The sequence below is a fragment of the Cheilinus undulatus genome, linkage group 6 (assembly GCF_018320785.1).
Source record: "Cheilinus undulatus linkage group 6, ASM1832078v1, whole genome shotgun sequence".
Lineage (NCBI taxonomy): Eukaryota > Metazoa > Chordata > Actinopteri > Labriformes > Labridae > Cheilinus > Cheilinus undulatus.
The window spans coordinates 32,825,049-32,897,137 of record NC_054870.1 but is presented as its reverse complement, the minus strand read 5'-3'; the positions used below and the strand labels follow the sequence as shown (position 1 = coordinate 32,897,137).

At 38.9% G+C, this 72,089-nt stretch overlaps 2 protein-coding genes across 3 annotated transcripts; both read right to left on the bottom strand.

Moving 5' to 3' along the window:
- Positions 1-8,993: 8,993 nt before the first annotated feature.
- gnrh3 (gonadotropin-releasing hormone 3) lies at positions 8,994-10,092 on the bottom strand. Its single transcript, XM_041789867.1, has 4 exons — positions 9,978-10,092; positions 9,683-9,825; positions 9,433-9,513; positions 8,994-9,128 (listed from the first exon to the last, which is right to left on the bottom strand). Exons 2-4 carry the CDS (start codon positions 9,818-9,820, stop codon positions 9,048-9,050), a joined length of 300 nt encoding a protein of 99 aa, XP_041645801.1. The 5' UTR covers positions 9,821-9,825; positions 9,978-10,092; the 3' UTR covers positions 8,994-9,047.
- Positions 10,093-14,778: 4,686 nt separating this feature from the next.
- Positions 14,779-55,571, bottom strand: LOC121511123 (receptor-type tyrosine-protein phosphatase epsilon-like). 2 transcript variants are annotated; one of them, XM_041789684.1, is made up of 21 exons: positions 55,411-55,571; positions 39,257-39,481; positions 28,264-28,335; positions 26,321-26,417; positions 25,797-25,870; positions 25,217-25,353; positions 24,956-25,046; positions 24,713-24,789; positions 23,159-23,195; positions 22,967-23,064; positions 22,253-22,372; positions 20,009-20,172; positions 18,488-18,623; positions 18,158-18,307; positions 17,656-17,749; positions 17,217-17,293; positions 16,944-17,078; positions 16,582-16,707; positions 16,295-16,446; positions 15,181-15,316; positions 14,779-15,065 (listed from the first exon to the last, which is right to left on the bottom strand). In XM_041789684.1, exons 3-21 carry the CDS (start codon positions 28,328-28,330, stop codon positions 14,991-14,993), a joined length of 2,043 nt encoding a protein of 680 aa, XP_041645618.1. In that variant the 5' UTR covers positions 28,331-28,335; positions 39,257-39,481; positions 55,411-55,571; the 3' UTR covers positions 14,779-14,990. The 2 variants fall into 2 exon arrangements, with proteins under 2 accessions (XP_041645618.1, XP_041645619.1); XM_041789685.1 differs by having other exon boundaries at positions 17,656-17,746.
- Positions 55,572-72,089: the final 16,518 nt, after the last annotated feature.

Sequence of the window (72,089 nt, the reverse complement as noted above, 5' to 3'; positions counted from 1 at the left end):
CAAAGTTTCTAATAGACATTGTCATTTACACAAACACAGCTTAGATACATAAAAACTTTAAAAGACCTGAAATAATGAGGGAAGGCAACAATTGGTCACAATGCCCACATGAATAATATATCATCAAAATATCTGCAGTCGGACGAATCTGCCATCAAGCCATTTAACTTCCTCTTAAAAGCATCCAACGAGACCAGCTCATTAAGTTTCAGCTCTATTTGTATTTTGTTCCAAGCAAAGAGAGCAGCACATTTAAAGGCTTTTTTCCCCACTTCAGTTCTGACCTCTGGAACAAGAAAAAGACAGGCAAGGCCTGGCTGTTCATCTGAAAGTTTACCTTGCCCCCTTTATCACTTTATGTAACCTACATGCATTGAAATACGGACAGAAAGAATTTTACGTAACAAGTCATGTCCCATTAAAAACACAGACATCCCCATTAAGGCAGACTTGCACTCAACAGCCACAATACAGATTATCAAAAACAAATAAGTACAGCAAGCTAACAAAAACATTATAATCTCCAGGTAAAACATTCATACATTTACAGTCCTGACAAAATATATTTATAAAAAGATTTTAAAATGTGCATGTACACAGAATTTTGAGTTTTCCAGCGACCCCAAAATTCAGTTCTGACTTTTGAGAGAAGAAATGGAGCAACTTTCTGGCTAACGAAAGTTTAAATTTCCATCCTTTAGGTAAAGAAAGTGTTTCATCATATAGACTTGTATGGATATTTAAGCTGTGCTGTGTTTGTGTAGCATAGTCCTTAGAGGAAAAGAAAGGAAAGGCCCAGCTGTTCAGTTGATAGTTGACCTTGACGCTTGAATCACTTTTAATTCCTTAATGTAGGCTATGTGCACTGAAAAAAGACCACAATAAATGTGTTTTATATTTGACTTTTTATATTTAGAGACACAAACATGAATGGATTTCAGAGAAGAATTAAAAATAATCACTCAGGTTTAAAATTTTATAATTTAAGGTCAGTAAGTGTAAAAGTAAAGCATTCTTATTTGACACAGTGATGACTACAGGAGTAACAAATTGCACCATGTCCAGTTTACTTAAGTTATAATTTCCATCCTTTAAGGAGGAAGACAGAAGACAGATATAGGTGTTCAAATATGTGTGGTGTTAGGTCTCACCACAAAGATTTGTATGGAGATTGCAGCTGTACTGTAGTAGTGTAGTATAGTATAGTCCTTAAAGAAAAAGAAAGGAAAGGCCTGGCTGTTCATTTGATAGTTTACCTTGACCCCTGAAGTGTGTCGCTCGCACCCTGAGGGCTCGGGCTGGCAAAACCTTTCTCAGCCCCCCCTGGGAATGATAATCTCAACGTGGGCGTTTACTACGGACACCAGACACAACACCATTAGCCACAGCTCCGCGGCTGCTCATTAGGACCCCCGATCGATATAGGCGGCCACAGAAATCGCCAGTGCTGCGGAACCGGCTATCACTCTTCAGAGTTATTAACGTAAACAGCACAGGCTGAGATTTAGGGGCAGAACCCCACTTTTGCTGTTTTCTGCTGGAAGTGGAGGGTGTGGGAGGGCAGTCAGTGACTGACTGAGGCCCTGCTAAGGGCGTTACATTGTATCACTTGTTCAGAAACTTTGCACTGTGAGGAGTCATCGCCTTGCAATAAAATTAGAAGCAGTCAGGAAGCATTATTGTGAACGGTGCTCTGTTCTCTGGGGTTTTGTGTTATGACATGGTCAGAGCAGAAAAACACTGACACAGAGGAAGTTCACTCATTACTGCTGAGATATTTGAGCGCTGATGTCTCCCTTATTGAGTGTCAAAATCAAATGACATGGTTTAAGCACAGCCACGAAATAAGCTTAGTTTGCAGAGGCAGGAATAAAAAAGCAAAAAGGTTCTGCAAATAAATGCAGAATGACCTCACTGCTTTGAAATGTTTCAGCTCACTCTGGGACCTCCTTTTTTGATATCAGCGTGACAAGATAATTCAATTATTTTCCAATTCTTTTCCTCCAAAAAGGCGAGGTGTGGAGACATTAGTCACAGGAAATTGTAGATGAAAAGACAAAAAAGAAAAAAAAGGATAGTCCACTGGTTTCTGGCAAGAGGAGAGAATAATATTGAGGCAAAATTGTGAAAATAAGAAAAAGGGGAGATGTATTGATTTTCGGTGGAGCCGGGGAAAGAAAAGAGAGGGAATAAAGAAGTGCTCTTTGGCCGATGTGTCCAAATGATGTCTCAGGGGAGGTTCTTAATGGTGGGGGGAGGGGCGGAGGGGGGTTAAGGGGGTGAGGTGGGGGTGACGGGGGCAGGTGCCTACCCTGACTAAGGCATGGAACTGCCCTTAGGCTAGGGCTAATGGTATTGGCTGAGCTTACTTTAAGCAGCTCTTTCCTAATGGCCAACTATGAGTGTGCCACAGGATAGACAGGTATTGATTGGTTCAAATGCTCTTGAGTTGACAAGAACTGAAAGTCCCTCAAGCATATACAATCTTGCAGCAAATTATGTCACACGGAAAGGTGATTAAAAACAGAAGCTTGGGGCAGGCACACTCATTAAAAGTGTATATGATTTTTCTCTTGTTGTCCTTGTATGGCTCTCTCTTTGTGTTTACTCCTTTTTTTTCTGCAAAAAGCCTTTGTCTCTCTGGCGTTTGTTTGTTTTTTTCGCAGTTTTTCTGAGTGAGAAATGTCTGTTTATAGATTGTGAAACTCACCACCAAGCCAGTCTTCAAACCTTATTTTCCATAATAGAGATCCAGCACATTGACGTTGAACCTCCATTGCGTCAGTAAAAGTGGTGCACAGGCTCTATTTATCAGCTCATCAGTGGGGCGCAATTTGAATATGAATCAAGTCAGATAAAGGAACTTTTTTCTTAAAAATGAGTACAGGTGTGATGGTTATATCCTCTTTAAAAAGGTGTAGCATACGGGTATAGTATACAGAGAACAATGCCATATATTTGCTTTGTTGTCATGCCCCCCCTTCTCCATACACACATACAAAAAAATGCTGTGTACAAGATTTTCTCTTATTCACAAGGGGCGCTTTCTAGACTGCTTGAGGCATCTGCTTTGATTGCATAATTCCCCAGAGACGAACAACACAAAACAAAAATACTGACTGAATTCAGACTTATAATATACCGAACAAATAACATACCAGCTCCACTCTTCAAAACCATAGTTCTCTAAAGAAAAAGGAATTGGAGAGTAAATTCAAAGTTGAAAGCTTAGCTCTTTCGCAGTGGATGCAGAGATGAGGGTGAAAGATGAAACAAACTTTTTTCCATTCCTGCGCAGCATTATAGAAACAAATAGGCCATAGCAGTCAAATTTACGTACACTTCAGCGTAAGTGGCACATATCAGAGATGCTATAAAGCATTTTTAAAGCCCTGAAAGGTGTCGATTTTTCAGGAATGACTGCTGAGGAAGTGTTTTATTATGCAGGGGTAATACAACAGGTCCCACACGTCATCTGCTGCTTTGCCAAGTGTAGCATGACAGTTTTCAAGCAAAGTTAACAGTGTTGAACAAATGAAAGTTAAATGAAATGAAGGGTCCTTTTTTCCTCGGGAAAAACAACAACAACAACAGAAAAAAATTCTGCATCCAAATGATACGGCTGCACTCAAAGCTCACAGTTTTCTTCTCTTTCGATTAAATGCTCTTTCTCTGGCTGTTTGTGTTTTACAGTGGAGTGTGCTACATCGCTACTTTCTTCTCTACAGGGGCCCCTGGGCTCCCCAAGCAATAGGAGTAAATTAGAGTGCACCTGTTCCAGCTCCAAGATAAGCCATCTCCTGAGGATTTCCTCTGAGTAAAATGAAGTGAGTGAAGAATAAACAGAATATCACAGCATTACTCCGCCAAGGTGAAGTTGCTGCTGCTCTGGGGACACGCTTCGTTTTGCACAACACCCAGCGAAATATCCTCTATAAAACCTCTGGATGTAAGACTGCAGGAATGGTCTCTGCTCACAGCGGAGAGAATAGGCGCTGCACTTTTTGTGTTCCAGTGAGTCTGCTTCTCCACTGTATCTACTCACAACCTTGACTTGAAATGTTTCTTATTTGCGGTCTGGGTTTTTGTGGTTTTGTTTCCAGCATGTTTTGACTCTGTGTCAACACATCTGCGATAGTCAAACATCAAAACCACACACTTCCCCCCCTTTTTTTATTTCCATCCTTGTACCACTGCCAAATATTTCTCAAAGTATCTAATTAAGTCAACTAAGAAAAATTGTCAGTGCATCTTTCCCCTCTTCCCATCAGCTTAGCCACATGAGCAACTCCTTGTGTGCTTTTTTGGAGGAAATAAAAGATGTAACCCCAGTGTGATGCCCAAAGACCACTGACCAGAGATGTCTAGAATGCAAAAATTCACTCAGTTGGTTTGCACATAAAAGGCATGGATAATTAGAGGAAAAATATAATTCATCATACGTTTGATAATCAGTCTGATTTGGTCTCCTATCTGCACCGGGGTATTCAAATAACCCCCCTACTATTAGCACCCCACTCTGCCTCACACCAGTAGTCTGTTTTAGCCTCTCTTTGTTCCCCTACAACACATTATCATTATTGTAGCTAATTGCATGCTTTGCCTTGAAGTTGTGCTGGAGACTCGTGATCCGGGGTTGAAACGTGGACAGGGATCCGGTCTTCTCCACAGCTTGCTTTACGCTGCTAATTGCCGTTACCACAGGATAAGGCGTGCTCCTTGCTGTGGCCAGCCGGACCGGGCTGGAACAGGCATGGGGCGGGTCCGGGCGGGGGGGATACTATCACACAAGGGTGGTAAGACGTGGGAGGGAGAGCCGAGGGTGGCATAACTGGAGTGGGATGGGTAGACCAGATTGGGGAGGGAAAGGAGAGCGGTCGGGGGTAAGCGGGAGGGATGGAACCGGCGTTAGATGTAGGTCAGCGGGAGTGGAGTACCCTAAAGATTACAGTTGGTTAATGCGACCCCTCTCTGACAGGATCTGAGCCCCCTGTCTCCCAGCAGAGGTGGACCCTGGCATTTGGGGAGCCCCAACCATTAGTGAGGCTAATAAAGCCCGGGCAGAAAGTTTTGAACCTGCAGTATAGTCCAGAGACATTGTCCTGCCACAGGTCCAAAGGCTTTATCTTAGTTAATATAGTCCAAAATGACCGCACAGGGTCTTCTAATGATTGTTAATAAGACAGAGGAGCCGCTGTGTCTTTAAAAGACATCTATAGGCGCCAATTTTCATTTTACAATCCCTCCTAATAATTGTGTTTTTATGAGTCTCTCCTTTTTATTATCCGTGTTTATTAAAGAAGTGGAACGTGAGCGATGAGTTCATCTAACTCTCTGAAAATCTCAGATTTGTTTGAGCTCTGATAGTTTCCCAATTCCGATGGGAGCGGGAGTTTTTTACACCACAGTATCAACTTCCATCTTCAAAATGAGTCACAGCTCCCGGTGGGGGCTTCAGAAAAAGGAAGTGGAATCACAGACATAACTAGTGACAAAGCCTCCATCACCTCATGTATAAGATCTCATTCCATCTGTGAGAACTTTGGGTCTACCCCAGAAAAATAATAAATACCCTCGTCTTGTGGCTGACGCTCGTTTTTTGTTCAAAAGGTGGTTTCAAGACCAAACAAAGGAAATGGTGTCATTAATGATATATATTATGAACTAGGGCCCGCTTAGAACAGTTCCCTACAAATGCAGGGATGAGGGGTTGATCTCTTCCCTAACAAAGGATCTCTAAAATATGAAGTGAAAAGCTACCCAAGATGAAGCTGGTAAAGAAACGAAGCGAGGAAGGAGCCTATTTCCACAACACAAACAGATTTCCTGGCCTTTAGCAGTCTCTTACTGGGATACTTTGAGACATATCCATCAAAACACAGCTGTATTCATTCATATTTCATACCTCCTCCTTCTCCCAGTGCTTTAACACTGTTCTTTGATCAAAGGAGAGAAGTCGGATCACAACAGGAAGGTTCCCTGCCAGCCAAAGACGGAGAAGGAAGGCCAATTCACTGCAGAACTGTACATGCTAGCGTATGGCATACTGCACTTCAAGTTCAGTCACAATAAAAGGAGAAAAATTAGAATGAAATAAATGAATGCCTTGCAAATGCATAACTAAAAAGACGTCAGAAATTCATGACTTTCTGCAGATGAAATGCTTTTATATGATTTCCACATTTGTGTGGTTCCAGGCCATGCGAAGCTCCACTGCAAAACTGTACAAAACACTTTAACGTACTTTCAGCATGCAAAAAAAATATCAATTCTCTCAAAGTTAGAGATGATAGATTGAAGTCTTTGTTAGATTTACAGGAATAACAGTTTTTGCAACTTAAGTGATGGAATTGCTGAGAGACCGACAGCCGGCAGCACATTCAGAACACAAAGCTCAAGAGTGACACCATGTGGAGAGGAGTGGGAATGACAGAGCAGCAGCAGCAGAGAGCAAACCCTGCACCTGAGAATGCATTTTCATTTCTTCTTCGATCCTCTTCCTTAGTGTTTTAAATATTTCTCTCCAATTAAATTTCATGTCCACTGCTTTACATTAAGCCTTCCTTTAGCTCACCTCCACTGTATCAATTCCAAGACGTAGCACTTCCAAAGACCCCTCTTCAGTAAGGCTCTGGGAGGAAAAAAAAGTGTTTGAAGACCTCCCTGACATTTAGACTCTCTCTGAAGATGACTTTGCCTTCTACTATAGCCTGCGGGAACATAATAAGACCCACACTAAACTTCAATTGATATGCAGTGCTGGATTCCTCTAGGGGAAATTATCATTCTGTTCATAATAAGAGCCACAACAAGCACCTGGAAAATGACTTTATTATTACACACTGCGCTTCAATAAAAGTTTCCTATGACCCATCGGAAACGCACACACGCAGTGCACAGAGCATAATTGTGATGAAATGAAAACTATATTATGCATATGATAGAATGCTTATGTGATGGTGGGCGGTGCAGCATGCACATCTGCTCTGCTGCGCTTGATTGGCAGGTGTGTTAACGCAGAAGCAGTAGCCTTGGATGGAGGAGCTCTGAGACCCCCGTTTCCTGAAGCCATTATCCAAATATGTTCTGTTTTTCAAACAGATGAATGGCACAAAAATCAAAGTATCAAAAATGTATCGCCCTTCATAATGGAAGTCCCTCTGAGCAAGGACATGTAACAATGGGCCATTCTCGCCTTCCTGTGCTTTCCCTCTCTATGAGCCAATGGACGTGACCTCCACAGCTCTAACAATGGAGCGTCGAGCAGCAGAAGCACTTGGCTCCTCGCCACGAGGAGCCACGACGTGCAGCAAGGTTGCTTTCATCTTTGTTGTTATATTTAAGGATGACATCCTAGCCTGTCGGCCTCTGCTATTGTCTTCGCCGTGATTATTTTCTACCGTTGTTTAGCCCCAGTTGTGGCTCTTTGATGAAAAGGTCGCCACTCAATTGGAAAACAGTCATTAAAATGCGGTGGGTACTATTCACCGGTGTGCATGGGGGAACCAACTCAACTGAGCTGGTTAATCAAAAGTTAATTATATAATTTTCATGCAGATGAGGGAAACATTCAAATGAATCCCAACTCTACAATCATTACAAAAAATAAATAAAGAAATAATTCTAAAATGCTATAAAATGTTCAGGGACCAGGAGGCTGTAAACAATATGAAGTTTAATTTGAGGTAAACAAAGTGAATATCCACCAGGGGGTCCGGGGAAGGAGAAAGTGAGGTTAAATCAAATTTGGAAACATAGATACCAGCAGGTTTTGTTGTCCTGATATACGTGCAATTAGGCAGGTCCTTGATGAGGACACTGGGAGGGAGAAAGTTGGCTTTCATGGCAAACGCTTTGGGATTATTTGAAGGGAATTTATGGGATTTTATGCTTTATCTGTAAACATTAATTATTCTCATACAAATTGAATTAAAACCATATTTTAGAGCAATGTTATAAAGGCATAATTATCCTTTATGAGGGCATTGCAAACTTATTGAAAACTCCTCAAAGATAACCAGGAATCAATCCAAGGCAGGCTTTCAAATAAGACACCTCGGACAACATTTCCTTCTCTAACTTTGTCAAAGTGGAACGTTTCGAAAGTCTTCCCCCGCCAAAGGAAATGATTGTGTTATGCAAATTACGAGCATGAATATTAAACCGACGATGTGAAGTATCACAAATGAGCGAGCATTGTTCTGGAAGTGCACTGGAATGTGGTTTAATTTCTCTTTAATTCTATGTGCTTTTATAATGTTCACCTTTTCCCAGAAGTGCAAGCGGAGTTTGGGGTTCATTGGTGTGCATTACAACGGCGCTCTAACAATGCGGGGGCCTCCACGGTGTCAGCACAGTTCATGAATCGTGGCCCCTAATGCACCAGGCGATTAGTATGGTGCTCCGTCTGTGGGGCTTTGCCAGAAAATGAGTTCTCTTTAAAACATATGCCCCCTGCTGATTCGTTTCTTTTCCTGATATGAAATTCCAATTTTTATAATGAACACCAATTTCCTGTACGGAGAAGAGGGGGCGAGGGAAAAAAGTTGTACGCTCTTTCTGTTTCGGATCCTAAATGAGCGTAAAGCTGTTGTGGACATCACAGACGGATCTCTCTCTGTAATCGACATTCAGGTGCGAACACAAAAATCATCTGGTGTAATTTTCCACAACACACACGCACACGACCGCTGTGGCAGAAAATGGAATTAGTAAAAGTGTAACAAATTCAATTAAGGCATTGATTTCTAATAAATTGGCTTAATCACCAGCTGTTGTCATGCTGAGATTGTTGTGTCACAAGTTTGTCATGCTTGTCGGTCGTGGCTGCTTTACAAAGACAATTTGATCTGTTGAAAGGCTTTAAAACAGCGTTTTATTGTGAAATTCACTTCAGGTAGACAGAAGATTAAACTTTAAGACAAAGGATTTGATTATTTACCAGATTTCACAATTTTTATTACAATTTCAGACACAGTGTAACACCACAGATATTCAAATTGCTGACATTTGTGCAGAAAATGAGATGATTTGTTGAATTTGGCAATTCAAAATAGTCTTTTTTTCCGTTCATCTTTGTAATCCTTGAACCTTTTCTTTCGGTCAAAATGACTGGAATCCTCATTAATCTGAAGGGAATGAAAGTCAGTCTCAGTTGCTGCTCTGCTTCAATATTTAACCAAGAAAATATGAAATTTTTTATTCATGTACAAGAGCAATGAGCACTATGTTTGCTTGCATTCAGAATTATTTAAAAATTAAACATTCACATATTTAATCGTGCAAAAAAGGGAAAAATAAAAACAGTCACTGAGCAGTTTGTATATTGTCATTGCTGCTCTGGAACACAATGGTGCACAGTGGTGTAGTGTACATTAATATTGTACAATTGAAGTAGACATAGGTGATAAATTATGTATAATAAGCACTTACTACATTGTATGGTCTAAGTCTCTCTTGGGTTTGGGGAATCGCCTCTTCAGGAAGAGACACCACTCCTCCTGTGCCCATCATCTAAACACAATAAAACAGATTTTAGAAGGTGAAGGCAACGTGGGCGTGAAATGTGAAGAAAGAGCACCACTCAAAGGAAGCGGGTGTTTTAAAGACTCCCGGTTAAATTGTCTTTAAAGATTTCCTGAAACTTTACACTTTCCAAACACATTAAAATAAAATTACTCACCCTGATTGTCGCCTCCAGCTCTCCCACACTCCTCTTCCCACCTGGTAGCCACCCATAGGACCAATGCTGGGACAGGGTGACCTGCACCACCAACGCCAACAACAACACCTGCACCATCACTCTGCTGCTCGCCTCCATTAGAGCTGCAGAAGAAGCCAAATTAGCAACACAAACAATAACAGTCACACTCTCCTCTCTGCACACAACATAAGTAAACAGCATTTTATACAGTGAATTAATAAGAGGAGTAATTCTAACTTAATGAAAATTGAACAAACTTCACGGCCCGGCTCACCTCTGTATTTGCCTTGTTAGCATGTGGTGCATTAGCCAGAGGGGGATTTTATAGATGTTGTAGAAGGCTGCAGTCAGGATTATAATCCCCTCTCTGCAGGTGTGACACATTAACTGACTAATGGGACACAAAATACGACTAATGGAGCCGGCTAAGTGCTCACATATGCTGACATCACTGCGAGGGTTCAAACAGCATGAAATATATACATCCAAAACGCCTTTGTGTTTGTATAGGATGCATCTGTGAGGAGATGGACAAAAAGACAACATTAGAGATCAAATGTGACGTTTCTCTCCATCTATAATTTATTGGAATCAGCTTTTAGCAAACAAACAGCAGTTCAGATGGATCCGTACACATTGAAAAGGCAGAAACATCATTGAAACAAGATGCTTGTGCATTTATGTTACATCAGCTGCAAGGCCTCACTGTCAGAACCCCTCTTTCTTTTTCTTTTCCACATAAAGTCAACAATGCAGTAGAACCGGTGTAAGCACAAGGATGTATGTACAATAAATAAAGAATATGATCAGCGTGTCATGTATAAAGCAATATTATGACTTTGTAATAATAGAAGTACAAACAGAGTAGAAAGTTCTGCACCCAAACTCGAGTCCCACTGATCTAAAAAGAAGTATGCAGAAGCCTTGCAAAAATATATGCTTTTGATTTTACAGCAATGTTGAATTTCCCTGTTTAAATATGAAACTAAGACTATCATAGTCAAAATATGTCAGAATGCTTTTACATGCATATTTCATATTTTGGCTGAGCTCTGGGTTTAGATATAAATCAATGTTCCAGACATTTTCCATCTCAGTTTCTCAGGATGAAGGTTCAACTGCAACCATTTGAGTCAACTCTTTCATTAAAACATTAACAAATGAACTTCAGTTCTTCTCACTGAGGATTTTTACACTTATTTAAAGTAAATTTACTATACATTTATTAGCCTTTTATTCTGAGAGGTGTCTGTACAAACATGATCCATACAGGAAAAACAACACACTTTAGAAAATGTGTATAGTATATTAAGTTAAACATAAACATCTGGCTTATCTGTATTAAAATTGTGTCACTTGGTGACAAGTTTCTCAAGATTAGAAGAGTCTTTCTAATCAATATGGCACTGCTTTATGCAAGCATGCACGTGTAAAGTTAATGCGTACAAAAATGTTATTTATTTAAAGTGGGATGTGAAGCTAGCCTGCTAAACATTTTACACATTTGGGTTCATGTACGTTTTTTTTCTGCCTGTTCCAATGTGGGTTAATTGCATTTTGCAGCGTCAGGCACCAATCTACTTGGTAATATTGCCACAGGCAACAGAAGAAAGTTGTTGAAGTTGAATGAAATTGCAACAGGCAGCAGCTGTTAAGTTATTCACAGACAGAAGTGAAGTCATTTGCAGCGTATTGCAGAATAAAATGTGTATTGAGTTTTATGGTTTTTGTTCTAGTCAAAAGTAGATCATAAATAGTATTAACATGTCAGACAGCACATTAAGCATTAATCATTTTAACCTACTTATAAAACACACACACAAATTTATTCTTCTCATAGTAATCCAACATGTTGAGAGGGCGGCAGAAAATACAAGACCAAAACCAAAGGCATTGTGGTCTGTAACAAAATCAAGCAAACATAAAAGTAGAAGCCTTTAAAACATAAAAGTGATGCTTCTTATGTGGTAAATACAGAAGCCCTAAGAGGACATACATCCATACATTTGATTTACTCCATTTCCAGTGATAGCGAGTTATTTCTGTCTGTTTTCTGTAGATCAGAGGATCCAAAAAAGACCCTCAGGGGTATAGGGCCAAAGAAGGAAGGTTTATTTATCTAATGATTCCAAGTGGTGTCATTTGCAAATTATTGTTAAAATTTGAAAACATTAGCGCAGTCAACAGGCCCACCCACAGATATGGCTGGGCCCCTGAAAGACCCAGTAAATGGGCCCTCCCAAAATGTCATTTTATACAGTGGTTCTCAACTGGTGGGTCCGGACCTAGAAGTGTGCTGTGGAGCAGCTTTCAGTGGGTCATAAAGGCCATGATGTATGGAGGGCCTAAGTCAAATTGCATCCATATATATTGTGTCACCATTTTTTACCCATGATAACGAGTTCAATTTGGTCATTTTCTTGAGATCCAAACCTTATGAGGAAAACAAAACTGGTTTTCTTAGTTTAATGTTTTGGTTTCTCAGAACCTCTAGAAAACATTCAAATTTACACCAATCATGGGAAATGGAATAAAATGCAAAATGTGTATGTATATCAAGTTAGGGTTTCTATAATGACGTGCTTTTCCTGTCTTTTTGTTCAGTCACATTTAGTCCCAAATAAGATACAAACTTCAATATTCATTGTTGAATACATTTGATTGGCTTTTTGATTTGAATGCTCCTGCAGGAGGTGGTGATGGGTCCCAATGCCTGACCAGTTGAGAAACAAGGATTTAGTATATCAGTGCATGCACATTGGATCTGTAGGAAAGGTGCTAGTCCCCCTGGCCAACATTCCTCTCCTAGCTCCATTCAGATCTGAAGAAAGCTGAAACAATGTTGCACCACTTACATGTATATACTGATATTACTGTCCTTGACCAGTGGGCCCACCCACCATGTTAATATTACAGAAATAATACCTCATACCATTTTAAGAAGAGTGGGCTTATGTGTTGCAAAAGGCAACAATATAAAAAACTGTATTTGTTGTTTTTAATGTCATAACAGGTATTTAGGTGTAAAATCAAAGGTAATCTTTGCTTCGGTTTAAGGTCTTTGCTGACCTCCATTGAACCCTCCATGACTGTGGCCTCCCTCTTTTCCCCCCCTTAAGGGCGGCCTTGGCTGTCAGCATTTAATGCTATTTAGGTCCATAATTGGTGCCTAAATTTTTTCAGTCACATAAATTGCATGCCTTATTTTCCCTTCCAGTATAAGTTTTGTTCAGCTACTGCAATGTCTCCCTGCAGCCACAGTCATGTAAAATGTCTCAGCTACTTAATGTCTCATTTTATTTTGAAAAACTCACAGACAGCTCAGTGGAAGAGTCAAAAGTCATCTAAACCTGTGCTATCAGTTCTTTTCTATCTTTAACTGTACCCTTTATTTAGTTGATTGATATCAAGTTCCTTTTTCCGTGGTTAAGTTTGTGTATCGATCTTTGATCAATCTGAAGTTGCAAACCAAAACAAAACAGGCCTGTATCCACTGAGAAAATCAATAACCCTTAGTTTAAGACAGTACAACAATCCAAAAAGAAACAAAAGATTTTTCAAATGCAAAATAGGGGATTTTTTAAAAATGCAACAAAAGTACATCAAAAGAAGAACTAACTATAGAACTCTGACATTAATCAGGATTTTAAAACATCATCAACTGTCAGCTCTAGTCCATATATGAAAATTTACTAAGTCCAATTTAAAATACAACCATACACTGTCAAACTGAACAAGTCGAAACTGCTCATAATTTTTGTTTAAACTGATCATGTCAAAGGTTTTAAGCAGTGGGTATAATTTTTTTTTTACAGTTATCATTACTAGCACATTCACATTGGGCTAACTTGACTTTTATAAGTTAAACTGCACCGTGGAAACTTAACACACACTTAACATGTTTAAATCTAACTCAAACAACATGTTTAAGTACTTTTTTTGAAAGTTGCAAGTTCTTTAGCCTCTGCTATTTTCCCTTATTTCTATCACATGCTTTAATCTTGAACATTTACGCCACACAAGGTAGGGTAGCTTTAGTGACTACAAGTGACAATAACTTAAAAGTGCACACTGAACCAGGAGGTCTTCTTCTATCATTTTCAGCATACAATCCACTGTATACTAAAGTTGTTCCCCACAGGCAGGACTTGTCTAACTTAGTCAGTAACTTCACTCATGGTGCCAACATTTCTAATGTCCAAAGGCATTCTGGATAAACGGTTTGAGTCCTATGTACTAGAAACTAAATACCTGCATCTCAATAAGGTGAGATTTATGTTGAAGGGAAAGTTGTTTGTAAAAGAAAATACTTAAAATGTATGTTTGCACATGACAACAACAATGTAAGAGTCTGCTCCTTGTTAAAGAACACACAGAAATCACCTCTGTGGCATTAAATTAGCTATGTACTCTCAGTGTTATACAGTTTATACATGGTATCACGTATATTCAGCTTCAGGCCTTATTACATTAAATAAAATTAGAAAATAATGTTATGGTTTCTAGGCTGATTGTATTTCGTCCTGCATGCCAGTGTTGGTAAAGGTATTTGTGAGTTTTGGCAGCTATAGGCAATATTATATGCTTTAATCACCTCAAGGGACAGTTGGGGCCCTGGTCTCTGGCTCTGATTTTTTGGGGGTAGCGTGCTGAAAAGCTAGGAAACCCCAAATCAAGTTATCTCAAAACAACATGTTTTCCCCTAATAATGACTTATTACCATTAGATCTCAAGAAGACAACAGTAATGAACCCATTATCACAGGAAACCAGCATTGTTATTCAAAGATTAGAAGATAAATATGTTAAGAAAACAACCCAAATTGCCTTATTATCTTTGGAAAACAGAGTTAAAACAAATAAATGAATGTCCTCTTGGGGCTTACCTAAATGAGCAATACATACTATATATATATATATATATATATATATACATCATATTTATAGATTAAAGTTTGAAAAAAGGGTTTTAATTTCACCCCTTAAACATTTTATCATGTTTCACATGTACAGCATGAAACTTCATTTTTTAAAGAATCAAAAACCAAACTTATGAAGTACCTTAGCAGTGTCTATATTTTACATTGGGATACATAAAGATCAAACATTCTTGATAGAGACAGACTCTCCTGGAGCACACGTTTTTCATTATATTACATTATGTTACAGCATTTTTCTCATCTGTTATCAAGTGCAAAATGTAAAAAGAGCTTTTACAAAAAAAAAAAACATTCAGACAAAAAATGCATAAATTTATCTGACACAAGTAAACCAAGCAGCCTGTATTATCATTTAAAATTGGCGTAGTCTGAGAAGATGTCGACAAAATCCTGAACCACTCTGTAGCAGAAGTCGTATTGCTCCTGGAAGGAAAAGATTAAGAGTTAGTGTGTATAAATGTGCAGAGATGCTTTCCAAACAACACAAGCCGACAGTTTGTGCACAGCAGCTTTGATACGATCTTCCTTTTCCACCTACCACAGTCTGAACCATGTGTGGTCTCTGCATGCGTAAACTCTTGACTGTCTGAAAAACGTCCAGGAGGCCCTCAGCTTTCACCCTCTCCAGAATGTTACTGAGGGCGATGAAGGTGCCGGTCCGACCTGCACCGGCACTGAAACGCACACACACACAAATAAAAAAAAATCTATCAGCAGGCACATCACACAACAGGCACACTGGACGGCCTTCGGAAACGGTGGGATTTGTTGCAGAACTGCAGCTGTGGAAGAGCTACGGATAGTTTAGAAATACAGCTAAGGAAAAAAAAGAGAAAATTTGATTTTTTTTCCTGCATTTCTTTAGAAAAACACAGCAGTGAAACTCTTAAAACCTAAGCAGCACATCCTTTTTTCCATTAAAGTGGAAGAAGTTTGCAAGAGAAAAGGTGACCTTTGTGTAATAGTGCTAATAATCATCCCCACTTAAAGAGAGGCTAATCCAAGCGCTAACACTAATCAGTTTGGAAGCTCAGTGTTTGACTGAGTCAATGTTTACAATGATGGTGGGATGGAGAGAGAGAAAGAGAGAGAGACAGGGAGTGCGAGAGCGATGTGTGATTGGGAAGAGAAGTGTAGAGAGACGTTTGGGATTGCATCGGGTTAGCCCCATTTCCCATGGGCAGAGAAAAAGCTTTAAAAAGCCCTTCTTAGACAAGTGGTGATGAAGGAATAGAAGAGAGTGATGACACCATTTCCTGTCGTTAGCTCATCTTATCAGATTAATCATAGTGGGAGTCAGAGGAGATTTCACTTTGAGAGGTTTTAATTGACTGTGAATCAGTGGATTGGATCAATCCCACAGGGGCATGCTGCTTTAGAATCACTTCACCTGAAGCTAGGTTCTGATCAAAGCTTTCACTGCTAAGTCTTTATAAGGGATCACATAAGTGGTTTAGGCAGAGAACACCAGGTCTACTGAGGCAAAATGTACAATTTATTGTAACAGACATAAGAAAAATTGAAACTCCTTCCAATATTACTCGCAGAGATTTCGGTGATCAGGTGAGAAAAGCAGGGTGAAGTGGACAAAAATGGGAATATAGTGTTAGTCAGTCTTATAAAAAGATGCAGATTGAGTGAATGAACCTCACCTGCAGTGAACAATTATGGGTCTGTTTCCAGATTGCTGCTGCTGCCTTTGAACAGCAGCTATGATGTCAATCATTCCTCTTCCTTCGACTGGTATCCCGATTTCAGGCCATCCGTGGAAGTGGAAGTGTCGCACATGCTGCGACTGCTTTTCCTGGTGAGATAAAGAGCTTTATTTTAGTTCTATACAGTGAAAATAGAAGATTTAATGGGGCAAAAATGCAGGGAAATAAAGTTAAATATTCAGATTTAATACTGTTGTGTTACTGCTTTTTAAAGGGTTGCTCACCGGTCTGTAGGTGACCACCATGTCTTTGAGAGTGAACGTTTCACACTGAGTATCTCCAGTCAGCTCCACACTATAATCTCCAAAGGTAACACTGCCCTCTGATGGCCAATACTGGAAGCACTTCTCCTGTCAGGAAAGGTCAGATGGAAATGTAATTAGGCTTCATTTCACTGATTTATATCATTTTTTTTGTTCATCTATTTTCAATGTGCACCACAAAAACAATATAAAACTATGAAATACACTCACAGCCTGTCAGCAAAATATAAGACGGTAAAATATCGGCATGAAAAGATTTTTTTTTTTTTTTGGAGTCCAACTCTACTGCCAGCCTGTACTTTTGCAAGAGCAGCATACTGTACCTGCTCCCTCTCTTTGAGCTCGGTGAGCATAACGATTGAATGACACCTCCACTCCCACACCATCCTCCAGAAGTCCTCTACTGTGTGAGACAGGGGGCCCTGGGTTGCGATAAAATAGTCCTTCTGCCTGTAGCCCTGGAGGGCAGATCATCCGGTAAACAACACTTGAGAGTGCGGCAAACATAATATTTTGCATTGTTTGTAACGGAAACAATGAGCTTTATTTATACTTTTATGGGAAATCTATACAGGGGGTCAGGAGGGAGTGCTTACATCAATAAAGGAGGCATTGATGTAGTCGGTGAACTCCTGGCCTCTTTTCACTGAGAGTATTACTCGGTTGAAATCATCTGTGAAAGAAAAAAAAAGGGAAATGAAACTTTCCACAAGTGATTCCTAATAAAATAAAAGTTTGAAGAGGTTGATGGAAAGAAAAACAGCTAAGTAAAACTTTAGCTGTGTTATTAAGCCCAAACACGCCAGCGCCTGTATCGGTTTTCATCCTATAAAAGTTCAGCTCTTTCTCCCTGCTCCTGCCTAACTTTAAGCCAAGATACAAGCCTGATTTAAATGTCATTGATCACACAGAAACATGGGCTGATTAGCTGGATATCTGTGTACGGCATCTTTAAAACCACTATAGTGTCTATCTTTGATGTTACTGGGATGTGATGTATTATGAAAGTGATCAGAGTATACGAGAGGTCCTTACATGGAATGATCTGAAGCACACGGTTCTTCTTCATGTTGGCGGGAAGGTTCCCAGTTCTCATGTTCTCCTTCATTATGCGAACGTTGGTCAGCTTCTGATGGGAGGAAACACGAGTGAATTGATTGATCAGCAGGTTTGTTTAGAGAAGAAAAGACTTCTAATCTGATTCAAAGACAGATAACAGAAATGTTCAAAAAGTAAAGAAATACAAAAGGTAGAGAGAAGGCATGAGGGAATCATTCCATTCACTGTTTAGGAACTGTAAGACCCTTTGCAGTAAAAATAAGAAATCTTCAGCAAGCTACAAAAAAAATCCTGTGCAGCAGATGGTGGTGCCTTATAACGTTTTAGTTGATCCAAAGCATTGTTATTTATGTTACTAGCGCCAGGAGTGGCACCCTGGGCAAGTTTTCCATGAAAACACACCCATGCAGGGTGCAGGGTGATGGGGACGATTCATTACAGAGCGAAAATGTTCAAGAGCGAGCTTCTTTCTTCCTACCCTGAACTCCTCCTCCAGGCCCAGCCTGTCGTGGGGAGCCCTGGTGTTGTGAAGCCTCTGCAGATGGCCCTCCAGAGAGCACACATCCAGCTCTGTGTCTCCGTACAGATAGTACTCTAACAGAGCTTGGTAGATGAAGGAGTACTGCATCTGAGGAGGGAGACACAGTCGAAAAATGTAAAAGAGGAGTTTGCCAAACTATTTCCTAGCATTTTTGCATCACAGACACGGTTGTTTTTTCTCTCGTCCTGGCTTGTTTACACCACGACCAGAGCAGCGAGTGGAGCTGTCAGTCCATAGAAGATCAGGTCGGAGAGGGTCAACACTTACATCTGTCTGGATGAGCTGACAGCGCTGCTCTCGTATTCTGCTCACAAAGCCGAAGACATCCACCCTCTGTTCCATGTGCATCATGTCGATCATGCTGTCAATGACAATGAACGTCCCAGTCCTCCCAACCCCGGCACTGTGGAAACACAAACAACATGACACAAGGTCTTCTCTGGAGCAGAAAGTCAGGTGTAGCTACAAAACAAAATAAAAACTAGCAGAAAAACTGTTTATATCCAAACACAGAGTACGTGATTCTATGATATGGAAATGTTTTTTGTTTCACCTCTCTGTGTTCTTAACATAGACGTCACTTATGGACAGCCCTGGAGCATGTGTAAAAGTGCTTAAACCCACTCCTAATAGATTTACAGGGGTCATTTCAGCAGACAGCACCTCAGGGAGCACAGAGCACAGATTCCACAGCGGGGTGTTGTAGCCTCTTCAATGGGCCCCATTCAAGAACAACAGTCCCTCTCCCAGAGCACCTGTTGCTGCAGTCGCTACAATCGGCTACACATTTCCTTTGGTGAGGCTTTACACTGATTGGCTGGACAAAGATTCAGTGTCAATATTTAAAACTCATTTAACATAATGGAGAAACTCACCAGTGAGTTTATTCAATGAAGAAAAAACAATGGAAAGTTACTTTAAAAAGCTTTCCCATGGTAAGCAGAATATACAGTCCAGGGAAATGGATGCTTATTTCTAAAATTTAATAATATCTTTATGGGAAGGTTTTGGGACATGGAGTCCCATTATTTTAAGCTGTTTTTCATGGTGTAATGAGAGAGAAGCTGGTTAGAACAAGGAAAAAAATGTTTCAGGGATAAAATACATTGAAAGCAAGGAAAAAAGAGACTTTTTTACTGAATGCTCCTTAGATTTTTATACATCTTTTGTATTTTCATGGATTTTTATCATTTGACACAGACTGATCATTTATCCTTTCATTAGATTGATCACATAAATGTCATTTATCACGCTAATTTGTATTAGTTTTATTTATGTTTGTATTATTTGTATGTATTGAGCTCCTATTTTTTACTCTTTTTGTTGCTGTTATTATTCGTGTCTTCATTTAAAGCTTCACCAAACAGCCTACAGGGATTAGTAAAGTGGTTAAATTTAGCCAAAATGATACAAAACTGACTCTCAAAGACTCTATTATTAGACTTATACCGTTTAATATATCTATCTGGAATAAAATAATTTTGGTTGAAGTTAAAAGATCCAAGCAATCTCGATTTGAAAAAACTGAATATAACAGTAAAAAGGACACTTGCTTAGGGCATCTTTTTGAATAAAATAACCCTAATTTTGTCCTCAATTTGCCTTTTTGCCTTTCTTTTAACAGAGAACAATGGAAAAACCAGGGTATGTTTTTTGCTCCTGATATTAAACATGCCCTATTATTTCATGTACCTTGTCCCAGACAATGACTTTAGAAGCTTTCTACTATATTTGTCTGTCTTTTCTTGGATCCCCACCACTTGCTTCCTTCATGTTGCAAATTTTTACCTGCAGTGAACAACAATAGGTCCGGCATAGGATGGATTGACAGCCTTGACCTTCTTGAGGAATTTCAGCATGCCGATGGGTGAGAACGGCACCCCAAAGTCTGGCCAGCTGGTGAAGTGGAGCTGGGTGACCAGGCGGGGTGCTCTGGGACCATCGCTGCCCTGCTGAGAAGCAAAGACATATAAAGTTAATACACTGTGTAATTTAATCTGTGCATGCACAAACCGTTCAGCTCTGGTTTCTATGCTGTGGGATGTTTCGGTAAAAGCTGTTACCAACAGGACAAGAAGCCTCAAATTAACTGAACAATTTGTATTTTTTTGCCAGTTTGCTATGTGTGACAGAATAGCATTATTAAACATGTGTGCTGGATTTCCTTTGCACACTCTCATATCTCATGAATGCTCTCTCCAGAGATCATAATTCACTCTCTTGAACACTCGGCTGCTCTCTGTTCAGAGAGCTGAATGTAAAAGCACTCGGTCTGTCGGCTTGTGCTGCAGAGCTTCAGCTCAGTCGCACTTTTCAGAGTCAGAGAGGATATCTGCTCTGCTCTGGCTTCAAATGGAGAGGGAACAAAGTGAATTTTGCAATCTAAAGGTTTTGCTGTACACCGAGATAGAAGTCTGCAGTCAAAGACACAGGAAAAGAAACAGATACTCGCCGTGTAAGACGCTCTAAAGAGGAGCTTTAAAGATAAGCACATTGTTACAGTGTTTACTATTAAATACACCTACATAATATCACACTGTGTTATTACATACATCCTCGAATATTCCTTAATGTGTTTTCATATTGTTTTTTTTTTAATTTATGATATTTTCTATTCTTTCTATCCTCCTGCAATTTCCCCCTGGGAAACATTACTTGTACACTATCTGAACAAAGCTTTTTTTGCTTGTTAATTTTTAATAAGAATCAAGCTATTATGATTATAGTATTTTTATGGCAATAAAGACCTATATTAAGAACAGTAATGGAAAACAATGTTAGTACTGTTTACATGCATATGTCTAAATAAAAGTAAAATTAATCCTATTGTTTCCATTCAATTTAATTATAAAACATGTGCATGAGTATAATATAAATGAAGCCTTAAACAATGCAAAAACTTACATGTTGGCAAATGTATTTTTCTACTTCCTAGTCAAGAATAACTTATTACTCTTACAGTACTGTAGGCCTCATTGCCCTGAAAAGTTCAGATAAATATCTTATTTCAGCATATTCCAAGAAATTCCATGTATTAAGCAAGAATTGTCTCTAAAAATGTAAATCTAGTTCGTGCAGTGGAAACCAGTTCTACTCCTTAATTGCAATCTTGGTATCATTTTTTGTGTCCTGAGAAAAATTGCTTTTCTGAACTTGTCATGCAAATGTGGCTTATAAGGGGTGAATACATTTTTTACAGTAAATATGAAAAACATACCTCAGGGTTCCTACATACTTAAAAAAAATCAAACTTAAGAATTTTTAATACCTTAACTGAGAAAAACTAATGCCCCCTCATGCACAGTAAATGGTTAAAAATAAGAGGTTTAAGATTCCTCAGTGCACCAGACCAGGACTGAATTTTCTGATTTAGTGAATTGTGTACACATGGTATAGTGCAAAGACATTTTTTGGGTCATAATCACCTTAATTTGATGATTTTTGGCACATTTAATGCCTCTATTTTATCAGTATATGGTATATTGATATCTATCATAACACATTTTTGCAAGTGTGCTGAGCTGATTCTAAAAGTTTTAACTATAAAAAAGCTAAATAATACTTTCTGTCAGGGAAGACCTGTTAAAAATAAGGCTGGGCTGCATGATGTTTTAGTGAGCAACCTGGTAGGCCAGATGTTAGAGAACTAGATTAGGGTTTTACTGAGTTTATTAAATCACAGTGGGTGAGACAAAATCAAACAGGGGTCAAGGAAACTTAGATCATCCTGAATTATGGAGAATATTTATGCAACTATTTGTGGAGGAGGATGATTAAAATCATAGAAGGTTGGCTAGGATACTGGATAAGGACATGTCTTGGTCAATGTGCCTTCTAAGATTTAAGATTCTCACTGGTAAAACTCAGACTTTATAGGGTTTTAAATTTCAAATGTGCAATTTAAGACTATTGAAGACTTTCCAAGGTTCTGCAGGAACCATGATACTTGCTAAGCAAAATGAGATTATTAAATAGGGTTGATGTTCTAAAATGTCGATCCACATATTTTATCATTTGGACATATTTACTTACATATTGAACGCAAAATTTCCTAATGGTGTAATCCACCAGAACAGTAAAGTCCTCCATCGCCACCCTGACGTTCCCGTACATCCAGCAGCCTTTTTCTGGCCAGTACTGGAAACATTTGTCCTAAAGAGAGAATCCCACCAAAAAGTGATAATTAGTCATACAATATCAGCTACATTTATGCCTATAAAGATCAAAATGAGGAACTACCCTTGTAACTTATATAAGAAATGACTGTAGACCAACAGGTTTTGCACGAATTCTTGTGTGAGCGTGTATTTGACGTGTGCATTTCACAATCTATCCAAAGACAATCACAAAGACTTTGTGGGACTCTGTCAGTCAATAAGATCTTCACGGTGACGTTTCAACTCATTAACGAGATTTCACAGACTAATTATCAAGAAGCCTCTCAGGATCTTATCAACAATTATTCCGTCATTGATCCCCAATGCCTTCATTCTGCCCTATCAAACCTGCGTTTGAGCTCTCAATTGATCATCCCTTTGAGGCTAAATTTAATGCGATGCTAACTAATCTGCTGGGTGACACTTTGTATAGATTCTCAGCTGGGTAAGGGGGTCAAATAAATTATGCCCACGACTTTGGGTCATGAGAATACAAAAGGGTTTCGCTAATGGAGCATCGGAGCCATATAGATTCTGTAAAAGTTCACCCTAATGCTAACTGGAGGACTGTGGTGTGGGAGAGACGAACCTCCTTCCTTTCTTTTAGATTTGTCAGCATTACTATGGTTGCTGTTTTCTGTTCCCAAATCATCCGCCAGAAGTCGGCCACCGTCTCAAGCTTTGGGCCTGGAAGAATATTCAAGAAAAGTGTTAAATATACAACACAAACAGGCATGAACTCCACTATTAAAATGATCTTAAACATTGAGCCAAGCTTTACCTTGAGCAGCAATAAATTTACTCTTCTCTTTGAAACCCTGCATGGAAAAAACACAGCATTAACCCTTTACAGGGCACTCATTGAAATACTTAGAAATTAAAAATTTAAGCCCAAGAATATTATTGGTGGACATCCCAAGACTTTTTTACTCTTTGTCATACATAGATTTTTTATTATTATTAAAAGGGAAATCGAGGTCAACAAAGGGATCATATATGGTTCCTTGCCCATTTAGGGTGAAAGAAGATGAGTGTGTGCATATTGCGATGCTAATAACTGAAATCTGAACAAATATAGAGTCCAATGAGTATTTACTTACACATCTGAAAAATATCTAAATACAAAAAAATCATACTACAAGACAAGGTGAGCTTGCCTTTAGATTCTGACCTCTTTAAGAGGCAAGACATGACTAGCTTCAGAATACCGTATAAATAATGTTAAACCACAAGTTTTATCTTATAAATTTTCTCAATCTTCATAAAAAAACCATCCTGAATACTTAATTTCTAAATGAATCTAGGCACAAATAAGGTTCATGGTAAAAATAAAAATCGATTAAATCACAAAAGTATAAATTAAACTGTTATGAGGTTATAAAACCAACTGAAAATCACACCTAGTTTACTACTTACACCTTGAAATTCTAAAAATTAGTAAAAATTACCATGGGAACACTCATTATTTTTTTTTACAAACCTGTGGAAACATCTCACTCCACTGTAGAGTACCGTTATCCAACATTATAATGAGTTATTTATCAAGAAAATACCCTTAGTATGGTTGCTTCATGAGTTGGCCATAGGTCTTAACATGGGCAACTTTTTACAAGCCCTAAACCGGCATATGTCCAAATATGCTATCATGATAAAATTGCAGTAATTGCTAGAAATGAGTTTCATCTACTTATCATGGTTAATTATGATCTTATCGACTATTCTATGGGACCAAAAGAGAAATAAAACTGCATTTTTTGAGGTCTGGAGGAAACAGAAAGTTGCTGATTGATCAGATGCTGTGATGCCACTTTCTCTGATGCTGAATGGTCTCCACTGATTGGCTCAGAAAAATCATTCTTGTTCTACTGTATCACAGAGAGTTGGGAAAGGCCTTGACAGAAGTTGACAAAAGTGACCATATAAGGTTCCTTGCCATGTTAGGTGTTAATACTATGCTAATTTAAAGCTCCTGTAAAGATCTTTTATGGATCAATGTGGACGAATTTATGTACATGTGTCAGTAGTGTTTTTTTTTTTTTTGCCTTTTTAACACTTGTGCTTTTGACTTTTAAGATTCAAACACTACACCCATTTCTGTGATGGAATAAAAATGCTGTGTACAGTAATTAACTTGGTCTGACGCCTACCCCGCAGCAGTACTTTGAAGAATTAAAAATGACAACACAGAAATGATCAATCTTGCCAATAACTGTCAGGTTTGCCTTTCATTTCGGTAATTTTAAGACATCAGTAATAATTTTAGTCCATTTGAACACCAACTAAAAATTCCTCACAGGAGATTTAAGTATCAGCATTAAATGCAAATAAGACTCACATCTATGTAAGAGGCATTGATGTAGTCTGAACACAGATGTCCATCCAGATGACTTAACACCACTCTTGAATGATCGTCTGTGAAAAAAAGGAGAAAAAGTCACTGTGTGTAAATTAGCTTGGTTGTTATTTTTTATTTCAGCCTTCATCTTACCTTAAAATTTAACACATCTATAAAACTGCAGCCTGCCTACACGACTGTTAGGTTAAAATTTTCTGCAGTAGACTACAGGTCCTCACTCACATGGTAAAATGTTTGGGTATCTGTTTTTCTCTCTGTTGTGCTCTCTGCTCGCCTCCTCAAAGGACCCGTGGTGGTAGTAACATGGCAGCGACTATAAAGAAAGAAGCCAGCCCTCATGAGAGCAAAATAAAGCTACAGGTACACAGCCTACAAACATAACATTTTATTGCTATTTTTTGTGCTTGTTCTCTGCTTGCTGGAAACAAAGATCTTAGTCAGATATACAGCAGCATCAACACCACACATTCTTGTCGTGCTTACATTGAACTCCTCTCTGAAGAGCTTGCCATCGTCTGCCGAGCGTATCCGGTACTCCTCCTCCAGCGAGTCCAGAGGGATGGGGAAGTACCTCTTGGACGGCGAGGGAGACCTAGGGAGGAGGACCACTGTCTGCTCTCCTGCGTTTGAAGGAATATATGGTGGTCAGACTGCTAACGTTTCCCAATAGAGGACATTACAAGCTCTCCTAGCACCTGCAAAAACAAGCCTCATGGCCATTAAGATTTCCTACTTCTGTGGGTACATGACAAAAATGATTTCTTGAGTCATAAACATTGGGGCCGCTGCTGCTGCATGAAACTGTCTCGGCTCAGAATTTGGCCCTTTCCATTTATTTATTTATTTTCTACTTGAAGTGAAAGTTTATATGGCTCCCTATGTGCTTGAGAAGCATAAAGACCTTCCAAAACCTTTTCCAGCTACTTTGGACTTCAGATCATGAAATTTTCCTAGTCTATAAAGACTGTAAATCTGCAATTAAAACATAAAAAGACATAAAAAGTGAAAGGCTGCTTTATATTTTCATGCACTGGTGGTTATATTGAGTACAGAAAAACAGTACCTTGTTCCTCCAAGAAGCCATTTGGAATCTTTTTATCCACTGAGGTGACCAGAGCTTTCCTGTGGTTTTTAAACCTACAGAAAATACAGGGAGTGAAGGAGAGAACAGAAAACGGTCAGAGAAGGAAGATAAAGCGCAGTTGAAAAGTCAAAATACGAGTCGACCCTGAGCTGTTAAGGTAGGCAAACAACAAATACCAAAACCAATATCAACCATCTGAATGAGGCGAAGCTGTTCCTCCTCATGCCGTCGTCAGAAAGAAAGGACATCTGAGCCGGCCGGTCACTGAATGAGTGTCTGTGGCCTGACCTGACCTGGCTGTTTTTATTTGCAGTCTTACTTGAGGTGCAGCTGTTTACCCATAAGCCTCTGCTCACCGCCTGTTTCCAAACCACCCCCACCCTGATGCCCTGATCTGACATACATTCACACTTGTGCTCACATACATGCTAAAAGAGATGGAGAGAGAAAGAAGAAGCAAGAGATTCAGTCAAAAAAAGGATAATGGAGTAAGTTATGGTTACCTCAGACAGTAGATTGTCAGCAGGACGACAATGATAAGCAGTAGGGATATGACCAGTGTTGACGGCAGCACGTGAGCACCCTGATGGGTGGGGTTTTCTGGATAGGACAAAATAGCAGAAGATTTGTGCAAAGTTGCATTAAAAGACTAGTTTATTAACCCTTTAAAGCACAACATAAGTAAAATAAGCTTCAGTGCATTCAGAAGGTAGCCTTCACCTTATTATTTTTTTTAATTTTCTTATTTTCAGCCTGACGCTACAGTGAAACAAATCCATTTTTATTCATTTATTAATCTACACGCAATGCCCCATCACGACAAAGTGAAAAAATAATTTTAGAAGGTTTTGCAAATTTATGAAAAATAAACTGAATTACATCACATCCTCTTAAGTATTCAGACACTATCCAATAATACTTGAAAAATTAGCTCAGCTGCCATTTCTCTCTAACTTTGCTGAGACATTTCTACACCAATTGACTGGACATGATTTTTAGGGCACACACCTCTCACATGGACTTTCTGCAAACCCCAAGCAGGCTTTCATGTGTTTTTGTACTAAGGAGAGGCTTCCGTCTAACCATTCTGCAATAAAGCCCAGATCAGTGGAAGGCTGCAGCGAGGGAAATCCTTCTGGATCTTTGTCCCACCTCCACATAGGATGCTTGGAGCTCAGTCAGCGTGACCATCAGGTTTTTGGCCCTTCTCTCCCAATGCTCAGTTTGGCCAGGCCACCAACTCTTGGACAAGTCCTGGTTGTGCCAAACTTCTTCCATATGAGAATTATGGAGGCCATTGTGCTCTTGGGAACCTTCAGTACAGCAAAATTTTTTGTAGCATTCTCCAGATCTGTGCCTTTTAACAATCCTGTCTTTAAGCCCTGCAGGTAGTTTCTTTGACCTCATGGCTTGGTGCTCTGATGTGCAATGTCAGCTGTGAGGCATTCTATAGAGAGGTATGTGCCTTTTCAAACCAGGTCCAATCAATTTAATTTACAACAGGTGGACTCCAGTCCAGAAATAGGAGGAACCTGAGCTAAATTTCAAGTGCTCTTTCAAAGGGTCTGAATACACAAATGTGATATTTTAGATATCTATTTTCAATACATTTGCAAAAATTTCTAAAATTCTGAAATCACTTTATCATGATGGGGTACTGAGTGGAGATAAATGGAAATAAAAATGTTTTTTTTCTACTGCAGCATCAGGCTAAAACATGAAAAGATTGAAAAAGGAGAGGGGGTCGAATGTACTGTACATTACACAGCTGAATATTGTGGCACAGAGTCTGGAATAACGAGGAGATAGCCTGACAATCACAAAAAGTCATAAAAGAAAAAAACAACAGCCATGACCTCAAAAAGTCAAAACTGAAAACATGTGATTTATTTTTTTTTTAAGAAATAAAACTGAGGTTGTCATTACACAATTTGTTAGTTAAGATTAGGCCGAAATCCCAATGGTAAGCAGATGTCTCCTGTTTTTTTTTTTTTTTTTACTTTTGGATGGAGCCATGTTGGCTGGATTTAATGTTAGCACTAAGTTAATCTCTTCCTTGTTGCCTCTACATACCAAGACTAACAAGCAAATATGACACTGATACTTACATTTTTATTGAATTGAAATATTAAAAATATTCTTTAAAAGCAAGATTGAAGATTTTAATGAAAGTATATGACTTTTTCCCCATAATGAGAAACAAGCCTACAGGATGATTGTACATAATAAGATCCAATAAAACATTAAAGGCTTAAATGCCAGCCATACAAGTTCACATATTGACCACCGTTCACTCCCAAGGCTATTTAAAGAGTTTTACAGAGATAAAACAGAACATCTCAACATTATGAGCATGTTATAAGCACCGAAAAAAAGAAATTTAAGCATGAAAAGATAAATAAAAATGTATTGCATCTCTTCTGAGTTACAACAGTTGGCTGCTTACCTGCAGTTTGGTTCTCATGTGATGAATTATTCACAGCGATAGAGATCCCAACCAGAAATAACACCATTGTCACTGCAGACAGATGAGAGAAAGAAACTGTCAGAGTAATGGATTAAACCCTGTAATATCCTTCTATTCCACTAGAGGGCGCCAGGTAAACATGAAAAGTATGTGCAGACTGATGAAACATACAGGGGAGAGCCCAGCTTTGATGAGCCCTGTGAGCCATGTCCGTCTCTCTGCTGAGCAGTTACAGTCCTTATGGGAAATCTGCTCACACTCTTGTCCTGTCAGGCTGACTTAAAAGAGCAGCAGCATATCAAATAACCTGATATTCAGACATCAAACAGAAGCGGCTCTAACCCACAGGTGACAGTAACCACATCCCCTGTGGCAGCAGAGTTTAGCTCTGTCTTGCAGGCCTGGTTGTTAGAAGCCATCTCAGTTTGCTGTTTTCTTTGATGTGAAGCCTACATGCTAACAAGTGGACATGCACACTGTTGGACCATTTTTTCCCCAATCTATCTTCAAACTGTGGCTACTTTCTTCTTCTCTCTAGACATATGAATTTGACTTTTTTTTTATCATGTCACTGTACATACATTGACTTGTTAGTCAATAGATTGTAAAAATATTAAGATAAATTAATCTATGGTCTATTTCAAGATAAAAATGAAAGCCTACAGCTCTCTGACAAAAGAAATGTTAGTATATGAGCAATTCTACACTATCACAACCATTTTTGTCATGTAGCCTCGTATAAAAATTGGTGAAAAGGGGTAGATAGGCAAAACTGTTTGACAGAAAAAACAATAGCTGGCAAAAAAGTGATGAAATTAGTTAAAAGTAGGGCTGAATGATTTGAGAAAATAAGCTAATTGTGATTTTTTTTTGTCCCCAATATTGTGATTTAATATGTGATTATTTTCAGGTTTCTCCTCTTATGCATTGTTCAACAAAGACAAGTAATAAATGATGCTGTATTATAACCAACAAAATATTAGACAAATTGAACTAGGGATGAAAGATTTGGGGAAAAAAAATCTAATTGCAATTTTGGCTCATCTAGCAAATTTAATATCAATTTCTACACTGAAGGGGATGATCATTTTTTTTAAGTTATTCTTTGATTGAGAAAATCATGTACAAGAAAAGGAAAAGTAGGAATTTTGTAAACTGTTCTGAAAAAATACACTTGAATGTATGCATATTGTGTAGAGCATAACCATATTTCAATCAAGAAAAAGGCATTTAAGGCAAAATAAATTAAACTTATTGATGCTAATAATGGTAACATACAATACAAGTTACAAGAATTTAACAGCGAGTGACCATTGCCGTCAAATTCTGATTTTAATTGGCTAACGTTTTTAAGGTGTATGCTTTGAAATATAAGTAGAAGGAAAAAAACGGCGGTTAAACCGTCATCACTTCCTGTTGGTGCAAAACAGCAGTGCATGACTCAGGACAAAACTAACCTGCAGTGATTAAATGCTCTGTACTGCATTTAAGTGGACTGTAAATACAGTAAAATAACAGAAGTGGGCAATTTGAGATATGCTCATACTGTCAATTGTTAATGTTAGCATTAAACCACTTTAAGCTACTGAACCTGTAAGCTAGGAATCTATGCCTGAGATTTAGCGCTACATGATCAAAATAGTGGCATGAATGAGTTCTCTGATCTGACATTACCATTAGCAAGAGATGGATTTCTTTTCTACCACATTGGAAAATGATTGATAATGTTAGCGTGTAGCTTCTTATAGTTAACATTTTAGTAAAAGAACTGGATGCTAACACCAGCTAGTATCTACTGTAAGCTAATGGAACATCAAACATGCTTTACCGTGAAATATGACCCACTGCCTCTTTAGATTTTAATAATCTCTCTTTTTTCAGTTGCCTGCCAATCTACAAGTCCCTTAATGTTAATGATTTGTCTGATTTCCTTTCATTTAACCCCACCCTTCCCAAACTTCAGTATGATCCTAATTAAAGACCTGAAATCTTCTGAGGCACACCAAAACCCTTTACAGCTTTCACATGAATCTTAAATATTTACCTTTAATTTATCATTTTTTGTGTCATAAATAGGAATATTCAATGCAAATGCTTTGTTTTCAGATACATTAACATTACTAGGAGGGTGTCGATGGGGTCACAAAGTACAAATAATGAGCCACTGATGTTTATTCTGTTTTAATCAGCCATCACTAAAGTAAAGTTTTCCTTCCTTATATGTATTTCTATGTAAACATAGTGGTCCAGCTAAATCTTTCCAGGCAGTATAAATGTCTCCAAAGACACTGATACATTTTTAGGACCTGCAGAATAATAGTAGAATGTTCAATGGAGTGTCCCCAGTTAATCCAGCACCAGTTAAACCAAGACACCGGTAGTATACATCAGACATAAAAGTTAAAACTTCTGGGAGTATTTTTTTACTTCTGAGTCTTTAAATAATAGCATGGAATCAGGTATTTTATGATAATTTAAAATGTTATTGTAAATGACCCCTCACGGCCCACATACAGTATCTCTGGGGCCCACCAGTGGGCCTCGCCCCACACTTTGGGAAGCACTGTTTTAACCAATTAGCTGTAACACAGTAGTACAACATTAAAGCTATCGAGCTTTACACCCTCAGCAAGAGCTCAGAAATAAAAGCTTCTGCGTGTGAAAATGGGCAACAGCCTTATTTTTCTTCAGGGGAACAGTTTAGGTAAATTTGATAAACAGGCTTGGTGAGCTGTGGGAAAATTAGCATATGTATATAGGTTACACTGTTGGCTTTCTGAACAAGGCCAGATGGTGTTGTTTTCCTTTCACCGCAGCTTCTCCCTTTTCTCTCTCCATCACTCTGTCTCTCTTTCCCTCCCTCTGCAGTGAGCCATCATTTAATTCAAACCCACATGCTCACTCTTCTCTCTTACTTTATTGCTGGCAGCTATTAGTGATTTATTTGGGGCAGAGCTTCTCGAGTGTCTTTCCAAAAAGGAAAAAGGATAAGTCAACCTCCTCAAGTAACGCAGAATTAAGTAGATTCTGACACATTATCCTTGTGTCTTATTATCTCCAAAATGTAGCTGCCAGTTTCTCCAAAATCACATGCTATCTCTTCTCTTCTCTAATAACGTGGTAAGAAATCACAGAACAAATTGGGCAAATGGGGCAAATCTGCCTAAATAGCTTTGATGGAATAAATGAAAGAAGCCAAAAATGAGTGTCCTAATTTATCCTCTGTACTATGTTCTCGTCTTGTTATAAAGGCCACAAGACAGGATGGAATAATTCATTGTGTCAATTTAGTTCTTCTAGAAATGGGTCATCTAGGGGCCTAATTTGTGATCTTTGAGAGAATTCCTTGCACATAACACTAAGGGGGGTTTCATGTGTCCCAAAGCTTTTGTAGAAAATGGAACATAAAATAATAATGCGCTAACAATGAGCTCAAAACAAAACTTATGTCAAAACTGATAAAGACGGACAAATTGGGGGCTCTGTGTTTTGCACATTATACAGCATCCCTCTGCAGAAATACAGCACCCAGGATGCTGACATTATTAAATGTTCACTGTCCAAACTGACGAGAGTATTTTTTAAGCTTATTATCATCGGAAAAAAAAATGCGCCTTGCAATCATTTAACAACCCAGAATTCTAACTGTGGGCAAAATACACACTCAAACACACACTATCATTTCTCACTTTGCATGTTTGAATGCCTGCACATACGTCCCACTGCCAAAGGCTATGTGTTGCATATGTGCCACACTCTATCGGAGGAGCCAATTTTCTTCCCAGTGTTAACAAGCTGACAGTGTCGGCACCTGTTCCCCCTCTCTACCCCACTGCGCAAGTCACATCCACTCACACAAAGCCATAGTACAGCTCAATGCTGCAAGGCATGCTGGGTGTATGGGTCACAGCACAGGCCACCACATATCTGTCATCCCCTGACAGCTACGGGATGTACGCAGCGTATAGCCAAGAAATATGTCAATGATCTGTCATTTCAAGAGCCTTTACCAAATGGAAAATTATTACTGCACAATTTTCTTTGCAGCAGGGAAGCGAGAAAATATGATCAGTTTGTATCTCGATATGCTTTGTATTGCAGTGTGGCTCTCTGACCAAAGTTTCTCTACACCTACCAGTGTAACATTATTGTGGTCTATTTGTCTATGCTGATTTTGCTAAACTTTCCATGACAGCTTTAGTCCTAGACTGACTTTTTGTCAAGTCAAAATTTTAGCATTTTGCAATGTGAAATATATAGTGACTGATTAGAATGTATATCAAAATAAGTGCACTGTATATGCTTTGGATTTGTTGACAGTTCATGTATCCAAAAGATGCTGAAACTAGCTGCATCATCAGCCAAGTTTGGGTTTTTTTTCATATTTTTTGTCTAGTTTCTAAATAAATTGAGTGGAAGAGCACCAGAAACCTAACATGGTATTAAAATTTCACATAACCTCAAATCATATAACAATTTTTCATATAATGCAATCCAATTTAACACCGCCACTCAGTAGGACATAAATAATTAACATTAAGTGGAATTATTACTTTCTAACAGTGTCAACATAGATTTTAAAATATTATAAGCATTTAAAAATAGAACCAGCTGCACAGCTGTTGTAAGGATCATGTTTGATTGCACAAGTGTACCTAATGAAGTGGCAGGGGGATTCATATTAATAATACAGATAACATATTATTGCATCAGATCCTCATGGATGTGGATTGAGTCCAAAAACCCATTTCAAACAAAGAAGCAGGACTTTGGTATAATAGACCTGCCATCCCACTAGCCTTTGCTTCATTTTTTCTAGACCCCTGCTTTTCACTTTTCTCTCTGTTTAATACAACACTAGCCAGAACAGGAAAACTTCAACCTCCTGCACCTGCTTGATGCAATGTTACCAGATGATAAAAATTATACTGCTTCACTGAAGTTGGGAGTGCTGCCGTAAACCTTATCATCCATGCATGATGCAAAGCTTAGTTAAGAATGCATCACATGCTATTTGACTCTTGGGGGTAATGCTGTATTTTGTGCACAAATATGCACAATTAAACATCGGTCGATTTTGCTTCTGTGTCTGTAAAAAGATAGGGAAATCAGCACATAAAAAAGACTGTGAATTCAATTTAAGAAGGTGTGAGAAACTTTAGAAACAGTGGGTAAAATAAAGTGGACATATTAACTACAAGAGTCTTAAATTCAAGACTCACAGCACCATAAACTGAATTTGTTCTGCTTCACTTCAATATCTCCCTCACCTTGGCTCTCACATCAAACCTCAAGAAGACGACTCAAAGAAATAAAAAGCACAGACCACAGAAATGTCTCTTTTCCTTGTGCCAGAGCTGCAGCCCGTTCATTCGTCTTTATCATTAATTTATACCAAACTGTGCAGAGGAAAGCTGATGTTTTATCCCTCTCCAAGCCCACACATAAAATCTGGACTAACCTAGCTAAGAGAGGCTCCTTTTTGAACTGAATAAAAGTCCTGACAGATTGAAAATCAAAGATGTGACCTGGAGACAGATTTCTGTGTGCCATAACCCAGAAAGCAGCTGAACAAAAAATGTGAGTGCTGAGAAAATTGCTGCGGTTACTTAAAGCTCAATACTATCACTCTCCAGTGATCTCTTAGTCTGAGATAAAAAGTCCTGTAAATAATTAATTATACAGCGTAAGCACTTAAGAAGGCATTGCATGATGAAGTTCATGCTTTTGAGACATACATGTGCGCTCTTATATCGTCTTTTTATAATATATGCACTTATTCTTTTATGTTCTACATAATGTTACCTACATCCCTACCATAAGCCTAAATTCTGTAGCTAAATTCACACAAAATAGCCATCAGGAAAGCTGGAAATGAATGGAATGTTGTATGTATAAGATGTTTGATCCATCAACTCTATTTACATGGGCCTCATTTAGCTGTACAAAATGGCAATGAAGTCAAATATACCCTGCATAGGTACTGACTTATTGCACTGTTGAACTAATTTGTGAGTTAAAATAATGAGCAGATTGGAGCTGGCAGATGGAACCACAACACTGATATGCCACTTCTGCTTTCTAGGGCTGTAATAGTTTTTGAATTTGTCCTGAACCACCAGTTCAGATGTCACAGCTCAGTGCATATGGTCACCTTCCACTCCCACACTCTAATCCAAAGGGCAGTGATTTTTGCAACTGTTCTTATATTGCTAGGAAACAGCAAACTAACAAAAAGCATGCCCAATAAAACACATGATTTAAAAGTCGCACTGTCGCAACTAACTAGTAGCCATGGCAGGGCTGTGAGACCTGATGGCTTCTTACCTCTCAGATGGCTGAGGTAGGTTTATCTGGCACAACTTCACCAACTCCCAAGGTGCATGGAGAATAAAAAGTCACAAGAAACAGAAAAGCTCCAGCAACACTTGTAAGTTCAGAGAACAGCTTTATCAGACCGATGCGTCTCCACTTCTGGCCTTCATCAGTGTCATCAAGAAACAGAGTTAATCAGTATTTTGGGCTACCATTACACCAATAAGACAAAAGAATACTCCAAGACACTCAGAGAAAGGTTATTTAAAAGTATGTCAGGGGATGGATACAAGAAAATCCAAGGCATGGAACATCCCCCATAGTCCAGTTAAATCAATCATCAAGAAATGGAAGGAATATGGCACGTGTAAATCTGCCTAGATCAGGATGTCCTCACAAACTGAATAATTGTGCAAGTAGGAGACTAGTGAGAGAGGCCACCAAGACACCTTTGACTACACTGAAGGAGTTACAAGCTTTAACAGCTGAGATGGGAGAAGGACTGCACACAACAACGGTTGCCTGGGTTCTTCACCAGACAAAGCTTTGTGGGACAGTGACAAAGAGAAAGTCACTGTTGAAGAAAAGTCAGATTAAAGCTCCACTAGAGCTCGCCAAAAAGCGTGTAAGAGACTCCATGATCAAGTGGAAAAAAGTTCTTTGTCTGATGATACCAAACGGTGACTTTGGTCATCAGACAAGAGGCTATGTTTTGAAGACATTGCACATCACCACAAACACACCATCCCCACTGTGAAGCACGGTGGTGGCAGCATCATGCTGTGGGGATGCTTCTCATCAGCCAGCTTTTGAAGGCTTGTAAAGGTAGAGGGTAAAATGAATGCAGCAAAATATAGGAAAAGTATAACTTCATAGAGTTTATCAGTTCTCTCTAATGGTTGTGTTTGCTGATGAGTGACCATGACTAAATTTATGAAATCAATAAAAGGGTAAAACACCTGAAGTGGTGAATACTTGTATTAACACTGTGAATCAGCATGATACCATCTAAGATGACATAATCTGGGTTTGTCAAAATGCATTAAGACATGCATTTTGACTTCACAGCTTAACCCATGTCTGAACTGTTAACATGGAGGAGGATGGGACCTATACTGCTACCAGTTAGAATAGGGAGTGATAAATCGTTTTGTCTTCTCTTCCAAGCTGCTAATGCTCTGTTCATGTTAATGTACAGTTTTTGGTTTCATCATTGACATTAAATACAAGACACTTCAGAGTATAACGCCTGTTTTGCAATCATTTCTGACTGTTAACAGTGGGAGACATATTGCATCAAGACTGCTAATTTCTAAACATGCATGAGACATGATGATTTCAGATAAATCATGCACATCTTTTGTACTGTAGGCTGGTAACTGGCTTTATAACAAAGGTAAAGAATGTTCTGGTTATGGGGGTTTCTCACACAACAACAGCATATATCAAATAGATAACTGTACCCAATCATGTCTCAGTTTCTTCACAGATCAATACAGCCTCAAAGACAGACCCACATTTTGTGTTTGGCACACAATGGATGGCATGTGTTGTAGACAAAAAGATAAAGAAACCTCTTCTTTGTGTTTCCTGGGAGAGGGGGAACAAAGGCAAAGCAAAAACCATAAAAAAGAAACAGAAAACCAGAAACAGCCACCACTTCCACTTCTCAAGTGCCAGGGAAAAGGATGGAACGAGAGCACAAACACATGTCGGTAAAGTGTGGCAGCAGAGAGGGGAGGAGAGATGAGAGAGGAGATGAGATGAGAAACGAGGAGAGGGAAGAGGAGAGAAGAGGAGTGGAGCAGCAGGAGATAAATGTCTAGATTCTGGGGTTCAGAGATAACAGCCATAATAGAGGACATCCTCAGTACACAGAGGCAGTAAAAAAGATGAAGCTGTACTGTCTGATAAGTTTCTGCTATTTCTTCAAATGGAGTTTGCTGTATTTTACGTAGGAGGGGGGGGCTTTCAACTGGACTGCCTTTACAAATACACCCGTTTCAAACACTTCCTTTAGAAAAATGCATGGCACATATCACTACAGCTCTGTCCCAATTCAGGGGCTGCAAACTTTGGAGGGTGCACCTTTTCTCTCACGTTTATCCTCATGCATTAGATGCTTGAATGAAAATGTTTAAATTCAGAGGTGCACACCACTAAACAGTGGTCAATTTATTTTTCTCTCTCCTGGTAAAGGATGGTCTAGGGCTGCACAATTTTTGCCAAAATGATGATCATGATTATTTTGCTCAATACTGAGGTCATGACTATTAATCCCGACCATGTATCTATTTAAAGGGCTTTTTTTTTTCATTCCTTATTTTTAATTTTGAAACCCTTATATCCTGCTACTTAGCTCTTTTAAGGGCTAGACTGAGACAAAAATTCTGCTCTGGCATGCTACCCCCTAACATCTGCCCTCTTATTTGGTCAAATATGTTTGGCTACAGAATGTATGTCTGATAAGTACACAAAGTAAGGAGTGAATGTCAAAGAATTAGACCAAGTGTTCAGTATTAATCTTCATCTATAAGTCTGTGCACATGTGCCGTTCAGCAAAACATGACGTGTTGATGGAACAGCCTGCCATTGGTTGTCACAGCCTAGTCTCAATGCATTCTGGGATACAAACAGACCAGGCTAACTAGCTTACTGCAGGAACGTCTGAAAATTAATATTTAATGGATTCAAAGACATTCAATATCGGAGTTACTGGTGTGGATTTAATCTTTAAAGACCCCGGAAAGTCAGCGAAGTTCTGGGCTCATGAGGAAACATTCTGTAAGAGCTACAAAGGCATGGATAGCATCATTAGAAAAGCGAGGAAAGGCAAAGGAGGGTCTTCAGAGGAAAAAAATAGTAATTGGCCACGACTTATGGTTCAAAAGCTATTTAACTTTGAATAACGTGTCTCTTCTTATCGTATATGACAACTACATTCAGAAAGTTCTTTAGTTAATGATGATAAAAGTAAAGCTTTATCAGTAAACTGTTCTTTGCTGTAACTTTACTAATACTTCATATATTTCATAGGTTTCTGTACTGTCTTACTCCTACAAGACTTGCGGTTTGAAAAATGTTCTTATTTTGAAAGACAAAGCAACTTCCTCTCTAGCACAAGTTTAGTGGTAACTCAACTATGATGAAAGAAACAGAAAAAGTAAGTAGTTCAGAGAAGAGTTGAGCAGGTAAAAGTCATATGAAAATAAACAATGATATAAGAGAATATTCACAAAACCTGACTTGATGAGATTTAAATGAAATGTACTAAAAAATAGATTCAAAAAGACAACCACATAAAGTTTTTCATGGGCGGACCATGTATCTGAAACTTAAATAATTCCAAACAATTGTGTTTCTTTAATTGTGGGAAGGTGATCATGATTAAAATTAATTGTGCAGCTCTTGTCCAGTGTATCTTTTTCTAAGGGCAATCATAAAAGAAGTAATAAAGCTCCCTTCCTTATCCATTACATTACTCCAACAGCTCCCATCATGGCTGACACTTGGATTCTTCTGCGATCGTTTCATTGAATCAAGAACCTTCAAAATCAAAAAGAACTATTAGAACATACCTAGATTGTATATTAAGATGGACTGAGCAACAGCTGCCTGGGAGTGAAGCAAAAAGATTTCAAAACTCCCTCAGTTGCCTAGCACTATAAACTATAACCCCTGCTTTCTCCATGTCAACAGATTAAACATGGTTCAAACTTTTGACTTTAAATACACATACAATATTTTTCTCTCAAACCCTGAAGGAGAGCAGGTGCATTTGGTGCAAAAAAGAGAAGATGTGACATCATGGTCGACCGCTCCATTGAGAATTACAGATCTTTAAATGTTCTTAACTGGATTAGCAGAGTAAAGGAGAAAAGTCGAGAGAAAACAAGAAAACTAGCAAGAATTTGTTCTGCTGTGGACTGTACAGACCTGTTGGGTGTCTGGTGTTTTATAAGTTAAATATGCCCTGTGGTTACTGAAATAGATGTGCCAATTCTGAGGCCCCACCAGGCAGATCCCTTTGACACAGGTCTTGGCTAAAAATTGCATTGCCAACACAATATCTCAGCACCTGTCATGAGGGTATTTTGTCTTCAGTTTACTAGAATGGAAAAATAGGAGACACCTTGTCCATTTTAACATACAGCAAATAGTCTAAACTCAATCAAATGGCCACCAATGCCAATGCCAACAAAACAGGCCTTAAAGATTTAATCATGGGTACTACTTAGCTAGTTCAGTTGCAGCTGTCAGGGTTGCTAGGCAACAGCGACAGTGCTTAGAAATGAAGGAGGGTGGGGAGAGCTGATGACACAAATGGGAAATCCTCTGCAGACCAGAACATCTCATTTCAAATCAAACTGAGCAGTCAATGCAAGCTACAAAGAACTCCTTTGAATGATGCTACCACTGAAATGAGACACAGCATATCTCTTTGTCTTATGTCTGACTAAGTCCTCTTCACTTGACTAAAATCACTGTCCTCTACATAGTTAAGGTCAAAGTGATAATCATTGTAATCGGATTAGTCTCATCTCTATAGGATATACTTTAATTATTTAATTATTTCCCTTTGGTGAACTGAATTTCAATTGATTCTCTATCAGATAATTGACCTGTCTGTGGTCAGAAAGGTTGATAAAAGACTTACACTTCCAAGCAAAGCCAGTGTGATCTGGTATCAGTTGACCTGTCAGTCCATAGCAGCCATGTGATCCCAGTTCCCGTCTTTTGTTTGGCTTTTGGGGATTTTTCCACCCTCAGTGCTTCTCCTACTCACATCCTCTCCAAAGTACCACACTGGATGAAGAGGTGGCAGAGGTCAAGGGTGCCTGAGAGCTTTGGAACTGGAATCAAGGCACGGGGTCGTGGAAACCTACGAAAATAAAGGAATAGTTAGTACAAACTCCAACCAAAAGGCTTTCCTACATATTATTCAGTTAAACACAAACTAAGGCAGATTTTCTGTGACTCAGTGCTCACTCAAAAAACCCTTGAATGCATGAATACACAAAAGAGAAGAGGACTGAGTGGGAGTTTACATCTGTGCACAATATGTCTGACTGAATGACTATGCACTGCATTTAATTAACTGGTTGAGTGTGTGTTGACGAGGAAAGATTCTTTCTGTACATGCCAAATGTTTGAGTAAGGTTTAATACACTCCTCTGCAGAATCTGTCCAATCAACTTACAGAAGCCACTGTTATGGAAAACATGAACAAGCGTGCTATATTCAGTCATCATGAACTAATTCTATACAAAATAGTCCATTTATGCATCTTCCCTTGTAAGAAGTTTTTATGTTTATTTTCTACACTATGTAAAAATCCCCTTTAAATCTAATTAAAGTAACAGAAGAATGATGTCCACAGTTTTGTTGAAAAAAACAAAGCCTTAACTCTCACTATGAAAATGACTTTAAAGGAATACAGCTTGATAAAGAGTGCTACAAGTATTTCTCCATTTTTTCCACAAAGACTGAGTTGTGATGTTATTCTATCGCCTTGTCGGAGTCTGAAAAAGAAAGCATGCCTCCTCTGCCCCCTCCATCCCACTCGCCCAGAGTCCCGCTGCCCACAGGTGTGACACACAAAGCCATATTGTTAACACTTGGCGACTGTGACGCAGCAGAGCAGAAAGCAGAAAAGAAGAGGTGAGTTAGTCACTTAGACCCAGCAGGACAAGCCCACTCAGTCTGCGGAGAATGAATGAACAAGGTATGGAAAACACTTCTCTCCCCCTGCTGTGCTGTAAAAGCTGTAAGCTCTGTTTTTCCAAATGATGCAAAGTCTCTGGCATCTAAACATAAACATGTTTGCCATTAAAAGCACTCCTGCCTCCCTGCATTACTGTAACAAGCTCTCAAGACTCTTAAGAGGAGCAGATTTAAAATGTGGTTTAGAAAAGCACCTTCTCAGTGGAGATACTGTGAGATACTGTGCATACTTAATGACTACCGGGTAGGTCCCAAACAAAGAGAGTCCATAGACTGTATAATAAGATGGACAGAGTGTAAGCCACCTGGAAGTGAAGCCAAAACATTAAGTGCTCCCCCTACTGACTGGCTGCTTAGGTAATAAACTCCACCTCCTCCATGTAAAGAGATGGGACAAGTGTTAAACTAAAGGTTTCACTTGTCAAAAAGATGACCATGCATGTGCCATCAGAGCTCCTAAACTCTGGACTTCTCTTTTATAGGATGGCCTCTTTACTGATTGAAAGGAAAATGTGTTGTTACCTCTGCCAAGTACGTTATGTGATCAGCAGGGTTTGTTAGTTTGTTTGTTAGCAACAAAACTCAAAAAGTTATGGACGGATTTTGATGAAATTTGCAGGAAATGTCAGAAATGGCATAAGGAAGAACTGATTAGATTTTGGGAGTGATCCAGATCACCATCTGAATCCAGGAATTTTTTTAAGTATTCTGTACTATTGGGAGATAGGGCTAATGACGGAGGTCTGCGCTCTCCCAAGTGCTTTTCTAGTTTATTTATTCATTGAAGGTTTTCCTCCATTGTTTTATTATTATTTTTGTGCTTTCATTTTACCCTCTACATTTATAAGCTTCCAGGCCTGATTACTGAGAAACATCCCCGCAGCATTATGTCTGATTACCAAAAAGCACCATTATGGAATCAGCAGACCAAAGAACTTCCCACTTGACCATGGAGTCTCCCACATGCCTTTTGGCGGACTCTAGTCAAAATTTAATCTGATTTTTCATCAACAGTGGCTTATTCTTCCACTCTCCCATAAAGCTTTGACTGGTGAAGAACCAACAGTTGTTGTATGCAGGGTCTCTCCCATATCAGCTGTTGAAGCTTGTAACTCCTTCAGAGTAGTCTTAAGTGTCTTGGTGGCCTCTCTCACCAGTCTCCTTCTTGCACAGTCACTCAGTTTGTGAGGATGTCCTGGTCTAGGCAGATTTACACTGGTGCCATATTCCTTCCATTTCTTGATGATGGATTTAACTGAACTCTGGGGGATGTTCAGTGCCTTTGGAATTGTTTTTGTATCCATCCCCTGACTTATACTTGTCCTTCACCTTTTCTCTGAGTGTCTTGGAGTGTTCTTTTCTCTTCATGGTGTAATGGTAGCCCGGAATACTGATGAACCAGTGACTGGACCTTCCAGACACAGGTGTCTTTAAACTACTATCACTTGAGACACATTCACTCAGGTGATCCCTATTTCACTAACTATGAGACTACTAGCACCAATTGGCGGAACCTCTGATGAATTAGGTCAGTCACTTTAAAGGGGGTGAATATTTATGCAGTCACTTATTTTACTTACACATTTTTTATTTAATTAACGTTACTTTGTAAAAATCTGTTTTCACTTTGACATTTAAGGGTTTTATGGTCAAAAAAGCAACATTATATTGACCATGAATGATTTATAATATCACAAAAAGGGTAAAACATCCAAGGGGTGAATACTTTTTTCATAGGCACTGTGTTTCCAAGTGTTTGTCTTTCTGACTAGTTATAATTTGTCATTTGACATAAAAACAAGGGTGAATGTACCGTCATGATCATCAGCTCTGTTGACAAATGTAGCTGCTTGCATTGTCAACCAGACAAGAAGGGTAAAGGTAAAAGGAAATGAAATGTAAACTAATAAATGTCTCCATAACTATGAGTTTCTGCTTCAAACTGATCCAAGAATCTGCTCTGCTGTGGACTGTTCTGTCCTCAGGGATCTTTGACATTTTACTAGTTAGTTTAACATGTGCTGCGGTTAGTGGAGGAGGTGTGGCATCAATCCTGTGTTTTATCAGCTCGCTCCCTTCTGCACAGGTCTTAGCTCAGAATTGCATCACTATGTCAGCACCTGTCGTGGGAGTATTCTGGCTTCAATCAAGTACAGGCACTGTCTATTTTAATTTAATGCTTGTAAGAGAATTGCAGCACACTTTAGTTTGCATTTTCTCAGTAAATATTCATAGCCGGTGATGGATTTCAATGTTAAAAGATAAAAACAAGACGTTTTTATCCGTGCACAGATGTGCATGTGCTGATCAACATCTACTTCATATGAGCTTCAAATACAGAACAATATCCTCCTTTGGCTTAATATACTTGGTTTATTACAAATATTAGTACCATCATTGCATCTGATATGCAAATCAACACAGCAGCTGCAGACATAGAATATCTTTTACGTTTCTGGTAATGGCTGAAGTCCAAAAACCCTGGGACTGCAACCTACACAAATATTATTCTTTAAAAGGAAGTCCCTGCTATGTATTTCTATCGCCACACCCATGAAAAAGATGTCTCAGATGATGTGATTTCTGTAATTTTCTCAGGCTGGGCTCTCTCTAAACCACAGAAAAAACAATGCACAGCTGGTTTCACTGGCTGTGCATTGTAATGCGTTGTAATGTGTGTCTATGAAGGATTTTTGAGGGTTAACACGTGTCCAAATCAGTATTTTTTCTTAAGCGGATCCGCAAATAAACGTACAGATGACTCAACAGATCAAGAATAATCATATTCAGAGGGACAAAGAAATGTAGCCGCTGAGTTCATGTGACCTTTACCTTTGGCCTGCATACATTAATCTTGTTACTGGATCTGTCAATCAAAGATGAATCACAGGAAGACACAGCTGTCCTGTCTAGATCACAGCAGATTTCTGCTCAACTCATTGCTATTGTTATTTAGTAGGTATTTGAAAAGTTTAGATAAAAGGCACATGCAACATGAATAGTCACAAGCTCTATGGACCTTAAGTTGGCTTTTTACAGTTCTAAAAAACTAAATGATACTCCAAATGTGTTCCAAGTTTTAATTTTCCTAATTCCACCTTCCTGGACTGTTTGTCTTTCTCATTTTCATTCTGGCTCGCTAATAAACCTCACTTCCTGTGTGTGCCTGTTTTTAATTCTAGTGATGAAGTATTCAACTAAAGCAGTATCAAGCTGGTTATGTAGAACAGAGGTTCCCAAACTTTAAAGCCCATGACCCCCAAAATAACGACGTCAGAATTTGGGGACCCCCACCTTCTCTTGAGGGGGATAAAGTGATGTTGTTCAACGCACTATGAACAAAACTTGCATATTAGGCAGTTTTTTTTTGTTTTTTTTTTACTTTTACTGATATTTAATAACAAATATCACTAGATGACTACATTTTTATTAGGCCTGTTAATAGTAATGCTCGTGATTAATCTGGAAAGCTTAACGTGTTAAAGGAAACATAACGCAGTTTAATCATATGACTAAGTTTAACTACAACTTCCTTTCGTAGTCCTCCTGCGCAGATGTTTACATCCCTGGGGTGAAAAGGTTAAAGGCGGGTCAAACACAGTCAGCAGTGATGAGTGAGGAGACAGACCCAGGTCTGGCAAATTTCGATTTAAAAAACTGCCGTATAAAAGTCTGGATAAAACAACAGATGTGTGTACATACTGTGGTGATGAACTGTCCTTACACCGAAGCATGAGTCTGAAGTACCACCTTTGGGCAAAACCCATCTTTGCTAATGTTAGCAAAGATGCTAACAACAACTCGGGATCAAGCCATAACACCAAGGTACACCGGCGCAGTCCAGCAGACCTGGATTTGTCCCCAAAACAATGACCTCTAAGCTGATTAATGCAATCGCTAATGGGTCGCCAGAGACTGCAGACCATCAACATCGTAGACATCGTAGGGGCTATAAGACATCATCCAGGTCGCCTCAGATGACCCGTACCACAGAACACCTACGAGAACTACTGTCACAAGAATCTGGGAACTTTATGACAGCTAAAAAGGCAACTGAAGTAGAGCAGCTGGCCAGAGCTACATTTATTACGCTGACGAGAGACCACTGGACATCAGTCAGCAACTTCAGCTACCTCGAGGTAACAGCACACCTGATCATTCACTTTACAGCATACAGTATTTAGTACCTGATGTGTTTGTCTTCTGCAGTTTATAAATATTATTGCTCAGTGAATTAAAACACTCTGATTTACAAACCACAAATAAGTTTAAAAACTCTAGTTTGCTTAATAATTCTTCATTTAAACACCATACTTGTACTAATTTATCTCAAACAAAAATGCAAATAATAGTAGCATTTTACATGTTAAACTATATTTAGTAATTATAGTAGTAGTAGTAATAATAATAATAATAATAACAATAATAATAATAATACATTTTTTTTAGTAAAAAGCATGTTTAAAGTGCTCTACATAAAATTACAATTAAAAAATAAACACTTGATAAGAATGTTTAAAAATCTAAAAGTTACCAAAACTAAAGCAATGCTGTGATTAATCATGATTAATTATAGCATAGTGATGTGATTAACTTGATTAATTTTTTTAATCAATTGACAGCACTAGTTTTTATATAAAATTGAACTCATTTTAACAAACTTTTATTCAATAAATAATAACATTTATGATTTAGAACCATCTAGCTTTTCTGACATCTCTGTGACTGGTTTCAGGATGTTAGTGAGTTTAGTGTCCAACATCTTCTCAATATTACGAGTCATCTGTTGAACCACTGTGTCATCACTAGTGGGGCTGGCATCCTCTTTTTCGGGCTTGATACAAAATTCTTGCTCTTCTTCATTAGCTAGCTCTGGCCCTGCGTTACTATCTTGATTAGCTAGTGCAGACTTGTTGCCCCCCCCTTCAAGTCTCTCTCCTCCTGGGCATAGTGAAAAAGTTTTCCAATGACATGTCCAACGTCTATGTAGGTTTACGATAGTTTAATCAAAATTTTAGCAATGGGTAAACCGAGAAATATTTTTTTAGTTAAATACAGTGAGGAGACTGACAGTGGTGCGTCTATCCTCCTTGGTGCATCACGTGACCCCCATAAAACTAGCTTTAAGAGCACTTGAGAAATACTTGGAAACTGAAATTTTCATATTGGGGCTAATAATTCTGTTTTTTTGTTTGTTTGTTTGTTTTTTACCCTATTTATATTTGTACTGTGATGTAGAGCTCTAAGACTTTGGGAGAATTTTGAGCCCATTTTATCTGCCAAACAAAGTACCTTTCTCCTCTCAGTTCTGCACATTGAGCTCATAGAAGAAGGAACCATCCTGATGACATGCGATTACTGCAGACATAAGCACTTCCTTTCTGTGCCATTCTGTCCATTGACTAAGAGGGGAAACATGAAGGCCATTAAAGTTTTATGGGAGTGCAGTCATCAGCCAGTGCTCTGTGCTTCGATAATTAATTCATAGGACAACAGACAACACTGATTACTGTAGCAAAGCACTGCTATAAGAAAAAGCTATTGTTTGATTGGATTTCATAAAATAATTGTCCAAAAATTTGAAAGTCCTGTATGCACATAGTCAGTGCTATGTGCATACTCCACAAATTCATTCAAGCTAATGCTACGCATTCATGGCATTCACATGCCGTCTTCCCGAGGCATGAATCCAATATTGATGGGCCTTTTACCCAGAGCAGCACAGGGCTTCCTGAGAGGACAAATCTGCTGTTTCATATGTAATGGATTGAACTCCTGGTACAGATGCATGCAGTGTAACCTCCATTCATGATGCTTTATTTGGTGAGCAAACTGAGATAGCATTATATAAGTCAGGTTAGAAATCTGATTTCACACAAGCTCAGATCGTGTCAAGTATCTGTATGTTTTGATTTTATATGATCTGCAGGGAAATTGCACGGACAGCGAGGCAAAACGTTGCTCTTTAAAGCAGGAGATAGAGAGCTCCTACGCTTAAAAGGTTAAACAGTTGTGTCTTCAGCTAAGTAAATAAAAAGGAATTTCTCAGTTTTCACTTTTAGACTTTATGTAGGCCAGCCTCCTACTCACATGAACCCACACTGACTGGACTGCTGAGCATGTCAGAGCCTTCATGCCACGAAATAAGTGGTCATCGCTGAGGGAAATGGCTGAGGAATATCATTTAACGCCTTCATATTAGAGGATGAGCAGAGTGATCTCCAGCCTCAAGTTTGAGGACTCTGAAAATGACACTTCTGGGCCACAGTAAAGGTGAAACCAGGGACAAGAGATAATAATCATGGCAATTACAGCTTCAGCGCTCATTCTATTGAGACTCAACTGGGGGCGCAGGTTTGTTTCTCTCACCAGGGTCCAGTGAAAGTGGGTTAAAACTGTAGGGAGAGGGAGAAAGCAAAGCAGTCCTTTGCTCATGCTTACATACTTAGATAATGACATTTACACAGATAATCATGGTCTGATACCAAGCCACAAATACGTCTAATACATCCTAAACAGAGGGATCCATACAAGTGAGTCTATTAAGCCTTTTTCAGCAAATGAAACATGTACATTTCAAGAGAAATTCACAGCAGTCTGCCCCTGAAATATTCCTGACTCTTTTGTTCACACAGGCGCCTACAAGCGGGAGACTTCCACTGTTGGATGAGAAGAGGGGGGCGTCTCAGGAGGCGGGAAATGATGTAAGAAGGAGAGCGTGGAGATGACAGATGAAATAACAGTATCAAACACTTTAATGACTGTTTCTGCCAATGCAACATGTAAATGGACTTATTCATGGTATCAAAATATGAAAACATGTGTGCAAGCAGAGAGAAGTATGAAGCAACTTCACTGCAAGACGATCACACCGATCACCCTGACTGGTCATTTAATCTACACATTATAATCCCCACACACTTGCTAACTAACAGTAATTTTCCTGAACACTTCTTGCTGTTTTCACATGTCAACTCACCTCGACTTTACACAACAATTTTGTTATACTTGCAGGAACAAGTCCAAGTGAAGTCCTATTAAAAAATTTGGCAGTTTGGGTTCACCCGTGCTGCCAGACCCCAAAAATTTCAGGAATTTTGTGCGTGTGCGAAAAAACTGCTAACAAGTTTAGATCCGATGCTGTCATTTGTCTCTGAATAAACATTTCAGCACTTTAAAGTGTTTTCTCTGTGGTCATAAACAGACTCAACTTTACAGCTGAGCAGTAAACTGGAATCAGTACCTTCATGGGTATTATTTCTTCCACAAAATTGATTCTTGCAAGATTATCTATGTTTAAATTCATGCTAGCATTATAATATACACGTAATAAATTAGCATAACAGTGATATGTGATAGACAACAGCTTAGTAGGAGTCCCATCATCATCTTGAGTTAAACAGTCAGGCAACTAACCAAATACCACCTGCTTGTGTCAGTGTAATAAACATGAAGCACAGCAGTCAGATAAATGTGCTTCCTTTTCTCTTCAGGTATGGTGTGTGTAATTACAGCAACATCAAGCAAGTGCACTCGTTTTGCAAAGAATCTTCGTTGGCCTGTTTGGGGGTTAACACAAAGAGATACATCGATTATGAAAATAGGAACAATAGCGATATTTTAAAATAGCATTTTAGCTGTTGACAGATGCAAACACAGATACAGATGTTTCCTCATCACCTCTTTAAGTGTAAACTACCATTATGCAGTGGTTTGGCCATGGAAACTGATCAGGGTTTGATCAGGGGATTTCTTCTAACCTTGCAAAGCAGATGGATTTGCAAGAAGGTCATCAGGCAAAACCCATCTTGCAAAGCTCCAATCAAGAATAAAAATGGTTTGGACCAATCAGTGTCTCCTCAGCACACCTACAGAAGCTAACAAGATGTTTTGCAAAAGACTATTTATTTCTATATTGTCATTCTTTGTGCTTGTAACAGCTGCTGCTGTGTAGTGTGGACTACAAATGAGATCAGTGAGCAAATACTTAATATGAGTGAGCTAAGGCTCAAGAGCTAAGAGTTACTACTTTATCCATGAGGGCACCAAACTTGACACAAACCAAAAGTTCCACACAAGGCTTTACATTTTTTGTTAATTAGGGAGCATTCATCTTCTGTGTGCATGGTGATATTTACATTGTTTACCTTGGCCCACTCATTTGACCATGCAAGAGTTTGTATCAGATCTACTATGGGTTGACAGGTTACACCTGATAAATAACAACTATCTTTACATATTTTTGTATTACTCCTGTATCTTGCATACTCTGGTTTGGTCAATATGCATGTTCTGGTGGATTGTCACTGGAGAGAAAAAAAATGAGACCAAAACATCTCTTAACTCACTGTAGGGAGCATGGATGAAACATTTTTGTGCTTTCTTTCACTTTATGCTTACTGCTTTCTGACTCCACCAGCTTGAGTGTTTACTCAAACAGCTCCTCGAGCCTGAGTGCTGCAGCTCTCATTAAAATGAACACTCTGTATCTTCCCTCACCGTTGGAGAAGTCAAGCACTTTCTCTGCTCAGAGCAAGTGACACCATAAGTCATGGTTTACTTATGAAACACTGACCTAGCAAATGAGCTTAGCAAGTAAGCTTCAAAAGCATGCTGTGTTTTCATAAAAAAGTATGAAAACTGAGAGTAAGACTTCAGTCAGAGGTTAAATGTGTGAAATTGCACCTAAAATTGGGTTCTGGTGCTGTAGTGGATGGATCTGTAGACTATAACAGAGAAAAACATCCCTGGCCTACATCCAGATGCATGATGAACATAGTAATTTCCATCCTACGCACTTTGTCATAATTAACACTGCAGACTAGAGTCAGAGCGCTGCCCAATTAAAATCCATTGCAGCAGAAATGGCAGCAGACAACTCACAAAGAAGGCAGCAATGACAAGAGTCAGACAGTTAAGATCAGTGAATCAAGAAAGGGTAATTATCCAAGCTCCTAATAAAAAATGTATCAGGCTGAATTAACCTCTGGTTAGCCTGCATATTAAAGAACATGTCAGCTAGGACATGATGGTGTAATCAAGATAATGAAATGTTCAAATATAAATCAGGATAGTAAAAGACTTGAACAACCACACTGTATAAATCCCAAGCAGCAACTCCAGGTAAAAATGACACTAGTATGTCATTTTTATTGGAAAAAGTGTACATGGGCTGGACTGTTTTTAGTTTGATAAAGGGTCACAGTTGTGCATAATTAGGCATGATGATGGGTGTGACTGATATGACCGGCAGGTTGGTGGGTTCCAGCTCTTTGCTGGTAGGCAGAAGGAGTCAGGATCTCCAAAATAGCAGCTATTATCGTTGTAGTCCATAATTTTTCTTCAAACACAGTTGGGCAAGATCGTCAAGACAGAGGTGGATCCAGGAGGGCCCCATAGCCAACCATGAATTGAACTGGCTATCCAGTAGTCTCTCCACAATCCTCGGCAATGATTGACTATTAGCCTCGTCAGCTGCTGAGTAAATGAATTAATATCAACTCTTTAGGCTGTGTTGCAGTAGCTTTCTTTGGATTTCAGTGTGGCACATTTATATTTTATTTACGTTTTAAGCCTCCAAAGTTTCCATCTGAGACGATAAATGTTTTGCCACTATGTTGTGTTAAGTGGGCCACACTACATGACAACCGTGCCATGTCAGGCTGAATCCTCCCTTCCAACCAAAGGCAGCAAAGGCCCAACTATCGGACGGTTCTTGAGATTATCTTGCCAGATTATTTTGTGGTGTGTTTACCAGCAACTTTTCCCCTCTCCAACCAAATCTGAGGTCCTGTGACTCGAGATCATAAATATTAATCACCTAACAGAGCAATGGTCAATCAGGAAGCCTGCTTGCTGAAGGAGGAAGTAAAATGAAAACACAGCCACGGCACTGATGGTAAACAAGTTAGATGGGTGTCAGAAATGGATGAGCAACTTGTTGATTTGTGGCAACAAAATGAATGTTTATTAACGTACTGTACTGTAAAATAGACCACAGATAAACTGACAAGGAAGGGAGCTGGGCCAAAATTGCAACCGCAATGGACTAAGCATGTAGCTAACGGCTAACTACAATAGCTTCTTCACCCTAAAGTTGTGTTTGACTGTGCGAGATTTGATGTTTTGAGAGTCGAGACGTAGCCCAGATTCTGGTAGTCTGAATGGAATCTGTTAGTGTGTTAATCATCTCATTGTACACCACAGTATATGAACAAAGCTGGAAATTCAGTGATTATTTGTCGCCATGTGTGGGGTCTCTCACATTGAAAAATCGCTAAAGATTTAAAAAATCTTCATGTGTGTGGCAGGCTTCACTCTTTAAAGTTAAATTTTTTTTTTAATTTGTAACACTTTAAAGGTACATTATGTAAAATGGAAATCTACATTGATGTAAAATGGCTACTGCTATGTTATGTATACTTTTTAGTTGAGTGCAAACTATACTTTAAGTTTATAAAGCCAGATAAATTATTGATGTTAAAGTTGAAACTATGCATGTCTTTTCCTTTTCCTAACAGATCTACTGTGACAAGCACAACATTTTTAATCATTGCCATGGAAATGATGGGTTATGTTAACGACTGCTACAGTGTTAAGTGCTACTGCAAGCTGCTCTTCTATGACTGAATCTTGTCCATGCTTTGTGCTGCTTACTTTTCATGGACCACAATTATCCTCTGCCATCAGCTGTGCATCCTGTGGCCCAAGCTCCCCCTATAATGTACTCCGAGCCCCACCACCAACAACTCCAGTAGTGTTGTTGTTCCTCTTGACATTTCCAAGTCGAGGAGACATGGATTCTGTATAGTAAAAACCTCTGCTCTGAGCAGGGCTCTGTTTAGTACACTACACAGTTTATTTATCAAACAGTATACCCCCTTTTTCATATTATCAATGAATTTCACGCAAGTTGAATACAGTTAACAGTAAAACCCCTCTGGGTTAAATATTTCAGGCTGTGGCAGTTACATGTAAAACAACTTTATATTAAAACATCTATAAATGAATCTGTGACTAAAAATAAGTGACAAAAGTTTTAATATGCAAAAGATTCCACAGCTCATCCATACTAGTTTAGAAGTTAAGATACAATCCCTTTAGTCTCACCTTTAAAGCAGTGACAGAGAATGGAGCTAGTACCTGATGATGCCAAAGAAGCACTGAATGAAGTTTTATGACCGTCATCTGATACCACATCTATGGCAACCTCTGAATTATCCCCCCAGCAGATGGATATCATTTTAACCAAAGGAAATAGCTCATGTTGACTCATCAGTGACTCATGTTTTTCTACACGGGCTGTTGTCATATCAATGTCCCACTTTCATGTTGTTAGGGGTTTATGTAGGGTTGCATGCAGAGCTACGCCACCATAGTTTGAAAATGGGCAGTGTAGCTGAGCATCATTCTCACCTGGAGTCATCATTAGGAAATTAGACTTTGCATTAGCACGTGTCTAACTATAGCTCCTCTGTGTATTCCCTAGGAGGAAAAGATGTGGGTTATGCAGCCAAATATTCAGACCAGGATGTGGAGTCTGAGGTAATTCTATAATTAGCATCAGATTTTATGAGGCCAGTTAATCAGAATAGTGCTGAAGGTAGAATTATTGTGAATGAGGTTATGTAGGCATTTATAATTCATGTATGAACACATGGTTTTTCCCACCAGTTTCCCATATTGAAACTATTATGACACAGCGTTGTGTCATTGAGTCTCTACCAATAAACCAGAGCTTTTTGCTAACAGCATCCATCCATCAACAGCTGTTTTGATACCATAACAACAAAAATAGAAGTACCCAATATCTGTAGTTTCTTGCATTCATTAAAAAATGCTTCAATGCTCTTCAAATACAAATACATTAGCAATCTGGAAAGCAATTGTTGCACATGGATCTGTGTGTAAAACAGACAATGTTCTGTATCTCTTTTGTGGCAGCTGTCAATCAAACACGTGACTGAAGATCTGCAGTTTTGTAATTCATTTTTTATGCCACAGTTGATCAGTAAAATAACAGGGTCATATCCAGTGGTGTAGTGGTACCAGCACATTTTTAAATGGCCTGTCCCTCACATCTTTAAGCCGCCTTTTCCACAAAAGATAGCTGCCTTGTATTATAAACAGTCATGTACAGCATCTTTAGTTCACTAAAAATGATCCAGTGGTCCTTCAGTATTTGTACATTGTCACTTAAAGGTGCAGTGTGTAATATTTCGCCTAGTAGCATTTAGCTGAACAAACTTGGTAAAATAAAGCAAAACATTTCTAAGACGGTCTATTTAAATAAATGTTTAGTCATCTAAATTCAAAAATAGCTGTTTTGAAAAAAAAAAAAAAAAAACTCAGAATAAACCTTTAATTCATACATAGGGAGGGTCCCCTCCATGGATGCCGCCATCTTGGATTTATACATGTTTCCATGGTAACACAGAGGAAAAAAAGAAAAAAGGATAAATAAAGCTATTGTATTATATTGACATTACAGATACACATTAAATTCAACTGGTTGCCGCAGTTTCCAGCAGAGAAATGCAATCTAGAACCCACTTCTAGATGTTGATATTTAGTTTTACACACTGCACCTTTAACTTCTGCTGCTTAAGGGATCAAGGATCATTATGAAATTAACAGCAAAGAACAGATTTTACTGTCAACGTTGGCTCAAATACTAAAGGCTGAGACAATTACATGATGGTATATTTGGATTTAGCAATTCCATTTTCCTCAGCAGTGTTAGCAGGTGCAGTGCATTCCAAAGTAATGCACTATTGTATTCAGATTACTTTCTTGTTGCCTTTGCCATCCAAATACTGGACATCTACAGGTGGGTATACTGAGGCAGGAAAATTAGTGGGTATGCCCATATATACACTACACCAGACCACCAATAATATTGTTATAAAGCACAGAGCATCATAAATCCAAGTGCTAACACTTTGGCAAACTTAGTCTATGGTATTCTAAAGGTTGACATCTGATTGTAATTGAAGGTTCACAACAAAGATGACATTACAAGTGTTGAAATCTCAGTGTTTAACATTTCAGACTTGAATTTAACACTTGAAGTGTAATTTTAACTTCATTCTGAGTGAAATGGCCAGTGTTGGAGTTATTTGACAGTGTTGATCCATCAGTGTTAGTCCAACTTTGTAAAGAGAGTCAACTGATCTAAGCTCTGAACAGCCTTTTTCAATCTGATGGGCGTAGTTTTACCATCATGCCCATGGGCAAAATCTTAAGATGTGTTTTAGATGTATTAAATGTTTTGATGCTTTTAGATGCTGCCTGTTGTACAATGATCACTGCTGGGACTCCTTTGCGGTAACTTGTGGATTGTTGTTTTTTTATGTTAGACACTTCTGCACCATGAGTGAAGTTATTCCCTGAGTTATCCATTCAATAGTCTGATTACTCCTTCCTCACCAGGAATCACCAGACTTTGCTGCAGTTGCCTAATATAAATTGGCCATTTTTATTTGTTATGAAAAGTTAATGTGTCAATAATTAATTAGTAAAAACTACAAATTTACACCTGAAGTGAAAGGAAATAAAACACTGTTGCGTTAATTTTTTTTTTTTTTACCAATATTTCCTAGTTTTTAAATAATTAATTACTAAGTACATTTCTAACACTACAAAGAAGTGCTGAAGCAGTTGTGATAGGAATTACAAAGAGTAAAACATTGAATGGGAGCTTGTTCCACACCTGGATGGACACTCAGAAAAACAGCAAACCTGACAAAGTGATGCAATACGCTGACCGTACATGAGCACGTCAGTCGTATGGTGGATGGGGACATGAAGGGGACAAACTGAAGCTGAAAAACAGCAATTCTGGAGTTTTACACAAAATCTAGACATATTTATAAAGTTGTTATGGTTCCAGTCTCGGACCAGTATAGACCCAAGAAGTCCCCTGAGAGTTATGAATGACAATCGGAGCAACAGGGGGTTTGCAAGTCGAGACAGACATCCAGACAGACAGCTCTCCAATTACAGTAGTAAGATGACCAGCAGTGTCAAATGGTAACAACACCTCAATAAAAACTTGATTTTCCAGAAAAAATAATGGGTGGAGAAGACTGCATCAACAAAAATGTTGAGAAAAATACATAGACATTGTCTTAACTATTCTTATTCTTTGGAGATGTTTTATACCAAAACATTGGCAACATATTACAATTAAGATAGTGTGCAGCTGTTGGTTGCATTAAATATATACATTTTGTTGCTATTGTAGCAATCAGTTATCAGTATCATTTCATTTTTACTGGTATATCAAAGATAAAAACACTGCTACTGAGCCAACCCTAGTCTGTCTCAACCAGTCGAAGCCATTTGCCATCACGGACACGCTTCAAATGGTGCAAATGAGGGGGAAATTTTAGTAGAAATGGATGTGTATTTTTACATTCTGATGGCTAAAAGCTTATTTTGATGAAAGTTACCTTCAATAACGGCTGTCACATCATTTTTTCGTTCAAATAACAGCCCACGCTGCTGCAAGCTCGTGCAACATCCACTGTTTAGCATGCAGCCCACAGGCCTGTCTACTACATGTATACTACGTGTACTCGCCCCCATGCGTTTTCTGTCTAGACCGGAGAGGATGCTGCAAACCCAAATGTGCCCCTTCCCCGTCATAAATGATCGTGATTTCAACATGAAATACATTCGATGAATGTACAATCAATGTTAAAAGCATTTTAGTCACAGCTAGAACGATCACATGGAGCATCCTAGTGGTCGCAGGGTGTATGGATTTGCTCCACTAACCCATATTTACTGTATATGGTCCATGTTTGTGCTCAGGAATGGCTGCATGAACTGAGCATGCAGATACATGTCCCCCTCCCTGGAGATGTGTGGTAGCATTCTCTGCTATAAGGGAAACGCAGTAGGTCTAATTAGAAGAGAGTTAAGAGAGGAAGCACGCAGCAAAGACACGCTAAATGTCGGGGAGGGATTTCAAATCAGGGTGGGTAAATAACAGGCAGAAATCGGCAGCTGTTTACGCATAAATACGCATATGGATAAGTAGCCCGGCTGGTTTTCTGTGCTGTTGTTTTCCCTGCATCTTACCGTGGTACTTAGCGGTGACCTCGCCTCACACGGCGCAGCGGCTGATGATGTCGCTTACTGTCTCTCCTGTGTGGATCCACCGCTTCCTCTTTTTTCTGTTACGTCCTTTGGAGAATAACACAAAACACAAGGAGTAGTCGGATCATCTGACCAGAGGAGAATAACGCGTTCAGGTTCCCCTGATGATCATGTTCCCGGCAGATCTCTCTCTAAGGATGCCTTCCTGCCTGCTGCCTGCTTGCACGAGCTGAGCAGATCCTGTTATGGCAGCCTGAGTGGAGAGTGGAGACCCTCCCCCGGGTGCAGAGCAGTGTATCAGGTGGACACTCAGCATCCTTCACATTCCTGCATCACTGGACGGTAAAAGGGCAGAAGTGTGCGTAAAAAAGGCTCAGTTTGTTCTCGTTTCGCCCTTTCTGTTGGTAGTTTTCACGGTTGACATTCACGCATTTGACGTTTGTTCAATAGCTAACATAAATAAAGAGCTTTAGGCTGTGACAGTCCTATTATGTTCCTCTGGGGTAGTTGCATTACAAATTAACGTTGACCTTATCATCTTTATGATTTTTACGCCATAAAATGTCACAAACTTTCATATTAGTACCACATGATATAGTGGCACTTAACTTTTTATTAGAAAAAGGTACGCTTTTGGTGTTTTCATTACGCACAAGCCTCCACTGTAGATGAATCATTATAGCAGATGAAAAACTAGACACACGACGCATAAAGTCCTATAGATATCCTTTAGAGTATAATAACATGATGATGATGATGACTAATAATGCGAACTGGCTAAAGATTTTGCTTTTAGGCCATTATGGTAAGTAGAGCCATCTGCTGGCAAACATTAATCCATGTGCTCTCAAAAAAGTGATAAATAGGATTAGCAGAAGGTAAAATGAGGTTATCCTGCATACATAGGCATTATCAGCAGAACCTCTTGTTAACAGTTCAAAGAAAAATGGGACATGTCTGAAGTGTATGTTTGGTATCTTTCAATGAATAATATTTCTACTCAGTATTTCATTTTGCTGCTGTTTTTTTTAGCTAACATACAGGATTTTAATGCACGTCTTACTCTACTGCTGCGTGACGGCTTTAGTGCACACTCATGTCATGCCCGTGCACAAAAAGTGGCATTTGCACAAGTGACTCATGAGTCAGAAATATGAGCTTCAAGGCAAACAGAAGAGCAGTTCTGTTAAAGGGCAGCTGTGTGAGAAAAAGCCATAGTGTTCCCAGGTGATGCAGTCGTACAAGCAGATTTCAAGTCTTCTGAGGCCCGTTAATATCACAGAAGATGCCTCTCTCTAACACCGACAAATATGAGATGAGTGATGATGAGGGTGAGTTGTAGTTCTCTTTTATTGACGCTCACAAACATAAAAACAAATCAGCAACCGGGATGTTCTGCTGACCTCTTGTGGAAACGCCACTGAGTTTATGAAGTGATTCAATCTTTGTTTAAGGGGGATGGTGCAAAAAACGCATTCAAGAGGAGTGGGAGATCATTTACGAAGAATTGATGTCTCTATAAGATCAGATACGGTGTTAATTCCAGTCATTCAAATGTGGAATTGAGATTTTAGATATTATGGATACAGCAAGTCCAGATTGTATGGTAACAATCAAGGCCGAAGGGTGTTGCATGTTCATATGTCCATCCAAGCTAATCTTATGAATAAGATGTTTCAAGGTATCGTGGATGGATTTTCTTAAAAAATTATCACCCAGACTCAAGGATTTGTTTTTTGGAGGTCAAAGGTCAAGGTCATAGGGAATTGTGTAATCATTGCTTCTCTGACCATGCTTGTGATCCTGATATCTTTATAGTGCTTTGAGTGATTCTTCAAGCTTTGCCCACTATGAATCAAGAATGGACTGATTAGATTTCAGAGCACAGAGGTCAAAGGTCAAGGTCATTGCGCATCAAGTTGATCCCTTGTTAATGAATTCAACATCTGAATTCCTAAAGTTTTTTCCAAACTATGTACAAATGCTCAATATGAAGGCAATTGCAAAATAATGATAATGCAAATAAACAACACTAAATTGTAAATAATTTAGAGGCAAGGTCTGCCATGCCTCATCAGGAGTGACACAATTTTGCAAATAAATTATGCACATTCTACAAAACATTCATGCTGTGAAAGTCTGCAGTGTATTCTACATGATCCCCTGTAGTGATAGGTCGTTGGTGAATGAGCCGGTTCAAAGAGCCGGCTCTTTTATGTAAACCATAAGAGCCTGATCCTGTTTGAGAGTTGTTTTACATCATCATTATTACTATTATGATTATTATCATTATTATTATTATTATGTGTGTTATTTGATTGATTCATAGGAATGAACTTTTTTCCACACTCTACTACAGGCACACCATGCATAAGGGACTTCTGCTTGATGGTTTAACATTAATGTTTCATAACAGGTGTGTCAGCCAGGGAGCAGATTTCATCTGACCTGCAAGGTGTTTTGGGGAGACTGTACATTTTGAAAAATAATTACATGATATTTTCATCAGTTTAAAAAAAATAGCATAGTTGGGGTGAAATACTTGTCCAAATATCAATCATTTGTCATGACATTGCTAAATTTGGCAGCTCAGATGTGGCCAAACTGGTACCCAAATAAAGAGCCATTTGGAAGCCGAAAGAGCCGGCTCTTTGAGCCGAGCCAAATGATCCAGATCACTGAAAAGAGCCGGGATTTCCATCACTAATCCCCTGGTAAATTGTGATTCAGTAGAGCTGAAAATAAAATGAGGTATCTGCCTCTGTTGCCTGTGGCTGGTGTGTAAAGGTGTCTTTACACACAGGTACTAAGTGAGTGACATTTTATTTTAGCTTTTTTATTTACTATGCTGCTCCCTCTTATCAGCTAGATTGGCTGGAAGGAGAGGCCAGCTTTTAATTCATTCTATAAACTAAATTATGTTACTAATAGTATTAAGGGCAGCCTTAAGGTTCCTTCGGAGAAGGACTCACCTGTTTGTCACAGACTGCTCAGAGGAGTCATTTTAGGGAGCAGCTTGATCAGGATGTCTGAGGTAAGAGAAGACTTTATTGTCAAGAGTCCAGCTGTGAGCATAGTGTTATGGGCTAAGCTTTGTAAATAAACATAACATGTACTACCTCTGACATCCAGTGTATTAAAGAAAAGAGACAGAAGAAGAAAGACAGGACTGGTCTTGATGACAGGAGAAACAAGCTGAGTAAGCTCACCTGCACGCCTCCGACCTTGTTCGCTCTGGAAGGCGTGCAGGTGATCGACAAGCCCAAGCTTCCTTTAGCTCAGTTTTGGCTTGGTTGGGTTGTAACTTAAAAATAATGACTAGTTTCACTCAAGTCCGTGGGTAGGGGTTTGCTGTATGGTCCGGTAACATGCAAGTTGGCTTCTTCTCATCTACCTGAGTCTGTGAAGTCATTTAAAGGCGACACAGCAGCAGCTTTACACACAGCAGGCATGGTGCATTTTAGACTGCTGGGTAATCCAGTGAAATTTCATCACAGCTTAACCCAATGATTATTTCCCATATGGAAACCAGTCCAAAACAACTTACAAAAGAGAGAAGAAAAAGAAAAAGAAGGGGAATCTATGTTGCTTATCAGGTCTGGCGATAGCAAAAAAAAAACCATAAAAAAGGAGAAAAGAGGAGCCGGTTTTGCTCCTCTGTCTATCTGTGACACCAAGTGTTTTGATTGGTCAGATGTGTGCAACATCAGAAAAATTGAAAATGGTTTGAAAAAAGCTTGCATTGACCTGCTACATGCTCAAAAAAAAGAAAATCCTGTGAATTATTTGAATGAAAATAACTGCAATTGGTGTGCAAGGGCCTCGACTCAAGGGTGAAGTCATTGGATTTTGGAGGTCGAAGGTCAAAGGCCTCATGTACATCCCTTACTTGTGAAAATGATATCCCAAGGATGCTGTAAGGGACTTCCTTCTAGCTTTGCACAAATGTCCTTAAAATACTTATGGATGAAGGGGTTGGATTTTGGAGGTCATTGTTAAAGGTTATTGGGCCTCATGGTCAGCCCCTGCCTATAACATTTCTATGAACTACACTGCCACAGAAAACACCACAGCCCTTCTTCTGGACCCACCACTGCACCATAACTGCCTGGAAATTGGACATATTGCTTGTGAAGCTATTGCTGGTTTATAACTGCCAGGTGATAGTTTCACAAGCTTTATGAAAGTCATCGGCCTTCTAGCTTTAAAATCAGTCAGTTTTTGGGACACTTTGTTCTTCCAACACACTGGTGAGTGTATGACACTACTTATTGAGAATTTGCAGACAAGATTTAAACAAATTCAGTCAGAAAATTCCCTGGAAGACTAATACAAAATGAACAAAATCGTTACATTAAATTTATGAATTTCCTTGGAAAGATCATCCTTTATTTTAAAGTCTTACCATGTTTACAGATTCATCTCTCTGGAGGGTTAAAGGCATGGAAGTCAAAGCAATTTTGTACTCATGTGTTAATACATCTGTTAGGTTCAGATTATTACACAGTATAGAAATTCATTTTTTTAAAACGACATGATAGCCAATGAAAGGGGGGGAGATCAAGATTTATCTCAAATGATTTTTTATTTATAGCAGCTGGCACAGCTGAAAATTCCCTTATATAAAAATGAAAGCAAAGCTTTTGAAAAAACAAATATGCATGTCTGACATATAAAAATACTTCACTAAGAATACAAATGGAAAAAAGATGTCAAATTTTGCAAGAAAATCCCTGAGTCTTAATGAGTAGGGCACGAAGTAAATTATGATCCAGTTATCTGAATTTAATTAAAAAATTGTTAATCTTGACACGTATCAGAGTGCTGTAACTAAACCCAACTATGATTTAGTCCAAGTGATCAGTATTTACTGCAGCCAAGCTGCCACTCTATAACATGTGGTACTTGAGATGATGGAAGAAATCTGTTCTGTCAAAAATTGCAAACAGAACATGTCATCTTTTACCAGCCAACAACGCCCAAAGCAGAGTTTCTGGTCCATTTACTGCATCACTTCATCTCTGGCGGTGAGTTATCAGCCTGAAAATCACACTCCAGTGAAAGTGAAGCACCAGTAACTCTCACCATGTTACAGCTGGGGGCAGTGTTTCCCCATAAATACTGGATCTACTGATCCACTATGCTGTACACACTGCATTCTGATTTATTAAGTTCCACATGTGTGTGTGACTCAATCACTCACCTAATGTACCTCATCATATAATTGAATTACTTTAGTTTCACTTCACACTGAAGTCGAAAGAGAACCAACCGTCATGCTCAGCTGTGATTCACCAAAATGAATCCTGTGGAGAGCTTGGCAGACTAGAATTAATTTCAGTAGAAGAAAAACTCCAGAATGCTGACAATAAGAACACAATTATCTCTAAACCCTAGCATCTTTAAACATTACCATATGCTGATGTAGGCACAAAACACAAAGAGGCATCAGTCAATACAGTATCTGACTGCAGTGGTCCTAAGGAGTTCAGTTCCTTTTTTGTTGGCTCTTTCCTAGATAAACCCTACACTTACAGATTAAACTGGTAAAAAAAAAAAAAAAAAAAAAAGATTTATTTGGATGGTTCATGGCATTTGGAGTCAGAGACCAATTTCCATAGTGTACCATAGAGTTTATCATGCTGTATCCACCTTTGTACCTTTTCCTAATATTAGTGTAGCCCATGGTATGGCACGGTACTGTATGGTATTGCATCATAGCGTAGCATATCTTATTATCTAGTGTTTTGCCTAATGTATCATATTGTCTAACATCATAATATTACACCCCCCTTTTTTTAATCAGCTATTATCACATATTTTATGTCAAATCTCAATCTATAATACATTTTGTTATATCATATTGTATCATCTCTTTTTGTATCATTTTGTATCATATTGTTCATATACTATGTTTTAACTTATCCTATGATAACATATTTTGGTGTCTTTTATTGTAATGTCTCTAAAGGTATCATATTGTTTGTACACCAGGGCCGGGTGCTGAAAAGGCCTCCCCCCCATGGCCTCTTATCTGATAAATGACCATTTCAGTTTCATCAGACCAAAGAACTTTCTTCCACTTGACCATGGAGTCTCCCACATACCTACTGGCAAAGTCTGGTCAAGATTTAATAGGAGTTTTCCTCAACAGTGGCTTTCTCTTTGCCACTCTCCCATAAAGCTTTGACTGGTGAAGAACCTGTTGTATGCAGTCTCTCCCATCTCAGCTGCTGAAGCTTGTAACTCCTTCAGTAATAGTCAGGTGTCTCAGTGGCCTCTCTCTATTCTCCTTCTTGCACGGTCACGCAGTTTGTGAGGATGGCCTGATTTAGGCGGATTTACACATGAGCCATATATTATTTCTTGATGATGGATTTAACTGAACTCTAGGGGAAGTTTAGTGCCTTGGATTTTTTTGTACCCATCCCCTGACTTGTACTTTTCAGTAACCTTTTCTCTGAGTTGCTTTGAGTGTTCTTTTGTCTTCATGGTGTAATGGCAGCCATGAGTACTGATTAAGGTTATGGTTTGGTATGGTATGGAATGGTACCATATCCTATCTTAAAATCTTGTCCATTGCATCATTTTGTATCATCTCTTGCCATATTGGGCTGTATTGTATATCTTATCCTATTGTTTATGCCATCATAATGTATACCATATATGATATAGTGTCATACTGTATCATATGGTTTTGTATGTTCTCACTAAATTGTAGGTAAATTTGTTTCCATGAGGATCAGGAGACATTTAGTGAGAAAACATTTTTCTACCTGTATGTCAAAGAGAGAAAAACAGCCCAATCAGACCTTTTTCACTTCATGTTATCACAAATGAGAGAGGGAAATCTTAAAATGATTTTTGTGAATGTAATAGTATGATACGCTTTTATCTACTGGAATAAAATTAAATGACACAGGACTGTTTCAGAAATGCTTTCCGCAGAGCAGAAATACTCTTCCTGCACACAATGACAAAGCTGTACTACACATCTTAAGCTGTGCCCTTGCACTTGAAGCATCCACAACTTGCCACTAGCGGGTACATTGTTCCCAAATAGGCTAGGATGACAAGTTGTTCACTAGTGACCGCTGGCGGTGATATAAATTTCTCTTTCTGTCCCGCCTGTTGGCTCAAAGAAAGGGTGCTGCTGCTGTGAGCTTTATGACAAAACGCTTTATCCCCCATTAACCTTCACAGAGCAGGTATCAGGAGGGGATTTCAGGTGGAATAAAGCACCGGTGTCAATAGGCAGATGTGTCACTGCATTCGGCTCAAAAGAAGGAGATGGGCAAGCAGAAGGCGCCCTCTGTCCTTTATTTCTCCTCTTTTCTTTTGGGGTCATTCCTTAGCCGGGCCATGACAGCAACCACTGATAAGAAAATGATTAAGTATCATGGATGGAACGGTGATCCAATTCATGTTCCAGGTTACTCAGAAAAGCTGTGTCAGAGGCTTTTTTATCTATCCAGGGGGACCTCACAGCTTTACAATAACTCTTCATATAAGCCATATATGTGTAAGGCTGCCTTGGCTACAGCCTGAAATCCATTTACAGTTCATTGTGTTTCTGAATGGAACACATGTAAGAGTGCCCAGACACGAAGGAGAACGAGAACTGACCCAGGATTAGAGAACTGAAAGGGACACATCAGGCTGAACTAGTATCTGAATGGGGTCAGTTTGATATCCAGATCTGGATAGCGGTGAGTAAACAAACTTGCCCCCCAAAAAACTTTCATTGTCATCGCTATCATGTTTAGAAGATACAGCTGATTTATAGGTAAATGCATCTAAAGTGAACCCATTACCATAGCTGGAACTAGAGAGTGGATGAAGTGACGGAGAAACTGAGAAAAATCAAAAGGCATGAATGTGAAGTCCAGCCATCTTCAAAGAAGAAGACATTCTTGACTCAAGTTGTGATGTTGCATCACTTAACGTGATTTATCAGAAGCTCTACCAGAATCTAATCAAGTTAAAGAAACTATGATTTATAACCTCAAACCAGCCAGAGTCAAGCTTGACATATGTTATTTGCCAAATCTATGCCTCACTGAAGCCTTAATTTGTGGCTTAAACATGCCTGAAACTTATGCACAGTATGATCAGTAGCATAATATAAAACAATGCTAAAAACCACATAACAGGATATGATGAGATAAAATATGAAACCTTAAGTGGCCCATAATAAGAATAGCACGATAGAAAACTCTCTGACAACTGTTATATATTACAAAACAATCAGAAAAAACAATGTATCACAATATGAATACAAAAAGTATATATAAAATGCCCATAATAAGGTAAAGCGCTGAATTCATGCAGTTGTTTACTACACTTTGGGGTCAGTTTCAGCTCGTACCACACTGTATTCCTCAACTTTTCACTGCTGTTTCACATTGCCTTCTTCTGACATCTTTTTCATCTTCTTTGGCCAGTGTTTTCCCCCTCATGCTACCTTCATTCTTGCCACATAAAGAGTAATCAACTGATGACACAGGAAGTCAAATTGGAGGGGATATATATTTTAAGTTTCTTTTTTTTAATTATTATTCCTCATTTGGTATCACCTAAGTCAGAAAAACAGTACATTGTTATATCACTTTTCTGGCTCATCCTTTGCAAATCATATTTTAAGGATTTTTTTTCTCTAGTTAATCTACTATCAGTACCCCAAAATTACAAAGGGAAATAACATTTTTTAAACTTAAATATATTGATTTAAAAAAAAAAAAAAACGAAATATCATATTGTACCTTTGCAAAAACACTTGAAATTTAGCTCAGGTGCCTCCCATTCTTCTTGATCATTGCTGAGATGTTTCTACGCCTTGATAGGAGTCCACCAGTGGCAATTTAAATTGATTGGACCCGATTTGGAAAGGCACACATCTCTCTTATTGAAGGCCTTACAGCTGGCAATGTATATCAGAACATAAACCAAGCCATGAGGTCAATGGAACTGCCTGCAGAGCTCAGAGACAGGATAATCGCAAGGCACAGACCTGGGGAAAGCTACAAAAAAGGTTGTGATACAACTTCACGCATTTTTAGTGTTGGCAAACAGACAGCTTTCCAGAAACTTGTGAATGGTGAATCAACCATCCAGTCCTGTGCAAATGCGTTTCTGCTCCCACATCAAGCAAGGAATGTCGTAGAGGACCATGGGACCAAGGCAATGGCTGTGTTTTTTGTTGTTTTCACATAAATATGCTTGTAACCAATTGCTTTAATATATAATTCTACTTGTAATCACTTCTCTATCATGCAAAATATGCTAATTAGAATTAGAATATTAAATGGCCAAAACATGTATCAAGCACCAGTATCCCTGGTCTAGGAGGAATACAAAGAAATAATAGTCATTTTAAAGACCTGACGGCCGCCATTTTGAAAATGGGGCCTTTTTTGGAGTCAAACTTTGGTAAACTTTTAGTATGTTTTCAAATACATCTGATACTACTGTAAACCACTGAGAAACCTTTTGTTAGAATTTTTTTGGGGTCAAGCCATATTTGCAGCTGACTACTTATATTAATGTGATATTTTAGTTTTTTCCTCTCAAACAATTTTTTAAAACTAGAAAAGCACTCGTAGAGCGCTGACCTCCGCCATTAGCCCTATCTCCCAGTAGTACAGAACCCTTTAAAAAATTCCTGGATCCAGACGGTGATCCGGATCACTCCCAAAATCTAATCAATTCTTCCTAATGCCATTCCTGACATTTCCTGAAAATTTTGAGTTATGTTGTTAACAAACTAACAAACCCTCCCGATCATACAACCTCCTTGGTGGAGGTAAAATGTAAAATTCTGTTTTCACTGTCATTATGGGGCACTGAGTGTAGATTTATAAGAGAAAAATGAATTCACACAAATGTAGCATCAGGGTGCAACATAAAAAAAGAAAAAAAATATTTATTATATAGTTGAATATGAATTTTTATCAAAATGAAAAGAAAACGTGTTTTTTTTTCTGTGTTTCCAAGCCCTCATCTCAGTTGACTTTGTAAACACCAAAACTTCGATGACATATACATACACACGTAGATAAACTATATGTGAAAAGCAGATTTTGTCCTTAGGGATCAGCAGTCAGCCGTGAAATTCCTCCCCTGATGCATCAGGGCACCCATGAAAATGGAGATGGCAGTATCTGATCTGTCGATGGGGACCAATCTGCCTCCTCATCAGCGCTCTTCATTAGAGTCGAGCACTGTCCATTAAGACCTCGTAATCTTCCTCACCCACTGCCACGCACGACCTTGAGGTGTAACGGTACACACTGTTGTACTGCGCCTCAGTTCTCACAGAGGTGTAGTAAATGTCAGAGGCACTTTGGCTATTGGCTTTTGCAGGTGAAAAAAAGTTGTTTTGAAGCAGGAATTAAAGAGCTCTCTTAACGCTACAACCCCTTGCAGAGTCGTCACCAAGATTACAGCCAATCATAAGCAGTGATTTAACTCCTCGCAGCAAAGCTGTCATCACACAGAGTGACTTTTTTTTACTAACTAGCACAGAATGTGATCATTTCTTGCTCACCATAGTAGCTGCTTAATTGAGCTGGATGTGCGTCAATGATTTCACTTAGAGGGGATCATCAAGATTCAGACAAGCACCTGGTCTTTTATGTGCCTGTAGAAGGCTGGCAGGAAAAACGATTACCGGCCTCATTTGTTCTCTATAGACAGTTGTGACCTTTCCAATTGGCACGTCATCTTACAAATATGACGGCTTTTCTTTCCCCAAAACCAGGAGTGATCTTGCATTTAATATGCACATAAATTGCATCTTTAGTTGGGAGCTGCTTGGAGCGAGAACATACGGTACAATCGGCATGATTCTGCTTTTCTGACATTGGATGTGTCAACTGTCAGTGTAAGTTTAAGATGGCCCCATTGTGTTCTTCTTTCAGCTGCACAGCTCTGAAAAGAGCCTCATTCTGGCAAATGATTCCAACAGATGCCTGTGATTATGCTGAAATATGATTTAATTCAATGTCCGGGTGGTGAATAAATAACAATAAGAGAATGTGGGTTATTTTAAAAATTCTCGGCTTGAATGCCACTGTATGTAGAATAACATGCAGCAGCTGTAGTGTTATAGATGGCAACATATGTGCCTTTATTTGGCTCCACACAATAAACATGCAAATCACTGTGTTTAAAGTGAGGTTTCAGTTTGAGAGAGGGAGAAAGAGAGGGAGTGGAAAGGTCAGGTAGTGGTGAGCAAGTGTGGAATACCATAATGATTAATATATTAAATTTACCGGTGATATTCTTGTCTTTAAGGCCTTTGCACACGGACTCAAATTTTTAGTCTGAATTTTTAGCAAGGTTTGTTTTTCTCCCACATACAGTAACTGCGTAACGGCTCAGTATCTCTGCACGCCAATATATATGCGTGGTGATACACCAAAAACACCAAAGGGGAGCATTAAAGCTGTGCCTTTTGACTTATTTACAAAGTTTTAGTGCATGCACTTTTTTGTGGAGCTTTGACAAAGCATTGCACGGCCCACCTGCCGTGTGATGCTGGCTGCAGAGACAGACCCACGTTCAAACATATATACCCAGCAACGTGACAACAGCTGACACCTTGATTTCTTAGAGAATGATTCTAGCAGCAACATGTGACACATCTCCTGTGTTTTCTTATCTAATATGAGCACATAAATGCATAAAGTGCTTTAAAGAGAGCTTACTTTGATCAGGGATCACTGAGCAGGTGTATCATTTCATCCAAATACGTTTCCTTGTGGGTGTGTTTCAGCAAAGTCCAGATGTTTTCCAGTGTTCTGACTATTTCTGTTTCTTTCTCAAAAACTACTACACAGCGGCTAAATGATAGCAGAGTCTTTACCCAACCCTAACCATTTACCCAGTGCACATAAACACAAAATAACACATCTTAGTATTAGTACAAATCGACACAACACCTGGCTCTGTCACTTACTCTTAGGAGCTCACAGCAAATGAAAAACACTTGGGCGTGACGTCCTTCCCAGCTCCAACATCGGACTTCTGAGATCAGTTGAACTCAGCAGAAGTCCATGATTGATGACTTGGCATGACATTTTAGGATTTCACAGAAAATCTGTAAATGTTTATGGCTTTCATAGAAAATCTGTACATAGTTATGATTTTTCCATGGCACCAGTTCCCAACCAGTACACCCAAGGAACCAGTTCAGCATTTTGAAACCCAATTTGACCAGTTAGCCTGGAAAAGTGATTTGCTGGACACATATAGTAAGAAAAACACATTTGGGAACCACACAGCAAAACACAGCATTCACAGAGTACCAATAAAACGCCCAGACTCCCTCTTTTGTACACTGTGGTTAGATTGTATCGTAAAAATGCATTTGTGCAGAGGGGGCTGGGGATAGAGGCTCAGAGAGTGATTGCTAAAATCACTGTTTACTTGAATGGATTACCTTTCAGACGAACTGTTAGGATGTGCAATCACCGGGAAATCTCTGCACAGAATGAACTCGCAGGACTATCAAAACAAAGAGCTCCAGCGGCTGTTTTTATATGGAGCTTGGGTTTTCACTATAGGAGCCACATGGTTTGAAAGAAATGCTGTTATTTTGCTTGAAAGGTGCTGCTTTAGGAATGCAAGCATCTTTCAGATTTATTAACGAATAACGGCTTGAGGGGTTTTAATCAAAGTACGACCTCTTGAACTTCTGTTGAATAACACTTTATTCCATATGTTTAAGCTGAAGTCTTGAACATCAGTTCTATTGATTAGAGTCTTTCTTGGATGATATTCAACTTTTAAAGGGAAGAAAACTGCAGAAAAAGGACTAAAATATTAGAAGTTTTAATTAAAAATAAATGTGTAACTTTTCAAACCTTAGTATTTGTCTGAATGTAGTGAAAAAGGAGAAAAGTTATGGAAAGCAGTGATACATCAAGGGAAATGTGCTGTGATGTTGACCCGCAGAGCACAACTGACAACTTGAATTTCAGGCATGATGCAAAAGCTAAAACTTGATGAAATGTTTTCTCCTTTTTGCATGGCACAAAAGGGAACAATTCAACTTGAAAAGGTTATACAAAGTAATTCATCCTTTGACTGTGAGGAGACACAGAAAGAGAAAAAGGCAAAGGGGAATATATTTGAGACACTTCTCTCTCTCGCTGAGGGAGTGTTATTAATTTTTGTTGTTGTCTGTGCCTGGTCTGCAGTGCCTCGGTTGATCAATATCTATCTTTGATAGTGATGAGATTGTACAGACAGTTTGTTTACATGTATTAAAAAAGGTTGATAAACTGTGTTAGTCACACTTAAAATGGACTGGACTAGTCAGACTGAAGTTGTATTAAGAGTGCACAGACACCAGGCCCGGGTGCCCTGTACCATGCCGAGGCACAACTCTCCCCGCAGCCTCCAGCCCCAGCTGGTCCTGAGCACAGTTGCCTCTTCTACATGCAGTGCATTCAGAAAGTATTCAGACCACCTTTAATTTTTTCAATTTTGTTATGTTGCACCCCGATGCTGTAGATGGAAAAAAAAAAAAAAAAAAAGTTATGCCGATTACACTCAGAACCCGGTCATGACAAAGTGAAATGAGAATTTTAGAAATTTTTGCAGATTTATTAAAAATAAAAATAGAAACATCAAAGTCTTCAAACGCTTTATAACAACACTTTAAATTTATCATAGGTGCCTCCCATTTCTCTTGATCATTGCCTTTATTAGAGTCCACTTGTGGTAAATTAAATTGATTGGACAATAGACATGATTTGCATGTCCAACTCTTCTCCTGCCTGCTAATGGACAACACCAGCCCTGCTCTCACCCTAAAGCTGATTCTTGCTGGAGACATACCCAACCGTAACCTTGCAAAGCAGATGGATGCGTCCATTTCCGTGTTTCTCACTGGCGAATCCATCTTGCAAAGTTCCTGTCTGAACCGTTTGGGCCCGGTTGGAAAGTGACAGGACCAATCAGCATTGAGAGGCAGTACTTTCGGGCGGAGTCATGATGTAAGCAAGCCGTGACAAGAGGCCGGTGCAATTATCCATTAGCATGGATGCTGCTAAAGCACCAGTTTTATCAGAACTTGATGACATTTCTACATTAAAAGAAGAACAAAGAAAAGTACTGAGTTGTCTTCTATTCAAAAACAACAAAAGTCGTGACATTTCTACACTCGCGACGGTTCGCAGTGGTATGCAGTTCTCTATGGAGTTTACTCCTTCGGTAGGGTCGCAGCTCAGTAGTGGCTATGTCACGTGTTTTGTTGATCTGATTGGCCCTTAAAGATGTGACAGACAGAACGTTCAACCAATCACCCTCTGAATTTTTTTCAAAGGCTCTGCCCTTTTCCAAACTCTGTCTATGATTGTTTTTCCCAGATGGATGTGTTAAACAAATCCATCTGACATGCCAGGTTAACCCAATTGTGGAAGGAACATTAATGGACTAACCTCTGTTCACTCCTGGATCTACTTAAACAACAGACACTAATCACACGTGATCACAAGTAACAGGCTTTGATCTAGGCTAAAATAGCATTTAAAAAATGCATTTACATTCAGTGAAAGCTGCATTTGTTGTCACACACTCTGACCTTGCACACTGAGTCTCTTGCATTTTTATTTGCCCTAACTGCAAAAATTTGTAGAATGTAGTAAATCATTTTGTATTGCGAGCCTGTGGCCTTGTCACTCCTTTAAAATGCCTCTGGATCCATCCAACCTTACAGAAAACTTCAAACAGCACCAGCTTATGTGTCATAGCACTGAGCCAAGTTGGAAAGATGGAGAGCAACTTTTTAGTTCAGTCTCTGTTATGACCTATATGTGGTCTACAAATGTATGCCTTTATCCGTAATATTTTCATGACTGCTCTGAATCATCTATCACCCATCAATCTGTTATATTTCCATGGTTGAAATACACACAATAAACATGCAGATCACAGTGTTTAAAGTGAGGTTTCAGTTCATGAGAGGGTGAAAGAGAGGGAGTGGAAAGGTCAGGTGGTGGTGAGCAAGCGGTGAGGAAGTAGCGGGCACGGTTTTAAATCGTCAAAATTTTGGTGTCAGTGTGCAAACATGATTAGAACAACATGAGCTTAATTTTCTTTTTTACATGCAAAAGATTTGGACAAAAAAATTGGACTCAGTGTGCAAAGGTTTTTACTTAACTGTATCCATTTATGTCCAGTATAGTGCCTTCACCTACATCAGGGGTTGGAAACCTTTTCTGTTGAATGAGCCATCTTTGCCTGTAACCCCTACAAGAAATCTTTCGCAGAGCTGCAAAACACATTTGAACCTTAGAAAGAAGGTGATGCAGTCAATTTAGTCTTTGCTTATGAACATAACTGACTGAACAAAGGTATGTGGCCATCTATTGATGTGTTTTATCACTCTGATAACTCTCCATTTAGTCAAGTTATTTTCTCTTACTTGATATTTTAATCATGAATTTCATTTTGATGCATTTATGGAGTTAGAACTACAATAGAAACAACTGTGCACATATTTCATTATTTTCATTTATTATCAGTCAGGGATTGTTATTTATTTTCATCCTGTATGATACTGATATAATCATGATCATTATTTCTTTATTCACCTATACACACTTGTTACACTTACTGTCAGACAGAGTTAATACAGGATATTGTATATGCATACTGTTTACCTACAGATGAAACCTTCTCTACTTCATCTCCTCTCTCTATCATACCCTGCTGTCTGTCTATGTCACATACAGGAATGCAATAAGAGATATTTTTGGCCTGGTCAATAAACAACACTATCCATGATCACTTTGTCACAGACTGCATAAATGTTACATTTCAAAGGACATACCTGAGCAATCATGATAATCATTCAAAATATCCACAAAAGAGTAGAATTAGCTGTTAACAGCCTGTCTCCCTCCTTCACCCTCTACAAGTGACAAATGTCAGTCAGCACCATGGACAGCACCACACGAACACAGGCATGCCATTTTAAGCACCAACATCAACAATCTCATCTTTTATAACACAAATACTCATTCATACACTGTACCTTACATTCATTACATGCTAGACTATTTAAATCAACAAATTCGCCAATCTTCTAAATAATGAAGACTTCTTAAATAATAGTGTTATCTTAATCTTAATTCTGAGGCCGATTTTTGTTCCTTTTTGGTTGTTGTTCCCTGTTTTCAGGGTGGTGCCCTGCTATCTATGAATCTTGATTAATAATTCAGTTTATTTTTAACAATAATTATATTAATTATTATCAATACGTTATTTCACCCATGCATGGAGCAGAGGTGGGCACGTGTGAGTATTGGTACAGATGGTTATATTCTTTAAAACTTGCGTACCTGCTTCCATTTGTAAATGAAGAATAAATGAACCTTTACCCACCTATAAAATGTGGTCAGGGGTCTTCATACTCTTGCATGTTTTTACTGCAGTCAGACCCAAACTAGCCTCGGTGTTCTGCACATGCTCTGCACTTCCCACCAAGGGCATTTAACATGTAAGATAGCCAGAAAGGGACCACACAAAGGTGAAAAGATGGTTAGTCTTGGAGCAAGCACTGTGCTTTCTTGGACAGATGGCAGAAGTGGCACATGTTTTCACTGTTCAGCATACAGCCAGAGCCCTGTTTGCATACTTGTTTTAAAATT

Coding starts and splice junctions, on each gene's coding strand:
- LOC121511123 (XM_041789684.1), bottom strand. CDS start 28,330: ATGGTGTTATTTCTGGTTGGGATCTCTATCGCTGTGAATAATTCATCA. Junction 16,447..16,581: donor TGGTGGTCACCTACAGACCG/GTGAGCAACCCT, acceptor TTATCTCACCAG/GAAAAGCAGTCGCAGCATGT. Junction 15,066..15,180: donor CACACATGGTTCAGACTGTG/GTAGGTGGAAAA, acceptor TTTTCCTTCCAG/GAGCAATACGACTTCTGCTA.
- gnrh3 (XM_041789867.1), bottom strand. CDS start 9,820: ATGGAGGCGAGCAGCAGAGTGATGGTGCAGGTGTTGTTGTTGGCGTTG. Junction 9,514..9,682: donor AGCTGGAGGCGACAATCAGG/GTGAGTAATTTT, acceptor TATTGTGTTTAG/ATGATGGGCACAGGAGGAGT. Junction 9,129..9,432: donor GACTTAGACCATACAATGTA/GTAAGTGCTTAT, acceptor CATTCCCTTCAG/ATTAATGAGGATTCCAGTCA.